Source organism: Schistocerca cancellata, chromosome 2, assembly GCF_023864275.1.
Source record: "Schistocerca cancellata isolate TAMUIC-IGC-003103 chromosome 2, iqSchCanc2.1, whole genome shotgun sequence".
NCBI lineage: Eukaryota > Metazoa > Arthropoda > Insecta > Orthoptera > Acrididae > Schistocerca > Schistocerca cancellata.
This window is the reverse complement of record NC_064627.1, coordinates 573,645,777-573,717,865: the sequence shown is the minus strand read 5'-3', so window position 1 is coordinate 573,717,865 and position 72,089 is coordinate 573,645,777.

Below are 72,089 nucleotides of genomic sequence, written 5' to 3'. Positions count from 1 at the left end.
CGAAGTAATTCTCGGACAAGGCAGTCAGGATAATGTCACAAGAGTCTCTGTCCCTGGCTCCAGTTCTGATTGTGTGACTAATCCATTCTATACCTGGTAGATTGAAGTCTCCCCCTATTACAATAGTATGATCACGAAACTTCTCCACGACGTTCTGCAGGTTCTCTCTGAGGCGCTCAACTACTACGGTTGCTGATGCAGGTGGTCTATAGAAGCATCCGACTATCATATCTGACCCACCTTTGATACTTAGCTTAACCCAGATTATTTCACATTCGCATTCGCTAATAACTTCACTGGATATTATTGAATTCTTTACTGCTACAAATACTCCTCCACCATTGGCGTTTATCCTATCCTTGCGGTATATATTCCATTCTGTGTCTAGGATTTCGTTACTGTTCACTTCCGGTTTTAACCAACGTTCCGTTCCTAATACTATATGCGCACTATTTCCTTCAATAAGAGATACTAATTCAGGAACCTTGCCCTGGATACTCCTGCAGTTTACCAATATTACGTTAACTTTTCCTGTTTTTGGTCTCTGAGGACGGACGTTCTTTATCAACGATGATAATGTCCTCTCTGGTAAGCCGTCAGGTATTTTATCGTTTCGCCCAGTGGGGGGGGTCCCTCTAACCTAAAAAACACCCGTGTGCACGCCACACGTACTCTGCTACCCTAGTAGCTGCTTCCGGTGTGTAGTGCACGCCTGACCTGTCTAGGGGGGCCCTACAGTTCTCCACCCAATAACGGAGGTCGATGAATTTGCAACCATTATAGTTGCAGAGTCGTCTGAGCCTCTGGTTTAGACCCTCCACACGGCTCCAAACCAGAGGACCGCGATCGACTCTGGGCACTATGCTGCAGATATTAAGCTCAGCTTGCACTCCGCGTGCGATGCTGGTTGTCTTCACCAAATCAGCCAGCCGCCGGAAGGAACCAAGGATGGCCTCAGAACCCAAGCGGCAGGCGTCATTCGTTCCGACATGTGCTACTATCTGCAGCCGGTCACACCCAGTGCGTTCAATAGCTGCCGGAAGGGCCTCCTCCACATTACGGACTAGACCCCCCGGCAAGCACACCGAGTGGACACTGGCATTCTTCCCCGACCTACCCGCTATTTTCCTGAGGGGCTCCATAACCCGCCTAACGTTGGAGCTCCCTATAACTAATAGGCCCGCCCTCTGTGACTGTCGGGACCTTGCCGGAGAATCTGCCACTGGCCCAACAGGCGAGGCATCCTGTGGTGGCTCGGAAACGATGTCATCACCACTAGGAAGCACCCCGTACCTGTTGGAAAGGGGTAAGGCAGCTGCCACGCGGCCAGATCCCACCTTCGCCTTTCGGCCAGGCACGCGCGAGCCCACCACTGTCCGCCATTCACCCTGGAGTGATAGCTGACCGGTAAGATGCTCACTGCCGGAAGACGCAGCGTCATCAGGGGTTCCATGTGACTCCAAGGCCACCGAAGTAGGCATAGGTCTCACCACAGTTGCCCCAACGCCACTACGAGCCGACGCCTGCGCCTCGAGCTCGATGAGCCTAACAGACAAAGCCTCCACCTGCCCCCGAAGAGTGGCCAATTCTCCTTGCGTCCGCTCACAATAACCACAGTCCCTACACATGACTATGTTTACCCTACCCTATACGGTGACAAATTCCCAAGATAATCTTCTGATGAGCTACTCTGATAATCAAGAAACACTCACTGAAATACGAGACGCGAAAACTACGCTAGGTTTTCCCAGAAAAACTATTTAAAAGCTAAGCGCAGCAAATAAGTACAAAAACGCTTTATACAAACAGTACTCGCTGCTGCTGGTGCTCTCGCTCTGGCTGTCACAAGACAACTGCTGATTCAAGTGACTAGTGGCTAACGGCCGCGAAACAAACAAAGACGGTTTTAGGGCGCTTTCTGTTCTAAACGATCAAGAAAACACTAAGAAATCTAACACGAAAACTACGTAAAGTTTTATCAAGAACTGTTAGTTACTATGCAGAGCAGATAAACACAAATAGAATCCCTTCCTTAGTGGAAGGTCGTAAACAAAATGCAAAATAAACGCTTTATACAAACAGTACTCGCTGCTGCTGGTGCTCTCGCTCTGGCTGTCACAAGACAACTGCTGATTCAAGTGACTAGTGGCTAAAGGCCGCGAAACAAACAAAGACGGTTTTAGGGCGCTTTCTGTTCTAAACGATCAAGAAAACACTAAGAAATCTAACACGAAAACTACGTAAAGTTTTATCAAGAACTGTTAGTTACTATGCAGAGCAGATAAACACAAATAGAATCCCTTCCTTAGTGGAAGGTCGTAAACAAAATGCAAAATAAACGCTTTATACAAACAGTACTCGCTGCTGCTGGTGCTCTCGCTCTGGCTGTCACAAGACAACTGCTGATTCAAGTGACTAGTGGCTAACGGCCGCGAAACAAACAAAGACGGTTTTAGGGCGCTTTCTGTTCTAAACGATCAAGAAAACACTAAGAAATCTAACACGAAAACTACGTAAAGTTTTATCAAGAACTGTTAGTTACTATGCAGAGCAGATAAACACAAATAGAATCCCTTCCTTAGTGGAAGGTCGTAAACAAAATGCAAAATAAACGCTTTATACAAACAGTACTCGCTGCTGCTGGTGCTCTCGCTCTGGCTGTCACAAGACAACTGCTGATTCAAGTGACTAGTGGCTAACGGCCGCGAAACAAACAAAGATGGTTTTAGGGCGCTTTCTGTTCTAAACGATCAAGAAAACACTAAGAAATCTAACACGAAAACTACGTAAAGTTTTATCAAGAACTGTTAGTTACTATGCAGAGCAGATAAACACAAATAGAATCCCTTCCTTAGTGGAAGGTCGTAAACAAAATGCAAAATAAACGCTTTATACAAACAGTACTCGCTGCTGCTGGTGCTCTCGCTCTGGCTGTCACAAGACATTTAGGAAAGAAAAAATAGGACGTGCTTTGAAGCTAAGTCTGCTGTAGGAAAACTGTGATGAAATAGAGAGAGAAATGGTCGTCGGGAGGACCGATTCAGTACAGAAAAGTCAAAACAATATCCTGAGCATTGAAAAACAAAGGAGACAATATTAACATGGTAAAAGGCGCTCCCCTACTAAAATAAAGAGACTGCACCTATGTAGGAAGAATATACATGGTGAGTCATGAGTCACCAACTATTGCCACCTAGAATAACTCCGGAAGTATAAAAGGCGCTGAAAAGTTTTTGGGACGTAAGTTGCATGGGACAAGGGGGCCATAACATGACGTTGCTTTTTGTTAATTGGTGGGGTCGTCGCTTCAGAGATATGAAGATCAACTTTGTTTTTTTTTTTTTTTAATTGAAGGCTACAGTCTGCTACTTATTTTCTAATAGCGGCTATCAAGACGGATCCAGTGACGTATAACAGTAATGTCTTCGAAGGTCAACTCTGGTCACAAAGGTGGCATGAACGTCCATTTAGAGAAGGTGTTCAAAGTGATGACCATTGGTATCAATCCAGTGCTATAATCCTCTTCTCAAATTGGCATTTTTGAGAATTTACGTTTGGAAGTAAATCTTGGACTGTATGAGATTCTGAAGAAAGGATCGAAACGTTTGAGATGTGGTGTAAGAGAATGATGCTGATAATGAAGTCTACTGGTGACATAAGAAATGAGGAGGTTGACTGCAGCATCGGCTGGGATAGAAAGGTGTGGGACAGGACGACGGCACACGTTCTAAAACGTCAAGCAATAACGTTTATGGAACTCAAGGGCTGTGCAGAGTAGAAACTATACGAAAAGACCGAGGTTGTAACACGCCCAACAAGTAACAGACGACGTTGGGTGTAAGCGTTACTATGTAATGAAGAGATTAACTGTGGAGAGAACATCGTGACGGGCTGCAACAATTTAATCAGATGACTGCTAACTGAAAAAGAAAAAAAAAGATCTGTGATTTTTCACCAATTGCATAATCGAATAGGTATGGATCTTCCGTGCACTTACGAGTAATTTACATTCTGGGTCAGTTGCCAGCTAGTGCACCAAATACGGAACCTCTGCAGGGCTTTCTTCATTTCACAGTAGTATTACGGCGTAACAACCATTCCACGGGCAACAGGATCGCCTGTTGCAGTCGACATGGAATTATCGACATTATCTACTAGATGATACGATTTTGCTCACACTTGTAATTCAACTATTGCAGAATATCTCAACAAAGTAAGAGTTATTTGGTTGGTTGGTTCGGGGGAGGGGACCAAAGAGCGTGATGAAAGGGCCCCTCGGAGTAAGGAACGGGGGGGGGGGAGGAAGAAGGAAGAAAGTCGATGGTTCAAATGGCTCTGAGCACTATGGGACTCAACATCTTAGGTCATAAGTCCCCTAGAACTTAGAACTACTTAAATCTAACTAACCTAAGGACATCACACACACCCATGCCCGAGGCAGGATTCGAACCTGCGACCGTAGCAGTCCCGCTGTTCCGGACTGCAGCGCCAGAACCGCTAGACCACCGCGAAGAAAGTCGGCCTCGCCCTTCCAAAGGAACCATCCCGACATATGCCTGAAGAGATTTAGGGAAACCTAAATCAGGATGGCCAGACGCGAATTCGAACCCTCGTGCTCTCGAATGCGAGTACAGTGTGTAATCACTGCTCCACCTCGCTCGGTAAAAGTCGTTTGCGTGCAGCACAAGGAAACCTTTACTTGATTCATTTTGCTGGTTTCAATAGTTTGAAACTATCACCTTCACAAGTGAACTAACCGAACACAGACTAAAAGCCAGCCGTCAGCTGCACAAGAAAATCGTTATTTGGTTCGCTTTGCTGGTTTCAACAGTTTAAACTTACATCTTCAGAACTGATATAGGCTCAAATCATTAGGAAGTAAACATCAAAATAAGAATCGGATGCAGTTGTTCTTTGAAACAGAGAGAATAAATTAAAGTGTTATGCCTAAATTCATAAGTACTGTGAGTAGCAAACTCTAAAGTCGTACATCAAACATAGTATATGAGACGAAAGTCATTCTTCATACTGTTAATGGTTTGAGCCCATTTCATTTCTGAAGATGACAGTTTCAACTTCTGAAACCGTTTAAGTAAACCAAATAAAGGTTTTCTTGTGCAGATGACGTCTGACTGTTATTTTTTGTTTACTAGCGATGTATTGTAATAGCCCTATAACGCTTCCTTGAAGTATTCCATAAATTAGCACTACATTGTAGATTTCTTCCCGTTGAGAATAACGTGTCGACAGTTATCTGCCGGAATAGCATCTGTATGGCGAACCTGGATCACTTTGGGCTTTGTCCATCATACTGGCTACGCGGCAGGCGAAAACGCAAGACGTCGGAATTCTGACCCCTATATTTATCACTTAACAAGGCCAACCCCCACTTATCTGTGACATCACAAAGGAAGAAAGCAGTAAGCCACGAGCCTCTCCTCCAGTCTATAAAATAAATTAAAAATAATAATATATTAATTATTCTATCTGTATGATGGTGTTTGTAATTGTAATTGATATTTGCTTATCTGGAACGTGGACGTTTAATTACTCGGTATCAGACGCTTGACAATGGCTTTTTCGTAAAGGCAATGTTACTCGTAGTTGACCGTGAAATAAAACTGAAATAATCGGACTTCGTAAATAAATCGTTTCCAAAGACTGCTGCGGTAGGTGCGGACTCAAATCTGAATCTCAATATTAGAATAATTTGCCAGCCATGTCAATACGTCGTACAGAGGTGTCTGTCTACTAAACATAAAAAAGTTACACAGTTAGTTAAATCAGATATATTCAATGAATAAGCCTACAGTTCATAATCCTACTTACTTTTATAAATATAAATTCTTTACAGAATCGAGTGCCTAGTCTGGTTGCAACTCGCAGTATTCTTCTCTAACATGAAATATGGCGGTGTGCCAGACAATAAAATAAAATACGTGCTTCTCGCACCACTTCAACCAGAGCTCTCTCTTTTTCTTAATTAAACATAAGAGTAACGTAATTGTGCTTTTGTTTTATCAGCGACACAGCGCTGCAGTTGTGTGCCATAGGCTTTATTTATTTGTCACTGATTATTTATTTAATTAATATTTCGCGTTTCCGCGGAAACTCACGCTCGGCATGCAAATGTGCCTTTATATTGCCCCCTGAATTGCGAGGCGAAAGGACACACCTGCAGGCGAGCAATTCACCTAAAGGCACAAGAAAATCTAAGTTATCTACAACTATTTACATGACCTACATTATACACATTATACACATTATATACAAAATTTGAATGACGCGGGTGCGCCGTAAAAGTTCTTATGTTGGCAGATAGAGTGCGCGCATGCGCAGAAGCGTCTGTGTGACTGCCGTTATGTCGTACAGTTAGATCACGCGGCACAGTATTGCAGTTCATATTGTTCGTGTGCGCGCGTTTCTCAGTCGTTGCACAAAGAAAATATTCAACCAAGATTACATATGAAGACTACATTCTATGACAGGTAACTTAGTTTTAAATTTACAATATTTGTTATAACACAATACAACTTAGATTGTTGAATGTTCTTAGTTACATAGTATTGTTTTGAAATACTTCAAAGAAAAATGTCCGTATGTTTCAGGTGCGTTGACCTATACACATCGTGTCGTTATTACAGTTCATATTCATCCGCTGCACAATAATTTTTTACAGGTTAGTATCGTCGTGGTAAAGTTTTTTTGATCACAGTAACATCGTTGTATAACAACGTGATTAATACATAAGCGTGTCCATTTCTCATCTCCATTATAGTCGTTGTGATGCAGTTCGTTGTGACTAAAAGCATTGCTTATTACAGATCAGACGTGACCCGTCGAGTAATTGGTCCACGTGCAGTTCGTTTTTTACATTCCGTGGAAGCTTGGTTGCAGAACCTCGGACGGCACATAGCTGGCGTCGATCCTTGGACAGTCCAGGTAAGAGTGTCCGTCACATTTCGAGAACATTTCATTCCCTGAAGTTCCAACCAAAATTCTTCCACCCGTCGTGTTGTTTTCTGGACAGGCACTATGTGTCCATTTAATCCAGTTAACATCTTGAAGTTAGGTACTGTAGTAATGTCACTAGACGATGCACGAATTATGCACTTCACATTTTCAGTTTTTCGCTGAATATAGTTCACCTAAATGTTCGTAGTTATTAATCAAAGAAATCATTCATCGCGTTTACATAGATACGCTGCATAATGAATGGCATTAACCGTTTCTTTCACATAGGTTTCTGCGTAGTTGCAGAGTTAGTAATGTTCGTTAATGTCCGTGAACAGAGGTTCACTATGCAATGTCTTTTTGGCACTCGTTTTGCTCAAATTTTTTACATAGTACAGTTACATGATACATCAGTTAAAAAAAATAAGTAATTATACATACACACGTCACATATTTTCTTAGCATAAACATAATACAGTTGCACATAAACATGTTTGCATCATCATTACATAGCTATAGGTTATTACATTGTGTCACGTTTGATTACATGAATTGTCGATATTTACATCCTCTTTAGCGGTTTTGCTGGGATATTATCGATGTTTTTTGTGATGTCATCTGAAATTAAGATTGGTTAGACACAACATTCATTACATCAGTAGACAAGACCAGGCGTTTTCACTACTCAATAATATTCAAAATAGTAAGAGAGAGAAAATGTTCGATTCCTCGCGTTTTGTGCGTGTGTGTAGAGTGTCTGTGGGGCCTTGACTACTGATAGATGCTTTTCGTGTTGAGAGATGTGCGTCTAATCTATTTCTCAAAGTAAAAGATCGCTTCACAGGTGACGTCTGTCAGTTCGTCAGGTGTCACACCAAGTCAGTGGTACCTTCAGTAACAAATGTTCCGTGAAAAATTAATATGTCATCCACTGCTACGTAATCATAAATTTTACTTTAATATTCCGTCCTTCAGGTGGTGCCGTGCGTTGAAAGAAGAGTTCTTCTGTCTTCAACTGCGTCACTGGAACCGCTGAAATGAAAATTTCTATACTACTTATTATCTGTGCTGTAACAACAGAGTTTTTCGAGTTGCTTAGCAATATTTTGATGGGTATGACCTTGACATTATTCAGCATGAAATGCTCTAAGATCTCGGTGTGCGTATAGCCCAATAATTTTGTTAGTTCTAGGATGTTGTAACAGATACGCACCAGGATGCGGTATGTTAACAATTATATAAGGTCCTTCATTTAGCAGACGCCACTTAGCGTTGCGTCGTTTGAGTGCTACAGATTTATGATGAGTACGAAGTAGTACAAGCATTCCTACCTCGAATTTTTGTTTTCTTTTTATTATGTTTCTGTGATGTTTGTTTCGTATTTGTGCGTGATGTGTCAATGTAGTCAATACTTCTTTTATTTTCTGTTCAGGTGTGATTTCCTTGTCTGACAACTTAGGTAATGGTTCTATCCACTGATCGTTCTGTTTGCAATTGAACATGATCTCGTTAGGTGTGTAATTTGTATCGTAAATATTTAAGTTATTGTGTACGTCTTCGAAAAGACTTAGGTAGGACACCCAATTAGTATGTTTTGATGAAATATAGGTCCTCATGAATCGATTTAATTCTCGGAAAAGTCTCTCAGTCGCGTTACATTGTGGGCTAAACCTCGAAATAAATATACTTTTGATGTTATTGTCCTTCAAGAAATTTCTCCATTTGTACCCAGAGTAGTATGCTGCATTATCTGACAGAATTCCTTTAGGTTTTCCCACGTGCGTCAGGTAATCACTTGACAATCTTCGTATTATAGCACTTGCAGTGGCGGATTTTAAAGCATAAAGTTTTACATGTTTAGAAAATATATCGTAAAAAGCTAAGATATATTTAACGCCTCCAGAGCTTGCTGGATGCGGTCCACTGATGTCAGTACACAGAATTTCCAGGGGTTTACTGGGTAAAATAGAATGTAAATCTGTTTTTGTGGATAAATTCTGAGGTTTTGATTTTTGACATATGACACATGTTTTCAGTTCCCTGTAAATTTTTCTTCTCATATTGCTAAAATAACAGTATGTGCTGAGCTTTGCTAAACACTTTTTTGTCCCATAATGACCCCAAACTAAGTGTGTGTGCCAAATTAAATTACGTTCAGACTCTTTGGGAATGCATACACACCAGTTAGTAGCATTAGGATGTCGTCGATAAAATAGCACATCATTGTGTAACTTGTAATACTTAGTCAAAGGATGATTGTGTTTTTCTACCAGTAATGTTATTATCTTATACCAGTGAGGATCAGATTTTTGTAATTCAGCCATGTTTCTGCAGATATCAATATAATATTGGTGATACTGCTTGTCTTGCATTAAGAGAATCCTGTAGTCATTTATATTTTCTAAGTCACTGTTGGTATCATTCATACCTTGTGGAAGTCTAGACAAAGTGTCTGCAATGGTGTTGTCCTTACCTCTTATGTACTTAATTTCAAAAGAGTAGTCCTGAAGTGTAACTGCCCATCGTGATAGTCTAGGATGTACAAGTTTACAAGTTAACAAAAATGTCAGGGCCTGGTGATCGGTGTAAATTACTGTATGGTTTCCAAATAAATAATAATTGAATTTCTTGAATGCCCATACTATGGAAAGTGTTTCTAACTCAGTAGTGGAGTATGTACGCTCACATTCAGTTAAAGTACGACTTGCAAACCCAATAATTCTTATCTGTTCCTTTTCTTTATTCTTTACAACTTGAAATAAGCAACATCCCAAGCCAGTTCGTGAAGCGTCACAAGTCATACAAAAATCTAAATTGAAATCTGGATGGCTCAACAAGTTTGCACCCACTAAAGCATGTTTAATTGTATTAAAGTCATTCTGGCACTGTTCCGACCAGATCCAAACTTGATTCTTTCTGAGTAGATTTAGCAGATGTTTACTGTTCAAAAGTGGTTGTGGCAAAAAACGTCTAAGGAATTAACATAGCCCAAGGAATGATTTTAACTGCTTTTTAGTTTGAGGGCTAGGAAAGTTTCTGATAGCATCTAATTTACTGGGATCAGGACGTATGCCCTGTGAATTAATGATATGTCCTAAATATTTTATCTCACTGCAACCAAATTTTGATTTTCTTAGGTTGGCTGTGACTCCAGCTTGTGCAAATTTTTCTAAAATTCTTTGAAGTGTGTCAACGTGTTCATTCCAAAACTGTGTAGCTGTCAGTATATCATCTACATAGTGTGTGACTGTCTCAACTAAATCATCGCCAAGCACGGTATCCAGGGCTGTAATGAATACCCCAGAGCTGACATTCAGTCCGAAGGGTAGAACACAAAACTGATAGGTTCGCCCCCCGAACATAAATGCAGTATATTTCCGTGAATCAGGAGTGATACCCACCTGCCAAAACGAATTAGCGAGATCTATTGTGGAAAAATATTTTGCATCTAGAAATTTCTGCAATTGCTCTTCTAAATTTTCGGGTTTTGTGTGAACCGGTAAAATTATTTCATTAATTGCTCGTGCGTCTAACACTAACCTAATGCTTCCATTCGATTTTTTGACAACAAGTAGAGGACTACAATAAGGTGAGGTGGATGGTTCAATGACCTTCCAGTCTAACATTTGTTTTAATTCTTGCCACACAGCAGGTCGTTGAGATAACGGTACGTTATATGTCTTATGGTAGAAGATCTTGTGAGGCTTAACTTCAATCTTGTACACATACGTGTTGATAACACCCAATCGTTTGGTAAAAACTTGTAAATATTTGGATAACACTTCCTGTAGTTTTATACGTTCATGTACACTGAGAGCTGTAGCTTCACTTATCTTATGATCAAGCAATGTTTTCAAGTCCATTAGCTCTGTGTCAGATGAGTGTGTTTGCATGTCTTGAATGTCTTTGTCAAGTACTAACTGAACCTTGTACCCTGTACAGTGTTTGTCATGCTTTAGAGTTCTCCTGTCCAAATCAATAATAATTACCCTGCTTTTATCATTTAAAATACATTTACCTTTGGAGAAGCCTATAATGCAGTCCTTCTCGCTCATAATATCTATTCCTAATATGCAATTTGTCACAAGGTTTTGTACAACCAGGAATGGCCATTGTACGGTTCCATTACCTATTTTAACGTTTACAAAAACTTGCTTCGTAACCCTACATGACTTATTACCTAGTGCAGTAGTTATTTTACAGTTTTGGGCAGGAAACTCAGGCACAGGTTCCAATTCACACATCTTTTTATAGAAATTAAAAGACAAAACGCTCACAGCTGCACCTGTATCTAGGATAATAGTAGTTGGAATCCCACCTACTACACCAGTAGTAGATGCTAAAACAATTTCATTTGTGTTTGAACGACATTGTGTACTGTCTTGCAAAAGTTCATCTGATATATTCTCATTGTGGTTGTATCTTATAAATAAAACAGGTAATTTTTGTTTAGAATTATTCGGCATATCATTATTCTGTTGTTCAAGTGTGGTGTCAAATAACTGATTAACATTGAAGTCGCCCCCCAAGAATTCTCCAGCCACGACCTGGGGCATAGTAGTGACTGTTTCTAGTTTGTTGGATTAGCATTTGTACTAGGTACTGACACAGATTGAGGTTGTGCATCAGGTGTCATTTCTATTATATTCACATTCGGATATTGCCTATTATGATCTCCAAACTTTTGCGGTTGTTGTTGCTGTTGCGCATTATAACTTACCTGTCGGTCGTAAGGTATGCTCCAATTTTGTCCTGGTGTCTGCTGTGGTAAAGCAGAGTTTGAATGAAAGTACTGATCGTTACGAGTCCAACCTTGATGCTGTCTTGGCTCGTAGTTGTTATTATTTCTATTTCTGTTTGTGTTTTTGTTGTTGCCTTTGTATCCGTTGTTACCGTTGTAGTTATTACCGCGGTGCCTTTTGTATGGATTGCCGCATGAAGTGTTATTACTGTTGTAACTATTGTTTGTATTGGAATACGCGTGTTGATTTTGATTTCCGTACTGAGACGGCATGTGAGTTTGCTGTTTTTGTTGTACCGCGTATCCAACTGTGGACGCGCCAGAATTGTGTTGGCAAGCCTGCATGTTTTGCATACCACTAGTGTAAACATTGTGGCTGCTGTTTTGCCGCGCGAAGCGCTGGTCTTCAAGTAACATGTCAACCGAATCTAAAGCTGTTAAAAAATAATCTGAATCGTCATCCGGGATATGTAGGAGTTTTTCTTTAATGTTGAAAGGCAATTTGGCCTTCAACGCACGGAGTTGCGACTGGTTCGTCTAAAAAGTGTCCCATGTTCAAGTATTTTTCAAAATATCTGCGTAAGTTACCATTTTTACTGTTAAAAGTTTCAGGTTCTAAAATTTGTCTTCTGAGTCGCTCCTGGACGGATTGCGACCAGAATTTGTTCAGAAAAGCACTCTCAAACTCACTGTACGTGGTACATACGTCAGCTTGACTGTATGCCCAGACAGCTGCATCGCCTTGGATGTAACCGACAATATATGAAATCTTTTTCCGGTCACTCCAAGTGCGTGGAAATGCGTTACTAAAGGATTTAAGAAAAATCACCGGATGAATGGTTCGTTTTTCTGGGATAAAAATCTGAAATTGCCTGTGTTTCATTAAGCTTTCTTCTTCCTTCGTATTGTGATATGGATTTATTCCACTGTAATTACTGGTATGTTCAGCTGGCGAGTAATTACGATAATGTTGCTGTGGTTTACCATGATAATAGCTTGTGTTTGTGTTTGCACATCGTGGTATGTGTTGTAGTCGTGGTGTGTTTTGTTCTTGTGTGTTTGTCGTGTGCGGTATGTGTGTGTCATACTCGAATGTATATTGGTTCCTGAACTGTGCATTTTGACTGATATTTTCGTTACATTCAGACTGTGGTCGATCGGTGAATTGTCTCATGGGTGCAGTGACGGATTGTACAGCGTCACTGATCAGCTGTTTGTTATTAGTAATGTATTGCGCTACGGAGTCGTGCACAATTGTTGGTAAATTTTCACGTAAGCATGTATCAAAATGTTTGTCTTTGTTCACTACCCAATCATTAAATTCCTTATTAATATTTTGAAAATGAGCTGTGGCATCAGATTGTAAGATGTCAGTCAGGTGTTGTTCAACATTGTCAAATTTATTCTGTACGTCAGTAATTCGTTTTTCAAGGTTGTCATGTACTGAAGGATATGTTTGAATTTGTTCAGTAAGAACTTCACACGTGACATTAAGGTTTTTTACTTGTGTCTGTAAAAGTGCTACGTCAGTTGTAGTCTTTTCTTGTCTCGTATTAAGCTGGGAAAATTTAGTACTGAGTTCAGTCATCTGTTTGGTCAGTGTGGCGTCTATAAGTTCCACACGTTTACATAAAGTGTCATTACCTGTCTTGAGTGCTATGAGGTCAGATTTAATTGCGTCATTTTGTGTCTTTAACTGTTCATTTTGTGTCTTTAAGGTTGCCATGTTTTCCGCGTTCTGTTTCCTTATGGTTGCCATATTTTCTGCGTTTTGTTTCATTAGCATTTGTAACATGTCGGCAATGTTTACCGTTTGCAAGGTCTCTGCCCCCGCCGCGCCATTAGACGTGACGTCATGCATTAACATGGGCTCTGATTGAGACTTTGAAATTTTTGTGGTGGACGGCCTATTGTCAAAATTTTCGTCAACACTTGCGTCAATGTTTGATGAATCGTCACTACCGGTTGCTGTCGTAAAGTCATTTTCTAACACTTGTCTCACGTCCGAGTCGGATTGCGTCTGAATAGTACGTCCTTGCTGTTCCATTTTTGCGTATTGTTTTCTAGTTATTACCATGCCACACGTGATATATGTTTCAAGAAAATTTTTGACACTGATTTTAAAATAAAATGTAGTTGAGCATGAATCGCTCGTAGCAACAATGGCTGTCTGTTAATTTAAAAATATAAACTGAATTTGAGATTATTGGTAATGGCTGCTGGCCATGTTACATGATATCGTACAGAAGTCGGCCATATTGTACACTCGTGTATTGGTATTGTTGCATACGTTATTGTTTAGGGAAAAGTACTGAGAACGAAATTTATCACTGAAACTGTTATGCGGAAAAGAAACACTACAGAATTTACTGAAAAGCTAATACACTGAATTATACGTCTGGTCAAGCCTGCTAATGCAAAGATGCTGCGTCTTACCTTATTTTGCTGGAAGCTTCTTTGCGTCTTCCGGCAAAATTTCAGAATTTGAAAATATCTTCCAATTTTGTTATCTCTCATACATTGACGTCCAGGTCCAGAAAGTTGATTTTTTACATGAAACAAAGAGAACAATGTAACAAATGACAAAATAACAAGTCCGACACGCAGTCGCCAATATAAAATAAATTAAAAATAATAATATATTAATTATTCTATCTGTATGATGGTGTTTGTAATTGTAATTGATATTTGCTTATCTGGAACGTGGACGTTTAATTACTCGGTATCAGACGCTTGACAATGGCTTTTTCGTAAAGGCAATGTTACTCGTAGTTGACCGTGAAATAAAACTGAAATAATCGGACTTCGTAAATAAATCGTTTCCAAAGACTGCTGCGGTAGGTGCGGACTCAAATCTGAATCTCAATATTAGAATAATTTGCCAGCCATGTCAATACGTCGTACAGAGGTGTCTGTCTACTAAACATAAAAAAGTTACACAGTTAGTTAAATCAGATATATTCAATGAATAAGCCTACAGTTCATAATCCTACTTACTTTTATAAATATAAATTCTTTACAGAATCGAGTGCCTAGTCTGGTTGCAACTCGCAGTATTCTTCTCTAACATGAAATATGGCGGTGTGCCAGACAATAAAATAAAATACGTGCTTCTCGCACCACTTCAACCAGAGCTCTCTCTTTTTCTTAATTAAACATAAGAGTAACGTAATTGTGCTTTTGTTTTATCAGCGACACAGCGCTGCAGTTGTGTGCCATAGGCTTTATTTATTTGTCACTGATTATTTATTTAATTAATATTTCGCCTTTCCGCGGAAACTCACGCTCGGCATGCAAATGTGCCTTTATAAGTCACAACCAAGTACTTCACAATCCGTTAAAATAAAACAATGAATCACAATATTACCCCAGAGGAGCCGTCGTTTCTGTGGTCAGAAGTATCCATGCGATCTGATTCTTTTTTTCCAGTATATTCGAAAGAATTTACCCAGAAAATTACGTGAAAGCTGAAACTTACAGAATTTCAGAATTTACACTTATAAAATACGCCATGAGTAAATACTATCTCTCTCTCTTCTCTCTCTCTCTCTCTCTCTCTCTCTCTCTCTCTCACACACACACACATTGTTTATGACATGAATTTTAAAGTAAAACAGCAGTTGAGAACTTCCGAAGATCGAGCTCTGTAACATACGAGTATGTGGTGTAACACACAACGGACAGCCAGATTAAGTATTTTGCACACCTAATTTGTTCTGTGACGCTTGCCAAGTTAAAGAAGCTCCTGTTCAACTCAAAAACACGTGGAAGACTTCGTGAGCATCAAAGAAAAATGTACTTTTTATGTCAAGTAATAAAATGTGCCACATTTTACATATTTTTTACACCTTAATACTTTTTCTGGTGCTTTTCAAATGTCAAATCGTGTGTAAAAAGTCTGAAAATATTATGATATTACTGTTCAAAAGAGGAAATCAATGTTTTAAAGTGGTGATATTAAACTCCTTGTTATTGGACTATGGTGTGTAGTGTCTCTGTTTGTACACTGTGAAGGACAATATCCCCAACGGCGTCAACTTCTCCCACAGCGTACGTAATTTCGTACACGTAGACAAATTACTCTCGTGGTGTAGAAGCAGCTGCCAACTCCAACGGTTGCCTGTAAAATTCTTGAATCGTAAGTGAAAGAAAACTTCTGTAGGATCTACTCGAATTGGCTGGCACACTGTCGTTCGCATTTGGTAATTCGATGAACTCCAACGGTTGCCTGTAAAATTCTTGAATCGTAAGTGAAAGAAAACTTCTGTAGGATCTACTCGAATTGGCTGGCACACTGTCGTTCGCATTTGGTAATTCGATGACTGTCTGTGGCCTAAATTAGTTCTTTTTACCAGAGAAAACTTTCTCTATGCTTTTGACCGTGTTAATGAAGCAGGTTCTACAGCAAAAATCGACCACCAAATGTCCGAAGTCCTATACAAGCTTGTAGTACATAGCAGTTCATCACAGAATTATTTGATCAAATTTAATACGCGGAATTACCTTTTAAATGCAACAGACTGTATTATGGGCGTTACTAAACTCCACATTAACATTACGTGTCGCTTGTCAATCTCAAAAAACACAAATTATAGGATATGGTGGCTAACAATGAATGTTCCATTGCACTCATTTCCTACAGTCCTCTCGTTGTCGTGTCTCGTAACTAAGTCAGTCACATTGCGATTCTCTTACACTTCGTCGCTCGGCGTGGTGCTACGGTAAATTAAGGAACAAATATTTCGCTCACGCAGGCGAAACGAGCAACCTCGGAATATACATTGGTTTTAAACCAACGATACCTACGAAGGCTTTTGAAATGAACGATAGCTTCACGGCTCTAGTGCAACACTGCTGGTTTTCAATAAGAGCACACATGCCGACCAACGTGCTCATGTTCATCAAAATGGATTCCTCAAATGTGATTATCTGTTCTGAAGGTTAGCACAGAATCAAATAGGCATTCTTAATTATGGCCAGCTGATGGAATAATAAAGTGAATCAATTTAGCACTACACTTGACGTGATGCACAATGGATCTTAAAATTACATGTTCCCATATCTAAATTCTTGTATGATGTTTGCCAAGTGTTACAACGGCATCACCACGTTTAAAACACTAAAAAGATGTTGTGATTTTAATCTGATACTATTTATTTATGGTTTATAGAAAGTTCTGTCACCACCTGACGATTCTAGGTTTCTAAGGGTGTTCAGTAGTGTATTACCTAAGCAAGCACCAATTTAGGGAAGACGAAACTTTTCTATCATGCTTTCGAACAGAAAAATGTAATTTGATTTTTATTACATACGAGATTATGTACAAAACCATATTCCAAAGAAGGCAGCGATATTTAACGATGGCGACAGGGCTATCTGAAACTGTATTTCGTATAATCAACTTCTAAATGACAACAAAAATTTAATAAAAATATTAAGGGTAAACGAACACACAGACAAAACATGTTATTGTTGTGGTCTTCAAATGTCTCTGAGCACTATGGGACTTAACTCCTGAGGTCATCAGTCCCCTAGAACTTAGAACTACTTAAACCTAAGGACATCACACACATCCATGCCCGAGGCAGGATTCGAACCAGCGACCGTAGCGGTCGCGCAGTTCCAGACTGTAGCGCCTAGAACCGCTCGGCCACTCTTGTTGTAGTCTTCAGTCCAGAGACTGGTTTGATGTAGAGATGGGGGATCCGCTCTTGAACTAATGCATAGAGTTGCATCTTTCAAAGGAGTGAACAATCAGTGATTCAGAAAAAAAGAACGGTAGCTCCAAACGTTTCCCACGGCAGAGAGAGAGAGAGAGAGAGAGAGAGAGAGATGGAGCATATCAGCAGCGCCTCTGCTGGTCAGAGCACAGTGCACGCCACACAACACAGCCAGCGCCGGCCTCTGCCCTGCTTCTACCTTGGCTGCCTGCATTGTGCAGTGCCCCATTGGATTTTGTGTTTCACATATGCCGTGCCGTCTCTGTGCGTCGTCTGCCGCCTGCAGTGTCTGGCGCAGCGTAACTTCGCATCGCACTCTGTTGGCGATCGTTTCAGTCGCACGTCCTGCCCTCTGGGCAGTTGATGCGAGCAACAGGACAGGGAGCCACCTAGCGGATAACATAGGAACTACTTGCAACAACCTGCTCGCAAGTGAACGGACGATTTGTCACGGAGCAGGTGAGTTCACCGCTCCCCCCCCACCCTCGGAACTCGCCCGCTCAACGCTCGCCCCACCGTCTTGACTCTAGCCAGAGCATTGAGAAAAGCGACTCAGGTGTCACTCTGGTCTCTGCAGTCTCAGCTCACGCAGTAATACAGCTCGCGGCTCGACCTGCTCGACTCAGCGCCTCTGCATCGGAGTTCGTCTCTACTGGATATTGTTCTTCGTAGTAATACCGCTATGTATATTACATTATTATGTTATGTATACATCAATTGTTTTTATTTTATTTTTCTTTGTTCAAACTGATTAGATTAGGTTCCTGACGACTCCTCTTACTATAGGATTTTTATTATGGACACTCGAATTTACGCTTTAATTACGAGCGAACCGATAAACGTATCGCAAAATGTGATACACCAATATTTTCCTTGTTTTATTCTGCGTAAGGCTATATGCAGCACTTTCGTTTTACAGTCAAATTTATATTTTTTTTCTTATTCTGGTACGGATTTTGCGATTTTAGGCGTCTTCGGAAGGAAACGTTCACTTTAAAAATATATGGCTTGCGATGTATTTGTATGAGGTTAATGAAATTTTAATACATTATAGCCAAATATATTGTTAATGTAAATCTCAAGTTACAACATTTTCCGATCACCCAAAAAACCACGATAGTGCAAAATAAATCAATAATCCAAAACTTTGTCATATCGTGGAAATTTCAATAAACAATACAAAATTCTTACTCATTATCTGTGTTACTTCAAAACAGGATCAAATAATATCAAAATACAGGTATAGTACTGGAATAAACCAAGTTTAAAGGGCAATGTGCCTTCCATTTATTTTCTATTGTAAATGAGTGGTGAGTCATGAAAAAGAGCTAATTCATTTCAGGGAGTGAACAGTTCTGATCCAATCTCTGAAAAGAACAGTTTTGCCCATCTCTAGTTTGATGCAGCTCTCCATGCTACTCTATCCTGTGTAAGCTTCTTCATCTCCGAGTAACTACTGCAATTTACATCCTTCTGAATCTGCTTAGTATATTCATCTCTTGGTCTCCCTCTACGATTTTTACCCACCAGGCTTCCCTCGAGTACTAAATTAATGATCCCTTGATGCCTCAGAACGTATCCTATCAGCCGATCCCTTCTCATAGTCAAGTTGTGCCACAAATTCATTTTCTCCTCAATTCTATTCAGTAACTCCTCATTAGTTACATGATCAACCCATCTAATCTGCAGCATTCTTCTGTAGCAACACATTTTGAAAGCTTCTATTGTCTTCTTGTCTAAACTATTTATCATAAATTAGTTACATGATCAACCCATCTAATCTTCAGCATTCTTCTGTAGCACCACATTTCGAAAGATTCTATTCTCTTCTTGTCTAAACTATTTATCGTAAATATTTCACTTCCATACATGGCTACCCTCCATACGTATACTTTCAGAAAGGACACTTAAATCTGTACTCGATGTTAATAAATTTCTTTTCTTCAGAAACACTTTCCTTGTTATAGCCAGCCTACATTTTATATCCTCTCTACTTCGACCATCATCAGTTATTTTGTGTCCCAAATAGCAAAACTCATCTACTACTTTAGGTGTCTGAATTCCTTCTGCATCATCTGATTTAATTCGACTACATTCCATTATCCTCATTTTGCTTTTGTTGATGTTCATTCTATGTCCTTCTATTCCGTTCAATCGCCCTTCCAAGTCTTTTATGTCTCTGAAAGAACTGCAATGTTGTCGGCAAACCTCAAAGTTTTTATTTCTCCTCTTTGGATTCTAAGCCGGCCGCTGTGTTCTAGGCGCGTTCTAGGTGCTTCAGTCCGGAACCGCGTTGCTGCTACAGTCGCAGGTTCGAATCCTGCCTCGGGCATGGATGTGTGTGATGTCTATAGGTTAGTTAGGTTCAAGTAGTTGTAAGTCTAGGGAACTGATGACCTCAGATGTTATGTACCATAGTGCTTAGAGCCATTTGAATCTTTTGATTTTAATTCCTATTTCAATTTCTTTTTCCTTTACTGCTTGCTCATTATGCAGATTGAATAATATCGTGGATAGGCTACAACCCGTCCTCACTCCCTTCCAATCACTGCTTCGCTTTCCTGTCCCCCACCCCCGACTGTTATAACCGCCATCTGGTTTCTGTACAAATTGTAAATAGCCTTTTGCTCCCTGTATTTTATCCCCGCCACATTCAGAATAAAAAAGAGAGTACTCCAGTCATCATTGTTAAAAGCTTTGAACATACGTTTACCTTACCTTAACCCATCTTCTAAGATAAAACGTACGGTCAGTATTGCCCCACGTGCGCCTACTTTTCTATGGAATCCAAACTGATCTTTCCGAAATCAGCTTCTACTGTCTTTCCCATTCGTCTGTAAGGAATTCGCGTTGGTATTTTGCAGGCGTCACTTATTAAAGTGACAGTTCGGTAATTTTCACACCTGTCAGCACTTACCTTCTTTGGGATTGGAATTAATATATTCTTCTTGAAGGCTGAGGATATTTCGCCTGTCTCATATAACTTGCTCACCAGATGGTAGAGTTCTGTCATGGCTGGATAGCCCGAGGCTAGCAGAAGTCCCAGTGGAATGTTGTCTACTCCCGGTCTTTCAGTGCTCTGTCAAATTCTTCACGCAGTATCACATTTCTCATTTTACTTTTATCTACGTCCTCTTCAATTTCCATAATATTGCTCTGCAGTACATTGCCCTTGTACAGACCTTCTGTATACTGCTTCCACCTTTCTGCTTTCCCTTCTTTGATTAGGACCGGTCTCCCATCTGCGCTCTCGATATTCATACAGGTACTTCTCTTTTCACCAAAGGTCTCTTTGATTTATTTTCTTGTAGGCAGTATGTATCTTACCCCTAGTGATTTATGCCTCTACCTCCTTGCATTTGTCCTCTAGCCATCCCTGCTTAGCCATTTTGCACATCCTGTCGATATCATTTTTGAGACGTTTGAATTCCTTTTTGCCTGCTTCATTTACTGAATTTTTATATTTTCTCCTTTCAGCAATTTAATTCAAACTCTCTTTTGTTACCCAAGGATTTCTACTAGCCCTCGCCTTCTTACCTACTTGATCCTCTGCTGCCTTCACTATTTCATCTCTCAAATCTACCCATTCTTCTTCTACTGTATTTCTTTCCCCTGTTCTTGTCAATCGTTCCCTAATGCTCTCTCTGAAACTCTCTATAACTTCTGGTTATTTCAGTTTATCCAAGTCCAATCTTCTTAAATTACTACCTTTTTGCTGTTTCTTCAGTTTTAATCTGTAGTTCATAACCAATAAGTTGTGGTCGGAGTCCACATCTACGCCTGGAAATGTCTTACAGTTTAAAACCTGGTTCCTAACTTTTCTCTTCCCATTATACAACCTACTTGAAACCTTCCAGTGTCTCCAGGCGTCTCTCACGTATACAACCTTCTTTCATGATTCTTATACCAAGTGTTACTTGTAATTAGGTTATGCTCTGTGCAAAATTCTACCAGGCGGTTTCTTCTTTCTTTCCTTATCCCTAGTCCATGTTTGCCTACCACATCTCCTTCTCTTCCTTTTCCTACTATCGAATTTCAGTCACCCATGACTATTAAATATTCGTCTCTCTTAACTATCTTAGTAATTTCTTACATCGCACGATACATTTCTACGATACTTTCGTCATCTACAGAGCTAGTTGGCATATAAACTTATATTAGTGTGGTTGGCGTGGGTTCACTGTCTACCATGGCTACAATAATGATTTCCCTATGCTGTTCATAGTGACTTACCCGCGTCCCTATTTCCTTACTAATTTTAAACCAACCCCTGCATTACCCCTATTTGATTTTGTATTTATAACCCTATATCCCCCTGACCAGAAATCTTGTTCTTCCTGCCACCGAACTTCACTAATTCCCATTATATCTTATTGTAAAATATCCATTACCCTTTTCAAATTTTCTAACCTACCCGCCCAATTATGGGATCTGACATTCCACTCTCCGATACGTAGAACGCCAGTTTTCTTTCTCCTGATAACGACGTCCTCCTGTGTAGTCCCTACCCGGCGATCCGAATGGGGGACTATTTTACCTCCTTAATATTTTACCCAAAAGGACGCCATCATCATTTAACCATACAGTAAAGCGGCATGCCCTCGGGAAAAATTACTGCTGTAGTTTCCCCTTGCATTAAGCCGTTAGCAGTACCAGCAGAGAAAGGTCATTTTGGTTAATGTTACAAGACTAGGTCAGTCAATCATCCAGACTGTTGCCACTGCCACTATTGAAAAGGCTGCTGCCCCTCTTCAGGAACCACACGTTTGTCTAGCCTCTCAACAGATACCCTTCCGTTGTGGTTGCAGCTACGGTACGGTTATCTGCATCGCTGAGGCGCGTAAGCCTCCCCACCAACGGCAATGTCCAAGGTTCATGGGGGGGGGGGGGGTGACACGAAACATAGCCAAAACCTAAGCGAAGTGACCATTCACGATTTTAGGAAGGATATAAGAAGGTGGTTTGACGATATTTTTATTGTGATTAATACTTAAACTACGTATTACGGTAACACACAACGACGACTTCTGTAATGTTTAAGTTCTCCATAACATAACAGATGACATGGAGGGAACTACATAGAGATAGAACATGGTCAAAGATAATGTTAACTTGAAACTACAATCTTTGCCACCACAATAAAGTTGTTTATGAAGGCGAGTAACGAATTTGAGCGCAAAAACACTATCGAGGATGCGCGCATGTGTAATGATGCAATCTGGTTGTGAAAAACAGGTGTGTTACTAATCACTGTAGCACGCTGCCACCTTGTGACGTAAATGGCAAACAACCTAAGCTACACGTTTATTAAACTATATCAAGAAATAAACAAGTATATTAGGTTCTGTTTAGTTCGTTACAAACTTACAGTGTTAAAACAACTGTAAAATTAAGTATTGCGCATCATAGACGGTCACAGTTTTTGAAATATGTAATATTTGTTAAGGGAATTCCCGCGTATTAGTTTGAGCGGCGGGAGCTCCTCCCTTTCTGAGGAGAGACAGCTGGCGGACAATCGACAAAATCCAGCACTTTAAAACTAGCCTCGGATGACTTCTTAATGATTCTCCTATTTTATAAAATGTGCAGCTAAACTGCGTGTTGCGCAAGAAGAGATTCGCTCTGACTTACTGTGAGTAAACAACTAGTTGTATTATGGATCGGGGCTCTGCAAGCTGCCAGAGACATATTGCGTACCAGTGAAGATCCCGGAGCATTCAGAGCCACAGACAGCAAGCTGATACTTCACAGTTCACTGACGCTTGTTAAAAAGGCTTAGAAATAGCTCCTCATCATGTGAAATGCAACAATTTCATTTGGACTGTGCTACGACGCAAAGTGGACTTCGAATAGGGAAGCCATATTAGCAAATCGCGTAAAACCATGACATAACTGCAACTGTAAAACGACCAATAAGATACAAGCTTTTTATAAAGGAGATGCGTATCTCCTGCGTTTATTTATATACTTCAATACCAACAGCATTATAGTTTCAATGTTCTAAACCAAAGATTTTCACAGTGATAAAAGGTGGTATTTATCTGTATATAAATTAAAGTGAGAATTCATATACAAGGTGTTACAGAAAGGTACGGCCAAACTTTCAGGAAACATTCCTCACACACTAAGAAAGAAAATATGTTATGTGGATATGTGTCCGGAACCGCTTACTTTCCATGTTAGAGCTCATTATACTACTTCTCTTCAAATCACATTAATCATGGAATGGAAACACACAGCAACAGAACGTACGAGCGTAACTTCAAACACTTTGTTACAGGAAATATTCAAAATGTCCTCCGTTAGCGAGGATACATCCATCCACCCTTCGTCGCATGGAATCCCTGATGCGGTGATGCAGCCCTGGAGAATAGCGTATTGTATCACAGCCGTCCACAATACGAGCACGAAGAGTCTCTGTATTTGGTACCGGGGTTGCGTAGACAAGAGCTTTCAAATGCCCCCATAAATGAAAGTCAAGAGGGTTGAGGTCAGGAGAGCGTGATGGCCACGGAATTGGTCCGCCTCTACCAATCCATCGGTCACCGAATCTGTTGTTGAGAAGCGTACGAACACTTCGACTGAAATGTGCAGGAGCTCTATCGTGCATGAACCACATGTTGTGTCGTACTTGTAAAGGCACATGTTCTAGCAGCACAGGTAGAGTATCCCCTATGAAATCGAGTAAGTACAGTACATGCTGACGAAACTAAAATGAGCTCTAACATGGAAATTAAGCGTTTCCGGACACATGTCCACATAACATCTTTTCTTTATTTGTGTGTGAGGAATGTTTTCTGAAAGTTTGGCCGTACCTTTATGTAACAATCTGTATAAATTATGAACTAGCCAAATTTCGTACTGGATTGTGTGTGTTGCTGTTATTGTTGAGAAGACGCCACAAGATAAATTGAAACTTCTACTTCTTTTCTCCAGAAAGCTGTGGTGGCTTAGGTATTTCGCTAATCGAAACCAGTGGCGTGTGACGAAATCTGAGCTTGTGTTAGCTAAACTCAGGTATATGTAGTAATCGAGACCCAGTACGTTATTTCTGGTTACATATTGCTAAGCGACTTAAGCTTTCTCTTACCTTACCTGAAACACTTTTATAATATTAACGTTACATTGTAATTTAACACCTCAGCAGTTAAGTACTTAAACGCTTATCAGGTTAGTTATTAACAATTTACTACATTAATTTTGATTAAAATTGTATGCCATTTAAAGTAATTACATGTGTGTGAAAATAAGCACATTAATATTGGGCATTCCTGTGAATTTAAGTGCTCCACGTTGAAGTAAGATTTTGTATGATAGTCACCTCACAGGCAGTTAACATTACAATTACTAGGTTTCCTGTACCATCGCTGCTGGTAACATCTGTTTACTGTCATTTAAATTAATTGATGTGGTAGACTGCAAACTCTCACAGAGAAAAGAGAGCCGTCAAGCATCACATAACTGAACATCTATTGCAGGTGACTGTCTCCCGTAATTTACCAGTCTGATTGCTACACACGGTTAATAAATCAAATATTAGATCCTAATTAGGATAAAATAAAGTGAACCAAACGGATACATTGCAGACATCGTGGGATAACTTCCGTGTCACTAGAGGTAGCTGTAGAGGACAAAATTTAGGATGGAGGAAGTATATTGGAATACAGTCATCAAATAAGACAAGACATTAAAAGAATGATAAGACAGAGTATTACAAGACTAAAAATGATTTGCCAACTCGTCGCTTGACAAGAAGAGTAAGCGAATGGTTGTAACAACCGAATCATCTTCTTGCTATGGTGTATAATTTATGAGTTAGTGTTTCTATTGTCAACTTGTACATCTAATTGATTCCTAGATACAGTTGCGAGTCATATACAGATTCGATTTTGTAAGTAATACGACATACATCTTTTGTTGAGCTTCGATTTCCCGAAATCGAGTGGCTTATGAACAGTCTTTTCTAAATACTCGGTCCTTCTGATTCACTGAAACAACAGAAAACAGGCACAAGTTTCATTTTCTTTTTGTCACTCTTGAGGAAGTATGGTAGAGGGTATTATAGATGGGTACACTGTAGACACACGTGTAGAGTGCACACAGGACACAAAGTGATGGTTGTAGTGATGAAGACCCATTTAATTTTTAAGTGTTAAGTTTTGCAGCACATATGACATTAAATTGCATCAGAAATGATGTAAGAAACATCACACGTTGGAAATGAATGCAAACATCAGCTCAGTGAGTACGAGATTATTACAAAAGTGAACGAAATTTTCTTGTGTGAATATACAAGAATGACGCAAAGTAGAGCTTAGACTGTTCACATGCCTTACTTTGAAACGCTGTAAAAAGAAGCCGAGCTTCGTAACTGTTTTAATGCAAATGAAAATGAAAATTGCGTTCAACAATGTTCTTGTACTGAACTGCTGTAAGTTAGTATACCACAACGACAACAAATTTCTGTATCTCTATGGAGAAAAACTCTGTTGCTTTATCAGTGTACCGTTATAAAAGTCTAGCATATAACGGGGTCATCCATAAAACACTGATTTTAACGAACGAAGCTGATTCATTGTTCATGTAAACGTTGATGAGGAGATGCTGATGGCGCATCGGAGTACATTAAGTCAAGATTACGAACAGCAGTACTTTAAAGGTGGGCATCACTACCTACGACAATACTGCTGCTGTTGTATTAGGTGAAACAGTTTCCAACACTCAAAGGATGCCCCTAAGACCGAAATCAGACTTCTCGTGACTGAAAAGAGCCATTCGGCGAGAATAAAGAAAATTTTTCCAAATGTGTGCTAGTAAACACGCTGAGATGACATGTCATGGGATACTTCCCAGTACCGTGTCGGACCACCTTTTGCCCAGCGTATGCAGAATCTCGTCGTGACATGGACTCAGCTAGTTGTTGGAAGTCCACTGCACAAGAATTGAGCCACGCTGCCTCTATAGGCGTTCATAATTTCGGAAGTGTTGCCGGTGCAGGAGTTTGTGCACGGACTGACCTATCGATTATGTTCCTCAAATGTTCGACTGGGCGATCTAGGTAGCCAATTGATTCGTCAGAGTTGTCCAGAATGTTCTTCAAACCAATCGCAAACAGTTATGTCCCAACGACATTGTGCATCGTCATCCACAAAAATCCCATCGTTGTCTAGAAACCTGAAGTCCATAAATGGTTGAAAATGGCCTCCAAGTAACCGAACAGAACCATTTCCAGTCAGTGATTGGTTCAAGTGGGCGAGAGGACCCATTGAATTTCATGTAAACTCAATCTACGCCATTATGGAGCCACCACCAGCCTCCACAATCCCTACTTAACAACTTGGTTCCATGACGTCGTGGGATCTGTGCCATGCTCGAACCCCGATAACAACTCTTACCAACTGAAATCGGGACTCACCTGACCACGCCACGTTTCTCTAGTCCGGACCGATATGGCGATATGGTCACGAGTCCAGGAGAGATCTCGTGCTATTAGCAAAGCTCCCATATCGGTCGTCTGCTGCCATAGCCCATTAATGCCAAATTTCGCCGCACTGTCCTAACGGATGCGTTTATCGCACATTGAATTATGCAGTTATATATTACATTTTTGCTAGTGTATTAACAGTGACAACTCTACGTAAAATCCGCCACTCTTGGTCGTTAAGTGAAGGCCGTCGGCCCATGCCTTGTCCGTGGTGAGAGGTAATGCCTGAAATTTTGCTATTCTATGCACACTATTGACAGTGTGGATCTCGGAATATAGAATACCCTGACGATTTTAGAAATGTAACGCCCCATGCCTCTGTTTCGGAGTACTGTTCCCTGTGCAAAATCTGTTAATTTCCGTCTTGTGGCCAAAATCACTTCGGAAACCTTTTCAAATGAATCACTTGAACACAAATGACAGCCCCGCCAACGCACTGCTCTTTTATACCTCGTGTACGCGATATTACTGTTATCTGTGTATGTGCATATGCCACTCCATGACTTTTCCCACCTCAGTGTAATGCTTTGATTATTTGTTAGCTTATTAAGCAGTATATTATAAACATCTTCCGCAATGCAGATAACTCTGTCTTCCCTGACCGCAACTCTATGATGTCTATTTGACAACAGAATAATTTTTCGTTTAGCGGCTTTCGGTCTCAATTAACTAGGTGCATCTTTTATACAATAGCTCCCAACTTAGCAATCATATACAACCGCTCGCTTACCGATAGATCTATACCTACAGATTGGAAAATTGAGCAGGTCCCACCAGTGTTTCAGAAGGGTAGTAGGAGTAATCCATCTAACTACAGACCTATATCATTGACGTCGGTTTGCAGTAGGGTTTTGGAGCATATACTGTATTCAAACATTATGAATCACCTCGGAGGGAACGATCTATTGATGCGTAATCAGCATGGTTACAGAAAACATCGTTCTTGTGCAACGCAGCTAGCTCTTTATTCGCACGAAGTAATGGCCGCTATCGACTGGGGATCTCAAGTTGATTCCGTATTTCTAGATTTCCTGAAAGCTTTTGACGCCGTTCCTCAAAAGCGACTTCTAATCAAGCTGCGGGCGTATGGGGTATCGTCTAGTTGTGCGACTGGATTCGTGATTTCCTGTGAGGAAGGTCGCAGTTCGTAGTAATAGACGGCAAATCATCGAGTAAAACTGAAGTGATCTCACGTGTTCCCCAGGGAAACGTCCTGGGACCTCTGCTGTTCCTGATCTGTATAAATGACCTGGGTGACAATCTGAGCAGTTCTCTTAGGTTGTTCGGAGATGATGTTGTAATTTACCGGCTAGTAAGGTCATCCAAAGACCAGTATCAGTTGCAAAGCGATTTAGAAAAGATAGCTGTATGGTGTGGCAGGTGGCAGTTGACGCTAAATAATGAAAAGTGTGAGGTGATCCACATGAGTTCCAAAAGAAATCCGTTGGAATTCGATTACTCGATAAATAGTACAATTCTCAAGGCTGTCAATTCAACTAAGTACCTGGGTGTAAAAATTACGAACAACTTCAGTTGGAAAGACCACATAGATAATATTGTGGGGAAGGCGAGCCAAAGGTTTCGTTTCATTGGCAGGACACTTAGAAGATGCAACAACTCCACTAGAGAGACAGCTTACACTACACTCGTTCTTCCTCTGCTAGAATATTGCTGCGCGGTGTGGGACCCTTACCAGGTGGGATTGACGGAGGACATCGAAAGGGTTCAAAAAGGGGCAGCTCGTTTTCTATTATCACGTAATAGGGGAGAGAGAGTGGCAGATATGATACGCGAGTTGGGATGGAAGTCATTAAAGCAAAGACGTTTTTCGTCACGGCGAGTTCTATTTACGAAATTTCAGTCACCAACTTTCTCTTTCGAATGCGAAAATATTTTGTTGAGCCCAACCTACATAGGTAGGAATGATCATCAAAATGAAATAAGAGAAATCAGAGCTCGAACAGAAAGGTTTAGGTGTTCGTTTTTCCCGCGCGCTGTTCGGGAGTGGAATGGCAGGGAGATTGTATGATTATGGTTCAATGAATCCTCTGCCAAGACTTAAATGTGAATTGCAGAGTAATCATGTAGATGTAGAAACACAGCAGAATGTTTCACTTTTCTCAGATGTGTAATTAAAATCAAGAAGATAATGCTAGAAGTAAGGAATAAGTCATAAATCCCATGGTTTACATATATTTTTATGCACGTTGTAATGGAATTCAATACATTAATTGTTGTTACACGTATCTACGAGATTAAGTGTGGTTAATGATTCTTACAGATGAGAATATTAGGTGTTTTACCACTTTTAATTAAGTTCTCAGTTTTTCTTTTATGTGAGAACGATGGGCAGAAGCATTTACGCCGAAGGATCCTCGCGTATAGTTTCTGGATGTGTCTGAACGTTTAATTATTCCTGCTTAATTTACGTCCGCTCTCAACGTTAATAACATTAGTGTTTAATAAAGTTCACGAGTTCGCGCCATAAAGAAACGGGACGACACCGTCAGTGCATGCGAATATTTCCGGAGGGAGACGCGCGAGCGCAGCGCGCGCAGAGCCGCTGGGAAATTAATTTATACTTGGTCGAGCAATATCCGGACCGCGCGCTAAAAGCCAGCAGGCAGCGGCGCGCGCCGGCCGCCGGCTTAGCGTTCACGCGAGACTTCCGCCCCGACGCCTCTGTCTGGCGGGGAAAACTTCCCCAGACCGGCTTACGCTGCTGGCCCAAGTTCGGTAATTGCGCGACACAATACGGACAACCTCTTGGACCGCAACTATAGCGGTACAAGGGTTTTACCCGCGGAACTTTCCTAGTTATCTCCCCTGCGAAAGTGAAATAACGAACGTCAGCTGCTGCGGTGAGAAAACACGGTACAGGTTCTCTGTTTTTGGCCACAATGGTAAAGGCGTCACTACAGTTTGCCAGTAAGCAGCACTAAAGGAAATAGAATTCCTTAAGAATTAATTAATGATTACCTCTGCTTGTATTTGGGCAACGGCCTTGCCGCAGTGGATACACCGGTTCCCGTGAGATCACCGAAGTTAAGCGCTATCGGGTGAGTCCGGCACTTGGAAGGGTGACCATCCAGACCGCCATGCGCTGTTGCCATTTTTCGGGGTGCACTCAGCCTCGTGATGCCAACTGAGGAGCTACTCGACCGAATAGTAGCTGCTCCAGTCAAAGAAAACCATCGTAACGTCCGGGAGAGCGGTGTGCTGACCACACGCCCCTACTATCCGCATCCTCAACTGAGGATGACACGGCGGTCGGATGGTCCCAATGGGCCACTTGTGGCCTGAAGACGGAGTGCTTTTTCTGCTTGTATTTCTTGTGACATTTAATCAGTGCTAGTGGTACTACAGTCGGCGATGCAGACTGTCGATCATGGGTCTCAGAGTTCGATTCCCGACGGGGTCAAGGATTTTCTGCGTTCGGGACTATATGTATGTTTGCGTGTGTGTGTGTGTGTGTGTGTGTGTGTTGTTCTCATCAACATTTAATTGTCATCGACGCGCAAGTCGTCGAATAGCACCAAATAAGTAGACTAGCACCAAGTGGTCGAACATCCCAGATGGCTACTCCTGGCAAGTAACCCGTCACACAGGCAAACGGTGCAGTTTTTGGGGTCTTAAAACTTTACTTTCTCGTTTAGGGTCAATGTTCATGTTCTGGCGGAACTTCAAGCGCCGGCACGTCGGCCTGGAACGTTACAGCAGAGAGGGCTGTGAGACGACGTCAGCCCGTATTACACTGACTAGGATGACACCGCGACAGGAGCGGCCCCAATAGGAAGACAATATAAGCGCCGCTCCGCCTAGTCGCGGCCGCTGTAGAACACGAGCCGTCATTCAAACGCTTTACCCGTGACTTATGAACTGTCGTGTTCTGCTTGCACTGAAATTGTATTTACCAAAGTACAATTGCTTGCGACACCTCTTTTCTAAATACGCAGAAGTATTGTAATTTAACTTACTGTAATAAACCCCATTAATAAGATTTGCTTGAATTGTTGTCTAGCTATCCGAGAAAACAGCTTCCTTGGCACTCTATACTAGATGAGTGGGGCGAATAAAACAGTTCATATCAAGTGAAAGCAATTACAGACCTCGGTCACAAAATTTAAGTGTTTGACCAGGTTTCGACACTTCTATGAGTAAATGAAATTTTTGAAAACATTATCAGTGATCTTATATTAATATAATAATTAAAAAACACAGTCTTGATCGCAAATTTCTTTTAATCCGAGTGACCAGTTTCAACCCTTTAAAGATCGTCTTCAGACACTAGAACAGCAGGCGGAATTCCATGGAGCAAGCTGTGCCGACCCACGAAGCTGAACAGACAGTTCAGCAGTTTGTTCAGCGTCGTGGGTCGACGTAGCTTGCTCCATGGAATTCCACCTGCCGTTCTGGATTCTGAAGATGATCCTTAAAGATTGGAACCGGTCATTCTGATTAAAAGAAATTAGCTATCAAGGCTGTGTTTTTTAATTATTTATTATTATACTTCTGTGAGTGCCTTCTTCAGAAATTAAATATTCAAACTGGCATGTCACGCATATAATAAATACTAAGCGAAAAGGCTTTAGTCACAATTATTAAAACATAATGCGTGGAAAGCAAGCCACTACGGGCTGCTCGCTTATGTGAAGCTACAGGTAGCTTCAGAGTCTGTGTCACACACTAACATCTACCGTGATTTCAGGACTCTGGTAGAGAGTAAATTGCGATCCGTCTGCCTGCTCGCTAGACCGTGAGATTTTTGCATTTCTTCCGCGGCCGCGATCGATCCGTAGGTGCCGCCTCAATGTCACACTTCCTCCGCGGCACACACCTTGCCAGCTTTCAGTCACGTCGCGACACGAAGCAAACAGTGCAAAGTGCTGCCGCTTCGGCGTTGTGAGGGTATACAGATCTCAATCGCCACTTCCTGTCCGCTGCATCTATGTTGAGAAACAGCATATTTGATCAATCAAAGTCTGCTTGTAAAGCCAATAACGATTGTAAGTGTTATTATGTGTATGTGACTCTGAATTGTTTGTTCTTTACTAACTAAGCTAATTGTTTGGAAGGTAGGAGACGAGGTACTGGCAGAAGTAAAGCTGTGAGTACCGGGCGTGAGTCGTGCTTCGGTAGCTCAGTTGGTAGAGCACTTGCCCGCGAAAGGCAAAGGTCCCGAGTTCGAGTCTCGGTCGGGCACACAGTTTTAATCTGCCAGGAAGTTTCATATCAGCGCACACTCCGCTGCAGAGTGAAAATCTCATTCTGGAAACATCCCCCAGGCTGTGGCTAAGCCATGTCTCCGCAATATCCTTTCTTTCAGGAGTGCTAGTTCTGCAAGGTTCGCAGGAGAGCTTCTGTAAAGTTTGGAAGGTAGGAGACGAGGTACTGGCAGAAGTAAAGCTGTGAGTACCGGGCGTGAGTCGTGCTTCGGTAGCTCAGTTGGTAGAGCACTTGCCCGCGAAAGGCAAAGGTCCCGAGTTCGAGTCTCGGTCGGGCACACAGTTTTAATCTGCCAGGAAGTTTCATATCAGCGCACACTCCGCTGCAGAGTGAAAATCTCATTCTGTAAGCTAATTGAGTTGTGAAAAAAGTAAACTTTGTAACATATGTGTTATGAAGACTAAAATAATGTTTAAAAATAAAGAAACTTTATAAAATATGTATGTAGAAGACTGGTTCACGCTTAGGAAACCCTTACAGTATAAAAGCTGTTGGAAATCCCCTCCGCTACAGATGTGCCAATGATACGAAATTACTGATCGATACCACTCTGCCCATCAGCTGAACACACGGTCAAACAACTAAAATTCTTCCCAGAGTTTGTGAGCATAGCGTTATATTTAACACAAACTTGCAGCCATCGCGTAATACATGGCGCCGCGTGCCAGGACTTTCGTTACTTTTACTCACAAATACAGTCAAAAAAGTAAATACCGGACGCAAAACAATAGTAAGACGAGTATTCACTGTCCAGCGGCACGAACGTGCATTAGATCAGAAAAACAGTTAGTAAAAAGCTCTGTAGGTATTTGAAAGATAAGAAATAAAATAGTGACAAAGTAAAAATGGATACAAGAACGACGGTAGGTCAGAACAAGCAGGACGAGGAAGCAGAGTGCACTAGGTGGCGGTAGTTCGTTAGACGAAAGCATAGATGACGCCACCAGTTGGCAACAAGCTTACTTATGCAAGTAAACGATAAGATCCAAATGATGAACTTGTCACAAATGAAACAAGGCAGGAAAGACGACACAACTAAGGACAGTGATTATATTAACGACTGGATCGATGTGTTTCATTCATCGGAAGTCGAAAGTGAAACGAGTGAAACGCAAGGGGCAGAATCCGAAACTGAGGACACATTAGAACAGGAAAGCGGATAACCAATGGATATCACTTAGTTGTTAAAAATGTGGTCTGCTCAAATTAAAGTACAAGGTAGTTATATAAACAAACAAATTGAAAAACAAACTGCAGCAAAGGGTCTGCAAATTAAAGGTCAAAGCAACAATATTAAAGAACAAATTAAAACAGTTGATAAAACGCAAAGTAATCAAATTAAAGCACAAGGTCATCAAATGAAAGCACTGGGTAGTGATATCAACAACCAAATGAAATGCTAAGGGTTAAAATCGGTAAAAGTAAACTGAAGAGTAGGTGTGGTGAACAATAAATTTAGGGATTTAAGAATGGAGATAAATATTATCAATAACAACGTTGCCAGTATGCAAGGACAAATTGATGATATTAACAACAGGTTTGACTCTAAAATAATGAAAATTCAAGACAAAGTAGAACCATTGATGTAACTAAAGTCAACGAAAAAGTTTTCGGCCTTAAATCGAATTGATTAATGAATGTAACACCGAAATTTCTCAATTGAGACAAAAAGTGAGTGAGTATGAAAAAGAATTAAGTAAACAAGTCGCAACTTAAGAAAAGAAGTGTGAACAAAACACTTCACAGATTCAAGGCAAAGTGAACTATCTTGAACTAAAGATGAGAGGAAAAATCAAATTACTAGAGGACGAAGAATGGTTGGACCTGACGAAAAGACATAAGAGATAGCATCTTTTAGACTTTTTGAAAAATTATGAGAGGAATTTCCCTGATTATTGGATGGATCAGGAAAAGATTATGTTGTCATCAGTGGCTTAGCAGATAACGCAAAGAATTGGGGGTGAAATCTAGATACGGACCAGATGTCATTTGAAGAATTGAATCAAAAATTTATTGAAGGATACTGGTCAGAACAGAAGCAGGACCACCTATGGCGAGATTTTATCATGGCGAGGTTGTATGATAATAAGGGCAGGAACTCCTTGACGGAATTTTGGGAAATATGGTTCCTAAAATTGACCCATTTAAGAACTAGGCCAACAGAATCCGAGATAGTGTGGGAGTATGGAAAAAATTCCCAGAGGATTCGAAATGATACGTGGGAAACTACCACAACAGCTTCTCATCATTTTTGGAAAGAGTAGAAGACGAAGATCACTGGAGAGGAAACCGTGATTATAGTCAAAACAATAACAACTGGATAAGGGAAAATCACGACCAGAATGAACAAATGGAGAACGAACGTTAACAAATAAATATGACACAAACTGGTAGAGGCAGAGGTCGCGGTAACGTATCATTTCGCGGTAGGGGATTTGTACTGAGAAACCTTCAAAATCGAGATGACACAGGAAACTATGGCACGTGTGTATTACGGGCCAGATTCGTATGGACAAGTTTTATGGGCTCAAACTAAAGAAGTATTACAGGATTAAGAAAGATGAATTTAAAACGTGAGCAAACGATAGAGCCTCGTCACTAGGTAGTACACGCAGAACGACAGGTGCTGACATGTATGAGTCACGCACGGGCGAAAAAGTGACAGGCAGCAGTATGCAAACTAGGCCACCGCGTGCATTTAACTTTGCAGAGCGATCAGCTGGCCGCTGTGAGACTGCAGTAGCTGCACTACTAGAGATGATGTATTAAAAGTATTTAGTGGACCTGTTTTGGCGGAAAATGAGGATCAGATCTGTTAATTAGTAAATGTGGAAAGGTAGACAAGTTGTGGGAAAAGGGAGTCGTTAGGGATTGAAAAAGGGCATGATGATGTAATTAATAGTATGAAGCAGTATGGGTGGAGAAATTTTGAGGAAGGTTATATGGCCAGAAATGTAATACGGGCGACCACTACGGTCGCAGGTTCGAATCCTGCCTCGGGCATGGATGTGTGTGATGTCCTTAGGTTAGTTAGGTTTAAGTAGTTCTAAGTTCTAGGGGACTGATGACCTCAGATGTTAAGTCCCATAGTGCTCAGAGCAATTTCAACCATTTTTTTGTAATACGGGGGGAAACTTTGGAGTAGGGATGTTGTCCATAAATAGGTATGAGGTGGAAATAGGAAGCACCGTGCAAGGTGCGCGTGCAGCAAATTAGGAAGGAGAGGTTAGTGAGAGGAAACAAGGTGCCACACAAAGCACGAGAGCAGCTGGCGTTATGGAAACTGGAGCAGCGAATAAGAAGATGGCCAGTATAAATAGGAATCGGGAGGAGGATAACATCCTCGACAGTGTGGATGCGGTCGTGGCTGACGAAAATCTCGCACGAGAAATTGTTAGCGATAGCGATGAAGGTGTAGATTCTGAAGACTAAATGCGAACCACTGACGTGCATGATGATTATAGTAAATATGAACTGAAAGTTGACAGCATCCGAAGTGATGCTGAAAAAGTGGCTGTAACCGAAAAACGAGTGCATAATTTAGGAAATGATCAGAAAAATGAAAATAACTAAAGATCAAATGATGAATTGGCTCATTGTCATAACGTAGCGTTCATACTTGAATCAGATAGTAAAAGAGAACTGAGTGATAGTTCAGATGAAGAAGACATTGAAATAGAGGAGACAGAACAAAACTTTACCAAAAATAGGTAAGAAAGGCCAAATAAAGTTTTTTCAAAGCAAAATCGGGCGATAGATACAATACCGAAAAGGAAAGAGTCTCAATATGGTATGATACTGGGGCAAGATTTGATTATAGTAGTGAAGGACTTCAAACTTTCAAAACCGAAAGAGGCACTTGATGATAGCAGTGCAAAAGTTTATGAGAGTTGTAAGGGAAGCAGAGGTCAAAAGTCCGAAAAAGTCCTCAGATGTACATAAGTTGCCAGTTAATAAGATTTCTTTGAGGGTTCTAATGGACCAACAAGATTTGTTATGGGAGGAAGAGGAAAGTACAGAAAGTAGGACAACTAAACAAACCATCATCCCAGTCAGAATTTACGTTATTAAATTAAATCTAGTTTTATATACTGGCTCCCAAATTAGTGCTATCTCACAATCTTTCTTTGAACACATTTCGAATAAACCTGGGTTGGTTATGATGTCAGTGAATGGTGTGAAAATTGTAGGAGCAACTGGCAAGTCCAGTAAACCCATTCAGAGACAAGTATTCGTAGATTCTGAAATTAATGGACAGAAATTGGAACATAACTTCTTGTTGAGTTGAGTGCTGAAATAATTTTGGGTATTGATTAGACAAAGAAAAAGTATTCATCGATTGTGGTGACGGACTTGTCAAAATTAATACTCAATCCGGCATTGTGGAAATTAAGTTTGAGGAAAACGAAACTGTACTGGACACAAATGCTGAATAACTGGTATTACAATTAGACCTGGGAAATAATGGTTTATCCAATCTATATGAAATTTACCTATGACGAACTTAATGATTAATGACATAAAAAAACTTTTAAAGAAATCGTTGAACGCACATCGGAATAAAAATCTGATTAGTATAGCATTTTATCTGTTAATCAGGAAGTGTTCTCAGACAAACCAGGGGTGATAAAGAACTTGTATACCACATTTATGCAGTAGAACATGAACCTTTTTTCGTGAGACCTTACCCAACACCAATAGATAAGACAGTAGCCGCGTATGCCAAAATAGATAAAATGATCGAATGGGGGTTATAGAAAGGAGCAATAGCGAATATAATAGCCCGCTCATTATTGTGAACAAGAAGGATGGAGGAGTGTAGGTTGTAATCGATGCACGAACTCTGAATAAAGTTGTCAAAAGAAAAGCAGATCGTCTGGAAAACTTAGAAGATCTGTTACAAAAGGTTTCACAATGTGAAATATTCGATTAGCTTAGACGTCACGGCGGAATGTTGGCAAATGCCATTACATAAAGAATCAAGAAAATATACCGCAGTTTTACTTGCAGGAAAATGTTACAAGTATAAAGTGTTCCTTTTCGTCTAAATGCTTCTGTTTCTGTTTTCATTATAGCTTTAGGTTTTGTACTAGGAAGAGAACTTAGTGCTAGATAGACAATCTAAGTGGATGACTTATTAATAGCCACCGAAAATTGGAAGGAACATTGCGAGTTGTTGAACAAAACCATTTATGCTCTCCAAGCAGGAGGAATGACATTGAAATTGAAAAACTGCGAGTTAGTAAAGCAAGAGATAAAGTTTTTGGCACACATTATAACTACGTCTGGCATTGGAAAGAACCCACAGCAGTTAGATGCTATCGAAAAATGCCCTCCACCTAAAGACCGAAAGCAATTGAAAGCATTTCTCGGTCTTTGTGGATTTTATCGCAAATTTGCGCAGGGGTAAGGTTTAATAGCCCTCATTTAAACGGACTGTTAAAGAAAAACAGCGCATTCGTTTGGACACAAGACTGCCAAAAGGATTTCGAGGAGATGAAGAATGGATTACTAAGAAAAAATATTTTCCATCACCCGGTTTTGAACGAACCATTCCATATGAGTATTGATAGCAGTGCATATGGGAATGGTATAGAGATTTTTCAAGAGAACATAGAATCAATGGAATCGAAATGCAGAACGATAGCTTTCGCTAGTCGAACCCTAACTAAATAAAAAAGTAATTATACCATCTCAGAGAAGGAAGCTCTAGCTATTATATGGGGTTTGAAAAAATTCAGAAACTATTTGTGGGGGCATAAAACCATTACACATACAGGTCATAAAGCATTGACCCTTCTTAAAGACTGTCGCTTAGATTAGGCCATTGGGCACTGTACGTCCAGCAGTTTGACTGTGAAATTTTATATCTTAAAGGAAGTGACAATCATGTAGCAGATGCTTTATCCAGGTTACTGGAATGTGTAGACAGTGTACCAGAGGAAAATAATGTAGACGGTACTTTTCATATAATTTACATTAAAGAGGTTCAGAGTAAAAAGAAAACTGAACAAATTTGCAAAAATATGCAGTACTACCAGAAGGAAGATGAAGTATGGAAACCTGTTATAGTAAATTTCAGTAACACCAAGTATCCTCAAATTACTAAATTTTATAAGATCTTTAATGGTATTTTATACAAAAGGAGAGATGCAAATAGAGAGGAAAGGAAAGTATGCTAGCCATCTCAATTTGAAACCGAAGTAATTGATTATATCCACCTCACTTTAGGACACTGTTCTCCAAAAAAGTATATTGAAAACCTCTCTCATGTAGTTGTAATAAACATCTGTACTACAAGGAAAATAGTAGAAAGAACAAAATCATGTGATATCTGCCAAAGGGCCAATGTTACAAACCAAACCAACCAGGGGACTATGCAGAACAATATACCAGAAGAAACTTGTGACTTATGATCAGTGGACTTACATAGGCCTCTCCCTCAAACTTCCAGAAATTGTACATACCTTGTAGTAATATTTTCTAAATTTATGAAATTATTTCCCATCAGAATGGCTACTGCAAAAGTAGCATTTAACAGACTGACCGAATATTTTAATACGATCGGAAAACCAAAAGCAGTACTATCCGACAATGGGCCTCAGTTTATCTCAAAAATATGGAAGGAAGGACTGGAACCAAATGGCTTCCAAGTAAAATACATTTCGGCCTACCATCCGGCAAGTTATCTGCTAGAACGGTATATGCACGAAATAGGTAGGTAGCGTCGAACTTACTGTCACCACAATCATAAAGCATGGGGCATGTTTGATACGGATGCTGAAAATATAGTGAATTCCTCCATCATGAACCTTAAGGATTTACACCTGAGGAAATCCTACTTAATTGGAAAAGCACAAGTGTAATAGAAGAATCCTTATAATTTCTACCCAATCTAGAACGTTACCTTAAAGAGAAAAGGACTTAGTAAGAAAAGAAATGAAAGAAAAACCGGAAGCCAGATATAAAAGGCCTTAAAGTGACCAAATCCAAAATTGGTGATTTTGTTCTAGTAAAACCTCACGAAAAATCCACTGAGATAAATGAAGAAATATCTAAATTCAAATACGTCTATAATAGTCCCTTTGAACTGCAAGGAACTCTGCACACAAATGCCTGTTATCTCGTGAATCTTAAGTAAAAGAAGCCATTGGGTGTTCGCAAAGTTGTAGATTTAACACTGTATGTCCACAGAAGTGGTTAATAAGGGTGAAAAGTTAAAAAGTGACTATGTAAATTAATCTATATGGTTCTAATTTTGATATTTATTATCAAATGTTGTCATGTTGGAAAAACTTTTTTGTTATCAAATTACTGATGCCTGTCTGTAAGTTTCAGGTTCAATAAAATCTAAGAGGATTCTCTTTATGTAAACTCCAGGCTACGACTTGTATAAGAACCGCAAAAATGGAATATTGCAGTATGACAAATGGACTGCCATAGGTGTTATTGGGCAGATAAGTAATGATGATGAAAATAACCAGAAACTGTCTCGAATGCAAAGTGGGCAGCAAAAACTGGACTTGCCAAACTGGGGAAAGAATGTATGTGTTAATCGTGGACTGCCATAATTCAGTGATAGGCAGTGTTCAATATTGAAATCATTTTGAGTGTTTTGTGTGTAAAATTGTGTTTGAATTAAACTGCCTTAAAATCCAAAATGGGCAGTCAAATATGTAATGTATGATAAAAATATAGTGTTGTAGTGTTTGCAAACATGGACTGCCAAATGCTTTTGCAGGCAGCAAAACTATTTGATTATTGTCTTAATTAATGTTGTGTGTATTTTATTATGATTTTTCTAAAATAGACTGTCTGTGTCAAGTAAGGGAGTGAAAAAAGAGTGCTAGATTAGATTTAAATGAGTTTATATGTCTGTGTAAATATTCTAGAATAGACGGCAGTTTTTAGTAGCAGCACTGAACATTTCTTGCTAAATAATTTCAAAACTATGCTATAGGCTATATAATGTGTACAGTGCAAAATTTCTTTTGCCATTGTTATGTGTATACTTACATAGGTATACCTACAGTCTTGAATACTATGCTATTTTATTGGTAATGCATAAAATCTTGATTAGCTTATAGTTTCATAAAATGACAGTGAATTGCCATATGTATATAGGATTGAATATCATTGCTTATGTCTTTGTTTGAAAATGATGTGGATAATGTGTATTGTGTTTTAGTGCATTTTGTGACATTTTTTATACCCAACACTACTTGGATTGATTATTTTTTTTATCTGCTCGACACCACATAGGTGTTATTTATGTTTCATTGATGAATCCCTGTCGGGAAACCTCAATGAAATATGAGCCATGTGTAACACCAATATCGATTGTGCGTAATTTATACTGTGTAATTAAGTGTATGTGACTATGAAGTGTTTGTTCTTTACTAATTAAGCTCATTGTGTTGTGAAAGAAATGTTAAAGCTTGTAATATATGTATTATGGAAATTAAATAATGTTTAAAAATAATGAAACTTTATAAATATGTATGTTCAGAAAGAGAAATGTGAATGGAGAAAACTAGTTCATGCTTAGGGAACTTGTATAGAATGAAAGATGTAGGTAACCCCCACTGCTACAGAAGTGGCCTGGCGCATGGTAAAAGTTGGTTTTGGCAGTCGATCTGGCCACCTACTGGGTCAGCACACTACACAGTCAGTGGCTAGCTGTTTTATGGTTAGATCTATAGTGCCAACTGAGGAATTTGACTCGGAAGTGGTCTCGGCTGTCGTATTGTGCTCTGGGTACGATGGAATGGCTTTAAAACGGGAATAATACGTCGCCAAGAAGAATTTCTTATATAACAGCATATTCATATATAACAGCATTTTCCTAAACCTTATTATGAATTAGGAACAGCTGATACCAACATTACGAATATTTCATGAATACAATTTGTAATTCAATTCCTATTGAAAATTTATAGTACACAAATGTGATGGACACTTTAAAATACGTTCCCATTCTTAACTGCTTGTTGCAGGATTGGAATGTATTATTTGAAAGCAGACAATGAGCCACAATTTCGATAGAATATATACTGTAAGAGTCACAGCTTATGGAGAATGATTTTTTTAAAAACTGAATATTTTAAAAGTTATCTGTAGTCAAAATTGTTATTTCCAGAATTTTAGAAGCTTAATATGTACTGCTTTCAAAAATCAAGCTTCAGGGTCATGTGACACTAGCTTTCCTTTTTCCAATAACATATAATTTCTGTGAAATAACTTCTTAGTTATTGCAAATTTCCAACTAAATATTGAGTTCCTAGAAAAATCTCGATAAGCTTTTATTATTACCAGTGTGCGTCAAAAATGCTGCTTCATAAAAGAGAACCATTATTGATATCAGTTTCAGCACACTCAGTCAATTATCAAGAAAAATTGTATTTGTGCGTAGTGTGTATATGGATTCTCCAGGTTTTTTTTCCTTTGAGAATGTATTTATAGTAACTCTGTATATCCACATTTGGTGAGAGCCATTGCACAGACAGCTGCAGCCAGTCCATGCCCAAAATTCAGTGAGCGAAGTCCCATTATGCCAGTCTGCCCACAGAAGCTATAGTGGAGTGCAGGTAAAAGTGTGCAACATTGATGTGTATGTGCTACGTAGCTATTATGTGCAGCCCAAATAGTCTCCTTAAGATCATCAGTGATTAATCTTTAGAAAATCAGTAATGAAATTCTGAATCAAGGATTATCTGTTGAGTGAGTATGAAATATCTATTACAGACACTACCATAGGCTAGCCAAAGTCTTTGTGAGTTAACCGATTCATCATAATGTCAGTATGAAGAGTAATATATAGAATCTGATCTTCATCACCATTAACCAAGAACAGTGATAAGAAATACACATAAAAGTGACATATACTTCGATGATCTTTTACTATGTTTGTGACAAAAAGTAGTGGTTACTTCCATGATAAGTGATCATTAAGACCTGAAACCTACACCCCATGCAAAAAGTATAATTTTTAAGCCATAGAAATTAGCTCTGAAACGCTATCTGAACATTTATGTTTGATAGAAATAGTCACACAGACATACCCACAAACACACACACACACACACACACACACACACACACACTCACACACACAGACACATACAGAAGCACTTTCACAATTCTGCACAACTAAGAAATGACTTTGAAAATTGCTATGAAGATATTGCATACGGAGCACTAATTCGTACAGGCAGTGTATTTGCTTTATGTATATAGTGTCCTGCAGTTTAGCGATGATGTGTCCACAATTATGTAATTATCAATTTTAAATACAGAGAATAAATCGACCATCTGACTGAACATATATATCTTGAATATATTTTTTTTTGCAAATCATCGTAGCAACATACGTGATCACTCCACTCTATGTTTAGCAGACATCAATTGGAAACACAACACACCATCAGCTAATGTACCTGCGCATGAAACATGTTAGTGTTCAAATAAATACGAGTTATTAGCAACGTTTTGTGACTGCAACTCAATATATGACGTCCAATTTCCCAGGATATTATTCATGGGTGTTGAGGCTAACTTAAAATATCCAATAAGATGCCTGCTGTGCAATGTGTAACGATATCAATGCCTTATTAACAAAGACTGGTGAGGTACTACGACAGGAGTAGCTCAACAACTGATTATGTGTTTCCCAAGCAAAGTAAATGATTTACAAGTCGATATGTGTACAGAAAGCAAAAGGTACAAGACTCATACTCACATGTAATTAGAACAATATGTCCCCATTTCACCATTTTAAAAGATACAAAACCTGTTTTCTGTATCAGGAGAGGTTAGCAACTTTGAATTTCAAATTAATATATTCTCATCTTGCTCAGTTTTGTCGACTCATTATGACACATTTTGCTTTATAGCATCACCACATCTCTAGTACAAAAATTTAGTATAAGAATGGACAGTACCGACTTCCTATAAAATGACATGACATAGAGACTGTAACATCTAGATGAGGTATCTGCACCCTACATGACGCAATGAATTGAGTTACATATCGTAATGGTTGCATAGTCTCTAACAACAAATCAATATTGTTAGCATCAATGTCCAAACAGGATCACATCACATGTCTTGTTACAGCGTGTTCATCTGATGACACAAGCTGGCGCTAGGGATTACCCACACAACAGACTGCAAACCTCTGCAACTTACTGTATGAAGTCTTCATCGTAAATAATTTATAAACGTTTCTTAGACATTCTATATTATTTAAGCGACACAATAAAATAACATTTTTTTAAATGTTCGTATATATGTTAAAGTGAAACACCGAAATCTGGAGAATGTCGACTTTTACTGGTGAATGTCAACATTCACATAGTCGGTTAGTGTATGTCCGAAATCTTTGCTATATAACCTTATTTCTGACTTATACTGGTAAATGTTGACATTCACCAAGCACTAATGGTGAACGCTGAACATGTTGGAGATTTATATTTTCTTCTCCGTAATGCAGTCGCTATAAAACGACACAAGGGTGACATAAATTTTTTGCCTCTCTTTCTGAAAGGATTGACCAAGGATTTAAAATACACAGTACATTCTACATGAGAAACGAAAAAAATAGTTATAAAAATTACTTACTTATGTGATACAAATCTTATTTATTACAACAACTTAAACTATTATGACACTTCGAATTGCACAAGAGTCCCTTGCTTATACAACTGCATTTATTTGTGGAACACTACCTTGTGCAATGGCAGCGTGTATAGCCTTGGCCCCGCTTCTCGAATTAGCTGCAGTTGCTTCCCTCAGCGACATTTATTGAAAAGAAATCTCATCTACAGAAAGTAACTTTTCTTTACAAATTATGAACTGAAAGAGTGTCAAGCTGCTTGAGGGTACTATTTTTGTTTACCAGTTTACAGAAGTCGGAGACTTCTATTCCAACAACACGTGCTAACACATTTCGGCTATCTGTACGAACTTGGTCGACATCAGAGACTTGTATTCGTACATTATCACCAATTTGAGCGGGAGGAAATTGTTTTTGTGAGGTTTGTAACATCTTTGTTGCTTGCAGTAGAAGATTTTCTTTCGCGGCCGCTCTTTTTGTAGGAATCAACTTGTGTTTTTCAGACAGAATTTGTTGTGAAGATGATGTATGTTGTAGGTCCTCTTCAATATTTCTCTTTGGAATATGGTTTTCGGTATGACCACCTCTCAAATTGTTTTATAAGCTTTAACAGTTTCTTCAAACTATTCTTCGGTTTCAGAAGTATTGGCAATTTCTTCGAGTTGTTCTTCAGTTTCAATATATGCGATTTGTTCGTAAGGTAAAAAAGACGACCTGTGCCTCTTTTTGCCTTAACGCCAAACATGACTCCTTAAGGACTTTGATGTATTCCTTTGTGGTATGTAATGTTCTTCGCAAACCAAACAAAGTATAAACCATCTGACCATTTATTTGTATCGTTATCGTTCATCCATACAGTTAGAATATTCTGTATATCCTGATTGGCCCGTTCAACTGAGCCTTGTGTTTGACTGTGACGAGGCTTTCCAATAACTATTTTAACATCTTTCCACATAGCGCATATTTCGGATATGACTTGATTACTAATTTCTTTTACCATTATCTGACTGCAATATTGCTGGTGCACCAAATGTTAAATATTGAAAGATTCTGATGCGCTACTTCTTCAGCTCTTTTAGTTTTCAAAGGTTGTAGCTGGACAAACTAAGTTAAATGACCTTGATACACCACTATGAACTTAAATTCGCCGTCTCTGTTTGACTGCAGATCTATTAGATCAACTTGACATCTTGAGTTTAATTCAGAACTAACCAGTGGCTTCACAACAATACCTTTCTTAGGTGCACTGTGTTTCATTTGACACTCTGCATAAATTTAAATACAACATTACAACTTCATATGTAATATTTTTGTATTTAACTTACAACTCTTTAAGCATATGTGTTCTTCCTCCATGGCCTTCTGATGCGAGTTCTTCAGTGGTAACATAATACTGTATGTTCGTTTCCCCTGATTTTAATGGTAAAATCAACTTCTCTTCAACATTAATTTTTAAAACATCAAAACGTTTTAATCACCTGTAATCCAAAGATGTGTTTCATTTAATTTTAGCAGAAACCACTTCAGAAAGTATTTTAGAATACTTTTCTTGAGAAAAATAAAAACAATGGTCTTCTCGCTTACCCGCAATTAATGCATTTAACTTTTCATAAAAAAGATGACAAATTACTGCATTATCCATTTAGTATAAATTAGGGTATCAGAAAAAAAGAAGAAAACGTTGCTCGCGTTATCGAAACTTGCATAAGACTGACAAAGGTGATTGATTCCGAGCAGAACAAAGGATTTGGCGGGAGAGCGAGTCGCTCGTTTTTGATTCTTCTGTTTAGCACCTCCACCAGAGCATATCTGTGATCGTCGACACACACCGCAGAGGGTCCGAATTTAGAACAATGTAATGAAATACTCGATCGTTCACCGACGTATTTGGTACTTGTTGACATTCACCGGTGAAAGTCGACATTCTCCTAATTCGGTCATTCATGGTAACATAAACACACATGCGAACCTATACAGCCGTGTAACTAATGCTGGCAAAAACATTTAAAGATACCATGTTTTACTGTAACACCTAAACTTCAATTCTAACAATTTTAGTAATGAAGGAAAAGGAATCTATATTGCACCAACCTGTATTTGTAACAATATAGGAATAGAGCAGGATCCTCTATGGTAACAACTTACAAGGAAGATCGTGTGTGTCAACATGAGTAATGTAAACTTCTGTGCCAGTGACCATAATTTAAGGCAACACATATAGAGCACATAATTACTCAGACATGTTATACTACATAGCCATTTGCAACACTATCAAATTCGAGACATACATGTATTTCTCTGAAAAAATAAAGCAACCAAAACAGTAGTATTTAAAAAAAACTGATCACGGTAGTGCACAATTAATGTCAGGTATAGCAATTACAAGCCTACAACATTTTTGCTGATGAGGTAGTGTGGATTCAGTAACAAAATGTTATTGGTAGGTTCCAGATGACTGTAGCTCTTGTGCTTGAACAAAAATAACATAATCATACTTGTAAGGAGTATGTGCAATAAAAAATTGTTAGTCAACCATCATAAAATACTTGAGAAGATATGAAATTACAAAATTTGCCCCTTCATAACCGAAACAGAGTAATTGCACTGTTTTAACATAATGGATACATATGTGTTGCTAAGTTGTGAGTGGCATCTCACAAGGGAACATCCCCATCGCACCCCCCTCAGATTTAGTTATAAGTTGGCACAGTGGATAGGCCTTGAAAAACTGAACACAGATCGATCGAGAAAACAGGAAGAAGTTGTATGGAACTATGAAAAAATAAGCAAAATATACAAACTGGGTCGTCCATGCGTAACATAGGCAATATTAAGGGCACTGTGAGATGAGGAGCTCCGTGGTCCCGTGGTTAGCGTGAACAGCTGCGGAACGAGAGGTTCTTGCTTCACATCTTCCCTCGACCGAAAATTTTAACTTTTTATTTTCAGTTTATGTGAAAAACTCTTATGTTTTCATCACTTTTTTGGAGTGATTATTACATCCACAAGAAAACCTAAATCAGGCAAGTTAGAAGAAACTTTTCACCCATTCGCCAAGTGTACTAGTTAGGTGGGCCGACAACATATTCCTGTCATGTGACGCACATGCTGTCACCAGTGTTGTATACAAAATATCAGACGTGTTTTCCTGTGGAGGAATCGGTTGACCTATGACCTTGCGATCAAATGTTTTCGGTTCCCATTGGAGAGGCACGTCCTTTCGTCAACTAATCACACGGTTTTGCGGTGCGGTCGCAAAACACAGACACTAAACTTATTACAGTGAACAGAAACGTCAATGAACGAACGGACAGATCATAACTTTGCGAAAATAAAGAACGCAAAATTTTCAGTGGAGGGTAGATCTGAACCAAGGACCTCTCGCTCCGCAGCTGTTCACGCTAACGACGGGACCACGGCGCTCCTCGCCTGACATTGCTCTTAATATTGCGTATCTTACGTATGGACGACCCAGTTTGTATATTTTGCTTATTTTTTCATAGTTCCACACAACTTCTTCCTGTTTTCTCGATTGATCTGTGTTCAGTTTTTCAAGGCCTATCCATTGTGCCAACTTATAACTAAATCTGAGGGGGGTGCGATGGGGATGTTCCCTTGTCAGTAGCTTACATCACTTGTTTTGGCACACACGACCTTCTTCATAATTTGTTACAATAACATGTAACTGAATTATGTTCTCAACATTATTTACAAGAGTATACGGGTAGAAACACATATATCTATGCACATTTCCAGAAAATGTGATTATTATTGTATCTCTTAAAGAAAGTAGAATGCCTTAGAAATGCTTACGAATTATTTACAGTTAAGAATACATATAATATGCCACAAATGTTTGCATCTGGATATATGATGTTGTCTCTAACGTCATCTCATGGCCTAAGATATTGATATTCTAGCAAGCTGTATGACATAAGTCAGTTTGGTCAGTTATGTTAATGAAGAATGTTCAATTACGACTAGGTAACATGTATCTGTTCAGATATATACCGAATGTCATTTTATCTTGTGCCAATAACTGGTCTTATACTACGATGGTGTATTGAAAGTAATGCCTCTGAATTTTTTTATGTGGGAACACTGAAACCCTTTTTAAATAAAACAAACGTTATTGGCATTCTACAACTTTATTCTTCATATCTGTATATTTATTTATTAACAGCCACTCTGGTGACAAACACGTTTGTTCCAATATTGTAGAATGTTTGACTTTATTGACGAAGTCACAACACCACCTCAGCTTACACCGCTTCACCAGTATGAAAGTGAAGTCCTCAAAGGGATTCCATAGTTTCTTGTGACAGTCGAAACTCAATTACATCATGCTGTTTCTCACACACCGACATAGTTACGTTACACACCGCCATGTTCCACGATACAGTTTGGTGTGCTTTAGCAGCAGATCATTGGGGCTTGCATTGGTGAAGTGCGAAAGTAGCCCCAGTAATATGCATGACATAATATCTCAGTCAATACCGAGAACACAATAAGAAGGGAATCTCGCTACCTGCTACTCCTTGACTTAACTTGATACTCTCGTTGGCGATTAATTACTTGGACAGCTCCCTCCCATTCCAAACCCAGGCAAGAATAATGAAAACGTTACTAGGATCCTAATTGGAGCCGCTGTGCACAGGCTTTTGTTAATTCCTATGGCTCAACTGCTTTGCAGTAAGTCAACAAACATTCTTGCTGGAATAATGTTTACTATCAGTCCAAGGAACAAATTTTGTGAGAGCTGAGGAGTGTAAAAGAAAAAAAATACTCCATATGTACACTATAAGGTATTCACAGGAAACAATATTCTATTCATTGAAAGTGTCTTTCTTCAATTTATCTTTACCTCACAGATCTCACGCTAAATATGGGAAAGGTTCACATAAACATCATAATTTACCTGTATTTCTCTCAGTTCACTACACTTCAAACTTGGTGGTATGTCAACCGCTACATTGAAGCACATGTGTTATGTACAATCCACATTACTAGTTCCTGTAGTATGATAATCAATTACAAAAAATTATTATTTCATCTCCAGATTTCGTTGACTGTGGGGTTATCTTCACTGCCATAAAGGTAAGTTAAAATACGAATACCACTTTTATAAAAATGTAGTCAAGGTGTGACTATGGACATATATCAGTGATTTTAATGTTTTTATTACCACATGCACAGAACCAGTTCCATTATGTGGTTATATAAGTCATTTTAATGCTTTAACTTGCATTTAATGTACTGAAGATGACTACAAATTTACCGAAATCTGGATATGAAGCAAACACTAACTGCGACGTATTGCTGCACCTTTCGCTACTTGAAATAAATACAGTCATGTGGCACAACTGTTTCCTCGTTGAATTAACTGTGATTACTAGTTTACCTGTACATAACGTCCACTTGTTAATGTGGAGCTGACAGTACATATAGTTCATATATTAACAGTTTTAGCCAGATTAACCATTTCGCCATCCACTTCACACAATCTGTCGAAGGTTTTATGTTAATAGGGCCTGCTGTCTGAATTACATTGAAATATGGCTTTTTACAGGAAGACAATTCATGTAGCTACATTGTAGCATGTATTGCCTCGTATTTAGATAATTCTCTACAACAAGCTAGCCCGTTTCGGCTTACAATGCCATTTTCAAATGCACCTGTGGGTGTTGTCAATATTCAGTCTTATTTAAATATTGCTTATGATCAAGAACGTACTTTTATAGATTCCAAGTCATGTATACTACGTCTAGGTGGAGTTGGCCATCACATGGCTCCGAGGGCCATCTGTGACCTTACTGATGTGGAAGACTGTTATTATAATCACATAGCTGTTATAATATGAAATTTTTTGTGGTAATAATTGTTTGAGAGTTGGAATCCTTCGATGCTATGCATTTACTGATGTTTTATCATTCGGAGTCAGAGATGCTGTGTTTGCTGCACAGACATTATATGATTAAATTTATCATGTATGTGTTTTCATGTTTACCCTCTATCATGGTGGAAAATTTCTGTAAGATTTTCTAAGTAGACCTTGTGTTTGCGGTAAGTCTGTTCATTGAGCAAGTGCTTTAGGAAATTTTTCGTGTGTGTTTATGCCCCTAAATCTTCCCAAATGTTCATGGTAGATACTTTATATATTTGGTGTGAAATTTGCACAGTGTTTACTATGTGTTCTACTTTGTGGTCCTTATTAACTGTAATAGGTAATACTTGGACTGGTTGCTTCCACTTGTTTTCATATGTTCTTTGAATCTATTGCTGAGGTTTCTACTGTTTTGTGTGATGCAGAATTTTGTACAGTTTTCACAAGATATTTTGTGGTTTCCTGGATTCGAAAATTCGGGGAATTTCATTTTTCCTGAACAAATTCTTGTTTTCATGTTACTGATTGTATGTATTTTAGATTTGTCTTATGTAGAAGTTACGTCATTTTATTTATTATCTGGCCTAGATAACTTTTTATCTCATATGTTGTTTTTTGTTCAGTAGTAGTTTCTTTTTTCAGTGTTATATCCCTAAGTATGTTTGGTATTTTAGGCTTTGCTGGCTGTACATTCTGAGTACTATATTTGAGTGGAAACGTTTTTCCCTGTCACATATATAGTAGTGTTGTGATTTCTTTTTGTATTGGATGTTACCCTAGGAGTAAGTTTACAGTTATGTCGATCACTGATTTGAGTAATGCTTTTTTATGTGCATTTGAATGACAAGAATTATTATTACTATTAAATTTTCTTGAGCAATGTGTGGAACTTAGACAGAAGGGCATTCATCTTGAATAACATGAACAGGGGTTTCACTCATCCTTCTTTGCAATGTGGATATGTGACCAAGGTAACTACTACCAAACATTCTACACTTTTCATTGTGGAGCATCACCATTTTACTGGCAGCAGTAAATATACTGCATAGATTCGAAATATCTCTAAATTTGTACCATAGTTCATTTGTAATACATACAATCCACTAACTACTGCAAGCTAAGAAAATGTACTTCCCACTTGTAACTTAATTTCAAACTGAGTAAATAAACAAGAAATGAAACTACAAAAATATTATAATTCTCTATAATGAAATATGACATTATGTATACACATATATATAAAATGAAGTTATTAACTTGAAATTTCTCATACCCCACCAAAGTTGACATGACATACATAAACATTTAGCATGTGACCTGGGCCATTGATAAAATACATAGTTTCCCTTTTATCAATATGTTTTAGTCCCTGCAGAGAGCTAGTGAGCATTCATCAGAAAACATATGTGCCTTAGTAGGAAAAGTAGTTAAATTTTAATTATGGGAGTGAACTTGTATGCACATTTCATGATATCAGCCAACCTGTCCAAACAAAACCAAATACATTTTCCATACATAAAAATATTCAACAATTTGTCCTAATCCATATGGGTAATAAAAGAGCACATTCTGTTTGAATGTAATGCCCAACATTTATCTTCCCTAAACTATGAATGCAGTTCTGTAATTGAAGTTCACAAATCACACAGTTCATACATCGTCACAACTAACATATAATTGAACATATGCAAATATTATACCCATACATGTACATATAACTGTACATGGCTGTTTATATACTTTCCAGGATGCGAGGTCGTGGTCCAAGAACTTTTCTGCTCCTTACGTTTCGTCCAGGACTGCGCTGGACGAAACGTAAGGAGCAGAAAAGTTCTTGGACCACGACCTCGCATCCCGGAAAGTATATAAACAGCCATGTCAACCGGTCGTGAAAGCCTTCATTCTACAATATAACTGTACAACTCGATTATGTATTCTGTCTAGTAACAGGCATAGAAATTAATTCTGTCTACTACGTATATTAATGTGTAATGTTTATATAGTGTCTGGACATTCATACACTATCTTGGTGGGTGTATAATACTTTAACCCTATCAGATCCTGGATATATGAACACATAATGCCCAGTTAGGTATTCTGGTTACCATGAAGAGTCCAGAATACATTAGCTACCATTTTATATTGAATTTACTTAGTTAAGATAACACAGAATAAAATCATATAAGTACTTTGTCACCTAGGTGATATCAGTGTGTCAGATTATTTGGTCTCAAAATGCTAAAATTCATTTGCTAACGCTGCATCGCTTTATCAGTAAGTGTAATAACAGCTTGTTTAACTTTCTCCTTCCACAGAGATCCATTGCACAGAAGCTTGAGACTGGGTAAACACCATCCACTATTTTTAGGTTCTTCCAGCATGGGTTCACTCGAAGTGCAGCTTGTAGTGGTAAGAGAAAAATCATTCATTATATCTTCCGATTTATGTAGTTACTGATACCAGGTCCTGTGCTTGTGGTGGCAGTAAGTCCAGATAAACCGGTTTAGCTGTCTGAAGACCTTTGCTGCAGTGTTGGCTTCATGTTACTGAAATATTTATATCTGTTTAGTTCCACTTTCTTGTAGACAATCGTCGCAGTTGTTACCAATGAAAGAACTGACACTGACTGAAAGAACTGCTTCAGAATTACGAATCCGAGGTAGGTAAATATTTTGTACCTTTCTGTCAAAATATGTTCCCTTGCAACACTATGTGTTGCACATAGCCCCACATATTTAGGGAATGCATCATACAACAGCATCTCTATCCTTACTCCTGTTCTACTTCTTGATACTGGTCTAAAATTGTAAGAAACACTATATGTAATTGTCTTCTACATATGATAGAGTGCAGCTCTTCCATCCTACATGCATTTCAAATTTTTGCCATCTATCAAAGTAAATTGGTTTTCAATATCTTCTTTACCTTGGTCTTAATTTATTATAATGACAATATTACACAGTCTTTCTCATACACATAAGCGCTCCAGCACGATCCAAAAAACGCTTAGTAAACCACATGAGTTTCTTTGTCTCAGAAGGTATGCAAACACATGAAGTCTCGGAATTCAGGTGTCCTCTGTGCAATAACACATTATTATGGAACTTATAAAAGGGGCTTAACTTTAAAGATGGATCATTTTCCCAGTACTGCTTCATAGTGATTTAAGACCAGTAGGTTTCATAAGACCCATGTTTTTGCATATTCAATAAATATCTCCTATTAGTTGCATCATTCATCAGATATGCATTAATGTCACATCTGTGATAACTGATGGTGCTAAACAGTCCAGTCCTCCAGCCAGTCTAAACAGGGCATCTGCTGCTACTTTACCTTGGCCCTTGATATGACTAACTTCAAAATTTTATTTTTGCAAGGCCATTAACCACCTTTCTTATCAGAGATACTATAATCTGCAATCTTTTAACAAAAAGCTGAGGGCATGGTGTACACAATGCACTTTTGTATGATGGCCATACAGGCGGAAGCTTCTTCATGTTGGAGTGGAATCCCTCACAGGGAGCTAAAATTCTGTTTGTGGAACTAATTGTACAAATGGTAGTCTTATCATCGATTACAGGGACAAGAGCAAAGAAACATAGTCCCATGTCCGTTGAAGGACTACTACGGTCATGAGGTGCCGACGTTGATGTTCAAGAAAACAGAAGTCCTTTTCGACTACCACAAAGCTTTAGTGGGATGTGAGTAGGATATGACATGACCAGAATGCAAGGGTCCAAATATTTAGCTCTAGGATTGGGCAGTTAACTCCAATGGAAGAAGCAACGATCTCACCCAGTTGTGATGTGGCGTAGCAGCCAAAGCATTGTATCTAGGCGTTGTGCTGGTTCCAAGTTCATATATTGTCTGACTAGATGATTTTTTGGCGTATGTGGTATTGTTGTTTTAGTTGTAGGTATTTTTCTGTGTGATATCCTCATGCAATGTACATCTGAGCACTGTATGTGTGTGGAAACTACTTTTCATTTAGTATTTACAATTTCTGGAAAGTTCGCAAAATATCTCATGTTTTTAACGTTTCTGTACTCTGCATTATTTGATGTTTGTATAAACAGTACTGCTCTCCACCCAAGATGTCAACTCTGTTCTGTTTGTAAGTTTGTGTCAGTAATAAACGTGCTTTCATTGCTGAGTGCTATAATTCATTGACTATCCTACTGCCCGCATCTCGTGGTCGTGCGGTAGCATTCTCGCTTCCCACGCCCGGGTTCCCGGGTTCGATTCCCGGCGGGGTCAGGGATTTTCTCTGCCTCGTGATGGCTGTGTGTTGTGTGCTGTCCTTAGGTTAGATAGGTTTAAGTAGTTCTAAGTTCTAGGGGACTGATGACCATAGCTGTTAAGTCCCATAGTGCTCAGAGCAATTTGAACCATTTCTTTTTACTATCCTGCTATTTAGAGTTGATAGTGGACGTGGAAGCGACAATATTCATGATAAGATTAGCTGTTGATGCTGATATCCTCAGTGAAAGTAAGGAAGACTTGCAGGACATGTTGAATTGAGTGAGTAGTATAGTGAGAAGACATTATAGACTGATAGTAAATCATAGAACAACTAAACTAATTATTGGTAGCTTTTTGGAAGACGACATAAACAAAGTATAAGATTTCTACAAATGTTAAGCAAGGTAACATATGAATTACGGTGCAAGGCTAGAAAAAGAAATTAACAGGCAGAGAGGAAATATCTAACTACGAAAGTCTACCAGTAACCGACGTTGGGATTAATCTGAGGGTGAAATTATTGAGAGGGTGCGTTTGGAGTGCAAGTTGTTTGAAAGTGAATGATGGACTATAAAAAAATTGGTAAGGAATATAATAGAACTGTTAGAGATGTGTTGTTATAGAATGACTTATGAGTTAAGAAATAAGGATATTCTCTACAAAATTGGCTAGAGAGGAACACATGGATAATATTGATGAGGAAGAGGAACAGGATGAAAACACGTATGTTAAGACGTCAAGGAAAAACTTCCATAGTGGTAAAGGGACCGGCAGCATGTGAGAAGAACACGTGGATAACATTGATAACGAGAATGGACAGGGTGGTAACACATTTGTTAAGACATCAAGGAATAGGTTCCACGGCAGTAGAGGGGCCAGTACCGTGTAGAAATGGCATAGAAGGCGAATACTGGAATATATCCAACACATAACAGGTGAAGTTGAATGGAAGTGCTACTTCGAATTTGCCATAATAACATAAATTGTCAGACAGATAGTAGACCCAGTTTTACATCTAGCCTCGAACCTTCCCACCTGGACAACTTCTTCTCCACCATGGATGAATTTCTATTATAACTTCAGACTATGGAAAAGAACTATTTTTCAAGTGTAGTTGCATGAGTGAGAAGAAAAAGAATGTCACATAAAACCTCTCAGAAGTCAAATAAAAATTTAAAAAAAAATGAAAGCCTGTGGTCAAGTTGTCAGATAAATATGTATTCTAGTTGGGCTTTAAGTATCAGGTACGATATCTCTCTTTGTATATATATATATATATATATATATATATATATTACTCTTTTCTGCGCCGAATCCGAGGGGAATCTCATTTCTTATCTTCTGACTGCACAACATTCTTCTTTTCTAAAACGATTGTCTTTATAGTTCTAGCCACATTTCAGTGTAATACACTTTATTGGCTCAGCATCAATTGTATTACTTTAATCTTCAGAATAATTTAAAAGTTAACCCACTGAACTCTAGTTGCTATACATCCAAGAGAAACATTATCATGAGGTGGAATATTTTAGCTATGTATTTGACATACACAGAGCATGGTAATAGAAACTGAACGTGGAAAATTATTTGCAGCATAGGAAAACCTTTTCATAAGAACCTGAATAATATTGTAATTCTTGTATTTCACAAGAAAGGAGGCAAACAGCATATAAAAGCTATATACTTTTCAGTGTGCTCTCCATGACATACAAGTTACATACCAACATTGTTAGCAATGGCATCATGAAAAGTGATGTCAATTAGTTAGGTGAAAAACCTATCTTACTTATAACTCAGTGAAGCATTTAGGACTTCAGCTCGCAATCGAAATTTCTGATGGAAGCAAAGAGTACAAGGAATCACAATGTTTACATGCCTGTGATTGTGGGGAAGATTTGGACTCAGTTTCGGCAAAATTCAACATAAGAGGCCCTAGAAAACAAAATATTGATGTAACAATTTTTACTTGTGTGCACTTCCTTATATGATTATTTCAAATGCCAGATCACTGATATCGTACATGTCAGTACTACATCATTAAACTTCATCATGATAAACAAAAATTAAGATCTGAAAGAGGTGTTATGCTAACACATCATGTTTCGTGAAAACCACATACGCAGTGTAGAGAAAATTGTCATACCTTCAAGATGGATAACTCAGGAAGGTGATCTATGTTAGCAAAATTTATATCTGTTTGCAGATGACAATGTGCTGTTTGCCTCTAGTACACATAAATTTCAGATGCGAATATAAGCATTTAATAGAAGAAGTTTAAAAGAAACTCTTAAGATCTATAATAACAAACTAAGTTAACCTATAGTATAGAGGCTGAAAAAGTTCTAGAAAGAAAGAATGAAGTCACAGAGCTCTTGAGGATATTTTTATATATCGAACTGTTGGAGATAACTGCATGATGGGTGAAAGCTATGAAAGGAAGAGCTGGAGTAGCCTCTAGTGGTTCTGGCAAAATAAATGGAGATTTTGAAAACGATGATGAAAAATTAAAAATGAAACAGTAATCACATTTCATAAAATTATATTAAAATCAACGGTTCTGGATGAAAGAGAATGATGGACTCCTCACACGAATAAACATGTGAACAGATGGTGTTCATATAAATTTGTTAGTTTGTGTAAGTGGCGTCATTATTAGGGACAGAGACAGAAGTGAAAACATGCACAAACTAAGCAGTCTAGATCACAGCAGCATTCTATAAGGATGCCTCACCCAAAGGTTATGAGGGTGCCAGAGAATAGGCTACTGATGGTTATAGTTATCATTGGGGTACTGGTTTTAGCTTGGAATTAGGATGCTGTGTTATGAAAGAATATAACAAACAGTGGCACAAAATGCTTAAGAATCCACAGAAAAGTAATAGCCCATAATGTCATGAGAATATCAGAGAAATGAGTAACAAAGAAGAAGAGTTTACTTTATGTCTGAAAGATTGAGACAGATCTGAGTACCTTTTAACAATAGAGTTAGAAATGTTAACTATGAAAGACTATACTCCATTATCTTACTCATATAGAAATAATGTGAGAAAATCTGGAATTATTACATACATTAATGGAAGTAGATTATACAGTGTGTAAATTTTAAGTTGACAAACCAGGATAACTGGATAAATAAGGTTCACCAAAAAAAAATTTGTAGAATCCATAGTTGATTATTTGTGAGGGGGATATCTGCTGGTGCTAAAATTAGCCCCTCACCCCAGCCCCTGGGGGTGGAGCGGAAGGCAACTTTAAAATTTCAAATGGGAACCCACATTTTTCTGAAGACTTAGATTCTACATAAAAAACTATACACATTTTGTCTTAAACATTTATTTTAATTCTTTGTGATTGGCGCTGTAATTAAAAGAAAATCCATGTTCTCATTTTTGTGTGGAACATGGTTACGGGTAAATAAAAAATACTTATTTACTTCAGGTTTGTGAGAGACAAATTAGAGTTTTCCAAATGTTGACCCAAATATTTGGGTAAACATTTGTAAAACTAACTCCTGACTCTCAAACCCCACTCTATGGGGAGAGAGGGAGAGTTTTAGTTTTATCGAATCAAAATTTACAAAGTAAATAAGTATGGAATAGAAATTGAATATGTTTCCTTATTCCATTTTTAAATTTTCTTAATGCTAGAATCATTTTCTGAAATTACAGAATACTCCAGAATATCAAAATTTTTGTGACTGTGAAAATGTTCTAATTTACATTATTGTCATAGACATAGAAACAAACTTTCTAAGGAAATTTTGAAGCATTCCTATCAGTAGAGGCTGGTCAATCCTTTACTTAATCACCTATCTACTACAATATTACACCAATTTCAGTAAAGGAAATCTAACTAGGACGAAGTATTATCAAAGACCGGTTACAAGTTAAATGCAGTCTGACAAAGAAGCTGTTGGAAACAAGCATAAGTTTCCATTTTCAAGACAAATGAAATGGTTAAGACATTAAATGAACAAAGTTCACTTGAAAATACCAAATGTTGTGTTTCAAAGTATGAGGTCCTGCATGACCGACGAAGTTGTGTAAACTGTTTAATATTTACAGCATTTTACACATGATAAAATCATGTACCGAATTGACAATGTATTACAAATCGCTTTGATTTGTTAGGATTAGAGCTTGGTGAAAATTGCTTATTTTATAGTAGTGACCTTCTGTTCCACTCCAGTCCATTCAATGACATTTTTGTTCTTGACCTATCTATCCTTGATATTTCCCATTGTACGCTCCTCTATTACTTGCTGTGTAATCCTCAGGTTTCACATTGTTTTCGCCTTTGAAACGTTAGAACACGCAGTTTGTGTTTATCTCAATGTCATTCCAGTATGTTTTTACGCATCCGTATATGTCTCGGTGCAGTATATCAACATTCTTTACGAAATCATATCTAGTAGCTGTTATAAATAACTGTTTGGCGTATGGGAAGACGAAATTTGCCGAGAATGCCCATCAAATATACTGTGACACTACGTGCGCTTGACACAAAGGTAGCAATCACTTCTTTTGCTCGAGGCAACATCTCTGAATGTCCTGTTCTGCTGAGAAATAATTGATAGGAAAAATTTCGATGCGTTGCTTACGTTAATTAGCTTTGAAGTTAACTGATCTAGCCATTGCGCCCGCAAATTCTAGCGGCTCGCAAGGGCCGGGGTCACCATACATGCTGTTTGTTTGGTTTCCTAAAACTAAACAAGAGAGTGATACAAAACTGGACGTGGGACGTTAGTAAGAATAGAACCTGAGCATTAATTGGCAGTGGTTATGAAAATGTTTAGAAAGATGTATGAGACCGCTTTTGTCAATGCCTAGGGTTAACACAGTATTTGAAAGGATTTCTAATGATAAACATAAAAATAAATGTGTATTAAAGAGCAGAAAATATTCGAAAAATGGAAAACAGTTTTTTTGTAGGAGAAAGCGTTGTACATAGAGGAACATATGATTTTTGTTTTGGTCGGTACTTCAATCTAGTGACTGGTTTTGGAATCACATGACGGAATTGGCATGAGAGGCCACCATAAGCAAGTAAAATGGAAGTGTTTTCCAATCGAGTTTGGACACTGGTAAGGCAATAGGTTCATATTCCTGTGAACGAGGCTGCAAACTCTCTTCCGTTATCTAGATTTATGTTTCGCGTGATCTGTCTAGATTTTTCGAAGCAAATGCCCAGATGATTCATGTGAACTGGGCATGGCAGATATCCGTTCATATTATTCTGTAACTGGAGTTTGTACTCCATCTCAAATGACCTCATCGTTGACAAGACATTAAACTACAGTCTTCCTATTGGAAGTCGGCGCCAGATGTATTCAGGTCAATGGACTTCAGATGAATGTGGAAACCTCTTTTCATTGTCCTGATAAGGAATTATAGAGATGATGACTTAAAGGGACGTTGGCAGACAATATTAAAAAACTTAGAAATGCAGCATGCGTGCATGCCACTTGGTGTGTTGCATGGAAAAGTCCAGAGGAGGCCTTTAATCTGAAACATCTGTAAAACTCTGATGATGATGATGATGATGACGATTACCATGCATACGATAATGATGACGTGTATGATGAAGGTACCTAATAATGACAGTAATAATGGGAAAACTAGCCAGAAGAAAATACAGACAATTGGACAATGAACTAAGAATGTTAACCGGTCAGGCTACAGAGGACTGGATGAGGAAGTAATGCAAGGATTTAGAAGAGTTGAAAAAGAAAGGAAAATTGGAAGAAATGTACTGAATAATGAAATCTTTAACAATAAGGAATACTAAATAAACATTTGAGGAACACAGTATGTATAAAAGAGAAATATGTGGAAGAATTTTACGGTGCACTGACAAATAACCCCAGGCTGTTATTCGAGAGTGTGGGGAACAAAATGAAGAAGACTGAAGTTCTTAGTTGTTGGAATAGGAACTGGAGAGAGCAATTCATGATCTCTAGGAGAAGAAGGCATTGGACTGTGAGCAAACACAATTTGAGGCACCGAAAGTCTGAGATCGAAATTTGGTAGCCATGTTGACTGAGATTTATTTAACAAGACCTACTTATCACCTTTACCTACAAAAAATTCAGACACTATCTGTCATAGGACACCCTCAGAAGCACTGTCTTAGATCTGAACATTACAGTTCTTTTCAGGACATAGTCGAAGCCCTGGCATCCCTCCAAGCTTTGAACAAAAATTACATCCTGCCAGATTGTTGAAGTTGTCTTTCTGAATACAAAAACCAATACTTAAATAATTCAGGACATTGTGGTGCTCTGCTTTGTCTGGTTAGGTACCTCTCTCCCTTATTAACCATGGCTGTTATGGCCGTAATGACACACTCAAAATTACGTTGGGCAACACAGAAGGACTAGCATGAATTTATAAATTTTATCTTTTCTCCAGTGGGACCAGTATTTCGTATTTAACACCATAAGAGGCCGTTGGTACTGTTACAATTCTGTTCCATTAGCGAGCGCAATTCACTGATTAAAGCTTGTATTAAAGCATCTGCACGAGTCGTTTGCAATATTAATTAAACGGCGGTTATACGGTAAGGTAGAAATCACTCTTGGCTACAGAAGTTTGCTTTTGCCGTTCTAATACTGTAATTAATTACCCGTCACCGTGCTCTTGATCGATACCGCGTTTCTTTGTCCCTACCAGTAAAAAAAAAGGGGTTTCGGAGAACCCTTAAGAACGCAACAACATACACAATGTAAATCCCATTCCGATCGCGCGGACCTTCAAAGGGTAAAGCCGAGTATCCCTCGAAGAAAGAGTAACTTTCCCCGCCAGAGGCGCCACTGTGTGGTTCCTCTCTCCAGACACCCCCACCCCTATCCTCATCCCTGCGAAATGTAGAGGGCGCCTGGGGTGAGACGGGGTGGAGCCAGCCCACTCCCTGAATTACTGATGCGTCCCGGCCCTGTGAGCCCAACTTTGCTTCTTTCTTCTCCCTTAACAAACTTACCGGAACGCTGGAGAGGCAAACAAGTCCTTTCACGGGTCTACCTCCTGCGGAAACTCTGTGTTCGTTTCTCGTTTGACGGAATCCTATATACTGCTGGAGGGTGCGAGTTTTTCCCGATATTATAAGTAGGATAAGGAAGGTTATAGTGGCCAGGGTTGGTAAAATGGCCACTTACTTTCATTCTCTTGGAATGTGCTGCAGTATAGTGGCGAGCCCTTGAAACTGTTCCAGGAGACTAGTAGAAAATGTAATCCTTTCTCAAAATTTTATTATTTAAGCACTCTCTTTCGATGTTCACAGCATCGTCGTCAGGCCTTATGCGAAAAACGAATGGAGACCATACAAACATTACCACACATAGAATAGGTACGTCTGTATTAAACTGGATATTGTGAAATTATCTTTATTTGGTGTGTTCTCGCCAAACACCCGAAACTGTCAACAGTTGTTGGCATGCTGCTCTTGACATTTCCCTGCCTTTGGAGCGTACATGTCGAATACATAGAAGTTCACGGTATTCAGTGCAACAAATATGGTGCCTATTCTGTATGCAGCAATTTTGGATGTCTTCAATGCTTTTTCTCATGGGTGCCTGAAGATGACGCTAAGGAAGCATCGATACTAGTTGCTTAAATAATAAAATTTTGAACAAGAATTAACTACAGCTCTTGGAATCCTTTTTCTACGAATTATTGATCAGCCACAATCCCGCATCCAGATCTATATGATGGATTTATAAAGAAATAAAAATAAAAAAAATTAAAAAATTAAAAAGAAAGTTCTAAGAGATTTCTTTCTGACTTTTAGCAAATTTCGTGGCAATATCTGCGTGCTCTCGTCTGTAGCTAAATATTTTCTGATTTATATACGTCTGATACAAGTTGAGTGGCAAATTCATCGCACTTATATTTTAGCCTCCGGAGTTATGTGTTTATACATTTCCTAGGTTACATAATTTCTTATTAAACCTGCGTTCTGCATAATGGCGGCCTGTGGAGCATACTGTCAAGTCGTCTGAAGGGGTAAATGACCAAGTGACCATTTTCTCTTTGCCCAATAAATTTTTTTGTATCAAAACAATTGAAATGATAAGAAGACAGTACTATTTTCTAAAAAAATGTGTTCGGATGCTTTGGTCTGTGAAGAACTTGGTGAAAAGTTACATTCTCTTATACTGGTGTAAGCTAAGTTGCTATAAAATTATGTAGTGAGATCACTGCAGCAGTCGTGTGACTGTCAAGCTGTGTGATGGACTGTAGCTGCCACAAGAAAAGGAAAGATGCAGTTGAAAATAGTAAATAGGATTGACAATTATTTAGGCCCATGCAGTACTGATGTAAATGATAGGTAGCACAGGCAACACATTTTGTAGAAAGTACGAGACACTTTATGCCTTTGCCGAAATTAAAAGTAGGAGAAAAACACAAATCCAAAGAAAATCAAGGTAATAATAATAACATTGAGCCCAAACAAAGCTAAGAAGATGAATAAAGACAATCAAATCAAAAAGAGGAGAAGGAAGCCATTACAAACCAAAAACCGATTAATTGGTCCAAATCTGCTGAAATGAATAAGAAAGCAAAGCAACGAGGAAAGGACCCAAGAAGCAACTTTTTTGCAGAACGTGTAGGAGAAGACAAGAAACTTTCGTTGACTGAAAGAACAGTGAGTGTATGATTAGGACTCTTTACTTGCAGGCAATGATCTTATCAAGACTTTGCTGGTTGCGACGAGCATGATGACATGTTTATGTGTAGATACTGTACTAATACTTGGCTTTTGATCATAAACTGCATTTGAATATCTAACAAGTGTTACTGCGTAACTCGGAAACTGAAAATATGTTAATCATTAGCATAATTTGGAATAGGTAAATTTATTGTAATATTTTTCTCAAATTTAAATTATTTGCTTGTGTAAATGTGTATCTTCCTCATTACACGATCTTTTCCTATCCACAGTCTTCCTAAATCTCCATCAAATTCTTACTTTTGCTTGCTTCTGCCTCTGCCCACGTTGCCATAGGTATTGGGCAAAGTGGCGATTATGAACACTTTCACGTAAGTTCCCTTTTCTACTACAAATGGAGGATTTAATAATAATAAAATTGTTTTATTGTTACAAACTACATACAGTTTACGCAAATATATTGCATATGTTTATCTATGAAGTGAAAACAGACAAAAATAAGACGTTCGTTAGGGTGGTCACCTAGCCCAGCTTCCACCTCCTTAAAATAAAATCTAACTTTTTTTTCCTGTTGTGTGCTGTCCCAAGAAAGAAATAAATGTCATGCACTTCGTAGTCTGGCATAAGCCATCAAATTGACACCATTGGGTTTAATAGAAACATCGTAACTGATTTATGCAATTAGACTTTAGTTTTATTTCGCAAGGCTAGAAAAATTCCGTGGGGAACCTTTACGTCAGAGAAATATTGGCGATCATCACTATTAATAGAGAATGATATCTGTGTCAGAATTAATAAAATGTTCTGGGCTATTGCGCCATGGTCTAGCGGATTTCAGATTTAAACCCAACGTTTAGTCCCCATCAGCCGAGCTCATTTTCAAGGAGGATTGTAGCTTCTCTGAGTGTCCGATTCACACCTTGGGTCGCTACTAACTGGAGCAAAATTCCTTTTACGTGTGCTCCCGCACAGTAAGGTGACGTCACATGTAGCCGAGCTTGGCCGTTGTTGACTTCTGTCGTCCGCTGTTGCTATAACCCCACGGTGCAAGACTGTTACTCATCTTATTCAGCACCGGAATCAAGATGTCATTCAGTTTCACTCCCTCCTCCTTCCTACTGAAATTTGTGGGGTATTTTACAATTTATGTGGCCTCGCTGTATTGCTTTTCAGTTTACCCGCTTGTGGTTGCCAGTACTTGAATACTGTCAGAATGAATGTGGTGGTCTCCTGGCTGCAAAGCATGTTCCGCAGCAATGGTTCGTAAATCTCCCTTCTCCCCCTTTCTGCAATTTCCCTTGTGCTCTTCTAGTCGTTTTTTGACCTTTCTTTTTCTAATATCCCCGTACATCTCCCCGCAACTACACGGAAACCTACAAATTCCTGCTTTTTCCAGCGGTTGGTGAGCATCCTTGGCTAATTTCAGGTGATGTATCTTCCGTGTGCGTTTTTAGATTACAACGATGTTACGGTTTTCCCTTTTTTCAATGCGGTCATTAACATCCTTAATGAAAGGTACGCAAATCTTCGATTTCATACGCCTTAGTACATCGCTACGATTCCTGCGCAGTGGTCTTAACGCTCTTTTTACGGTAGCGGGCGATTAACCATTCTTGAACAATGATTTGGTGAAATTTGTTAATTCTACGTCAATAAGCTCTCGTTCGGAGATTTTCCACTGCCTACCAGTGTCTTAACTATACCTCGCATTTGTTGTGAGTGGTGGTTGGGGTCCCGGTATAGGCAACGATCAGTGCGCGTTGGTTTTCGGCAAATCGTGTGGCCTCAGCTACCATAATCTTTCTTGAAGACTAGCACATCAAGAAAATTTAACATCCGCCTGTCTCCTCCTCCACGATAAACTAAATCTTCAGATTAATCTCATTGAGATATTTTTGAAAACGACCTATTTCCTTTCTGCCAAAGGTCGATGAGTTCTATGAATGGACGGATAAGGTGCCTGTGGGGTACCCCTAAAGCCATGTTACAGCTAATTTCTTTATAGAAACGTTAGAGGCGAAGTTACTTGAAACTGCCAACAGGAAACCGACTAACTAGTTCCCGTACGTGACTGATACCTTTGTTTTGTGGGGATATTACAGAGACCAACTAGCTTGTTTTCAAAAAGATCTCAAGGGACTAATTCGAAGATTTAGTTTACCATGGAGCAGAAGGTAGGTAGAAGATTAAATGTTGTTAATGAGGTAGTTTTCAAGAAAAAATATGGTAGCTCTTTTAAATTCTGACTTCAATATTGGATTCTAAATGAAGACCCTATCATACCTGTCGACTCTAATTTCTTCCAACACGTCAAGAGACAAGTCCTGCCCTCAGAGTCCTTCAGTGTATTCTTTCCTCCTATTCCCTTTCTTCTCTGCACATAACAGTAGAATATCCATTGCACTCTTAATGTTACCACCCTTGCAGATAATTTTATCGAAGACTGTTTTGACTTTCCTGTAAGCTGAATCAGTCTTTCCGACTATGAGTCCTTTCTCGATTTTTTCACGTTTTTCGTGTAGCCACATCAAATTATATTATTTGGGCTCCCTTTTTATTTCGTTACTAAGTGATTTGAATTTCTGTTTTCCTGAAGTTCTCTATTTTTTCTACCTTCCTTCGTTTATCAGTTGAAGTATTTCATCCATCACTCAAGGTTTCTTCGCAAGGTTTCTTCCTTCCTTGAATTTACGTTGGTCTGTCCAACATCAGTGATTGCTCTTTTTATATACAGTCCTCTTCAATTGCTCAACCTCCTCTAGTCTTCCTTATTGCAGTATCCTTCCTCAGTACGTCAGTATCCCACGTCCTTCCACATATATTCTTTCGGGCGAATCTCTTCAACTTCAGTCTACGCTTCATTATTACTAAATTGTGATGTCCATCTACTTTTGCACGGATACGCCTTACAATCCAATATCTGATATCTGAATGTCTGTCTGTCCAAGATGTACTTCACGTGGAATCTTCCCACGTCTCCCGGTGTTTCCCAAGTATACTTCCTCTTATTATGATTCTTGAACAGAATATTCGTTACCACTAACTAAAACTTATTGCAGAACTCAATTTGTCTTCTCCTCTCTCATTCCTACTACCAAGCCTACTTCTCCCATTACCCTTTCTTCCGCTCCTTTCCCTACAACCATGTTCAAATTCACAATGAATATTAGATTTTCATCTTCCTTTACGTACCGAATTACTCGCTCAGTATGCTCATTTACTTTCAATTTCTTCATCTTATGCTTCCGACGTCGCCTTGCAAACTCGAAATATTGATTCCGGTGTTGGTTTGAGGGCGATTATGATGGAACAGTCTTACCATTTTGCAGTTCACAGTGACACACTCTCAGCCGTACTTCCTTATTTATAACAAATCCTACGCCCGTTACACCATGTTTTGCTGCTGTTGATATTACCCTACTCTCGTCTGACCAGAAATCTTTGACCTCTTTCAGTTTCACTAAACTGACCCTCCGCTGTGTCTGGATAGCCTTAGGTATTCCCTCTACTGGTTTACTGCTTACCTAACCACGCTGAAACGTATGAAATTCTACTCGTAGAAGGCCATACCTATTCGTCGGTTACTCAGTCTTTCATTCATTGTTACCTCTCCCTTGGGAGTCCACCCCCCCCCCCCCCAGTAGATGCAAATGAGGGACTAATTATGAATGTTTCGCCAATGAGAGACACTGTTCGGTTACGGGCGACGTATCCTGTGGATACGCGTTATGTGTTCTTAATGGAGTGGTTTCCATTGCCTTATGCATCCTTGTGCCGTTGATCAGTGCTGATTCCTTCGGCCGCGCGGGATTTGCCGAGCGGTCTTAGGCGCTGCAGGCATGGACTGTGCGGCTGGTTCCGGCGGAGGTTCGAGTCCTCCCTCGTGCATGGGTGTGTGTGTTCGTCGTTAGGATAATTTAGGTTAAGTAATGTGTAAGCTTAGGGACTGATGACCTTAGCAGTTAAGTCCCATAAGATTTCACACACGTTCGAACATTTAAACATTTGATTCCTTAGCCTTTAATGGTGTTTTCTCACTGCAAGGGCTAGAGGGTGGCTTGAACCTCTGTCCGCACCTCCTCCCTCTTTGACAAGACCGTTGGCAGAACAAGTGTAACTTCCCATGCCAATGCTTTCATTGCTGATCACTTTTATTCAAACACTAAGCAGTGGCTGGTTTGAGATGCGGGACCCAGCGTGTCTCCATTACTAGTCAAAGAGGCTAACTTAGAGGCATTAGAAAAAAGTTAAAGTTCATCGTGGCGATCCTGCATGTCATTACAAACAGACCGCATTTTTACCATGTCCAGTAACACGACCGGTGGTTGGTCAGATGTGATCCTGTTAACCGGGCCCAAAACACAATCCTGCACGTGATGTAGGGTACTAATTTTAGCCCTGTACACAACTAATTTGATGTAATCTTACGCTAAATAGTCCAAGAGGAAAAAGACAGGTGCCCAGCAATGACTGAATCGCTACCGATACACTGTCCAAGGAATATGCAACTGTCCTGCTGGCATACAACGGAATTCAGAATTCTGTCAGACTCTACTGGCGGTTCCAGAAAAATCTCAAGCATGCTAAGCTAAATGGTAACTTTTATCGTTTCCTGTGCTAAAAAGAATGCTCCATAAATCTTAGTCATGACCATACCCAGCTGTGCGCTCACTTTCGGAGTGATCCATTCTTGCACTTCATGAGAGCTGTGGACGGCCCATGTAAGGCATTTCTGAGGCTTTGAAAGGCATTTGTTTGAAATGTGGCGCCATCTGAGAGGAGGAGATTATTTGATACGTTTTCATGTTCCACGGCCTCCGAATCATCATCACACATTTCCATACAGCCGGCATGATATTCCTCCTCCAAGCATTACCTTATTCAACTTTAAGCGAAATGGATAGCTCCGAGCGTTGTAGGGTAGTGGTGAGGACATTGGACTCGTATCCGGGAGTACGACGGTTAGGACGCGCGTCCGACTATCCTGATTTACGATTCCCTTGATTCCCCTAAGTCGTTTAAGACAAATGCCGGGATGGTTCCTCTGAAAGCTCACAGCAGCTTTTCTTCTCTATCCTTTCCTAATCCGTGCTTGTGCTCCGTCACTAATGGCTTCGTTGTCGATGGGACGTTAAAGACGCATCTCCTCTTCCTCCTCCTCCTCCTCCTCCTCCTCCTCCTCTGACAGCGGATAGTGAAATATAAAATGGATAGTGGAATATTAAGTTCAATTAACGGGTCCGCCGTCTAACGGAAGCGCATCGGCTCGTTTAAATGCCTCGTCAACGCCACTGACTTCGTCGCTAGATATTGATGATCGTTCATGAACTTCCCAGTTGAGCCTCATTAAGCGGGAAGAAGCCTGATACTGGTCCATGTAGGTGGCTCCTTTCCGTGTCTTCAACAGTACATCTCACGCATCTCCTCGGAAGTTTTACCAACCACGTTTCCAGGAAACAATGGCTGTTCTTTCTTCCAAACACAGCATCACAAATACATGTGAAAGAAAAATTGATTACCTTAATGTTTCCATCAAAATCAGTCGATGAATTTTGGATAATCTGTGGTGCGTAGCGTATTTTTTCATTTTCTATGGGGCCAGTTACGTGTCAAGCGACTATCCAATGGGTGTTTAAAGGAGTTGGGCAGAACAGACTGGGGCAGTCGTTCTCTAACGGAGTTGGGAGGGGCGTAGACGATAAAAGCCAAATGTTGTCAAAGTTCTTTGTTACTAACCACCGACAGACGTAATGTACCGAGTCTGCAGTGAGCAGGTGAAAAATAAGCATGTGACAAGTGATGGGCGCTGAAAGCTACACCCAGGCGCACTGCTGATGAAGGGGCCACCGCAAGCATTTGAAGAAGCAAACCAGTAGCGAGCTACCTCGGTTACGAGCGCATTTCAAGCTGCTGACCATAGAGTCAGGATGACGTGTCAGCGCCCCATATCAGGTAGCCAAAACGAAGCAAGCAGTTGGCCAGTTTTGCCGGAGACGACAGTGACGGCTGGGTGACGAACCCCGGACCGATGGCTGGGGCGCTGCGACTGGCGGCTTGGATCTCGACGGCACGGAGCTTGGAAGATCTCTGTTCCGTGGACAATGGTGCGGTGGCAGGAACCCCTACTGGACAATGTGAAGATGACCTCATGCGTAGGGTGCCAGACATCGGTTTGAAGACAGGATTTGTCGATGATAGCTGCGTCAGAAGGTCGTCGGTGGACCCACGGCAGAGGCAGACACGTGTGGCCCATGCTGGTGACCTGCTCGGCTGTCTCTGAGGTATAAGTACGGTCGAAGGAGGCTTGTTAATGCCTGGATCTTCAGCTGCTATGTTTCTCTGGTATCATTCCAGTTTTATCAATCACATCAGTCTCGGTATCACTTTCGTCGTCATATGCTGCATATTCATCTTCACCCTCAAGACCAACATTGCTTATTACATTCTGTATTGATTCTTTCATTAACCCTTATCTACTATACTATTAATATTCAATTGTCTGTCTGTTAGTGGCAGCAGCTGCGGTTATCGATATCTAGTAACGTGGCAGCAGCTGCGGTTATCGATATCTAGTAACGGTGGTACTATCTTTGGGTCGACGTTGTGGTGTTTCCGTGTCGTGTGAGTCGGCAGTTCGGTTGGGGACGGACGAGCAGCCAGATCTAGTGACCTCAGATGTTAAGTTCCAGAGTGCTTACAGCCATTTGAACCATTTGAAGTCACTTTCAAGTCATTAATTAATTCAGCAACAAATAACTCCAACATGGTTACATAGCTTTATAATATACAGTAAACGATAGACAGCAGCAAAATGCCACATTTACCAAGCCAGTCCCTTTACTCCAGCACTGCATAGGTCACTAACAGCATCACAGCCCGCATCTCGTGGTCGTGCGGTAGCGTTCTCGCTTCCCACGCCCGGGTTCCCGGGTTCGATTCCCGGCGGGGTCAGAGATTTTCTCTGCCTCGTGATGGCTGGGTGTTGTGTGCTGTCCTTAGGTTAGTTAGGTTTAAGTAGTTCTAAGTTCTAGGGGACTGATGACCGTAGCAGTTATGTCCCATAGTGCTCAGAGCCAACCATCAGCATCACACATATATAAAAGCTCACTTAACAACTCTAAATAAGTACTCACTTACTATAATGAAAATAATTCCAATGTATGCACGAGATTAGTGAAGGTACATTATATTTACGTAACACGACACGACAGGAAATGCTGGGTAGATATAGTCTTTGTGTTAAACTAAGAAGATAACATTGAGCTTAGTGAAGAAACTGCCGTACAGGGTGCCTGTGAACCAATTTCCACTCCGGAAGTGTAAAAATAGTATGCATAAATATACACAGAATTTGTCCATATGCTTTTTCTGCGTTTTTACTATCACTAACTCATCTCTGTATTTACTGTAGTGATAACACACGTTCTGGAAAATGAACACCATCCCCTGGGAGTGTTTGCACATTGCGGCCTCAGTGATTGACAAGGCGAGATGCGGAAAGGTCGATATAACTCTGTGATGTACTCTGTAGTTGCTTTTTGGGACGTAGTGCGATGGAGAGAACGAACAGTAGCATGCTCGCCCTTCATTTGACACATCTCTGAAGGGAACAGAGCAAGACCACAATCGGGCGACCTACTTTACGTCTCATTTCTAACGTCCACCCCATGCCTTTCAAACCTGTAACACCCCCAAAACAGAAGTTATCCTCTAACATGGTTCTACTCCACTTACAATGAACCACTTGTGGGCGAGGTCGCAGAATGCCAATTGTGTTTACGGCATTTGATACCCCACATACTGTGTATCTTGCAGTCACACTTTTGGCAACGGGGGAAGGGAATAGAGGTATTCAGTACTGAGCACAGCATGATACTACAGAGTAACTCACAATAGTGCTTGAGTGCCAATGGTGTTGATACAAAGCAGAGAAATCTCAGAGATAAACAAAGCAAATTTTTGTATAATGTCTACGACAACAGTTGCCAGAGCTGATATTTTTTCAGAAAGGAACCAAAGGAATTGCACCGCGTGAGAAAGAAAGAGTTCCTGCAAGATGAGTCCGTGGAATGTGTGGTTTCGTATACGCTCGACTGCGTGGTCAATGTACATGAGAAGTACAATGATGAGGATACGTACTTAACAAGTGAAAGTGATAATGTAACACTTGTGCAGCCATGTACTCGTAGTTCATCATTCTTGTCGGAGAGGAAGCTACAAATCCAGTACCCAGTAGATCGTAGTAAAGGAAAGTCGCTGTTCAAGGGGCGGGTCTAAACTTAATTACGTACATGGGAGATCATCCGCAGTACAGAAAATGGAATAGATTTCTAATACGTCCGCACCATTATGACCGTGTAGTGCATAAGGCAAATATACGGATATTCAAGGGAGGACAAGGTGCACCTCTTACAAGTACTGGTGTTTGCGCGTTTCGAGTACGCTCGATACAATTTGCAGGATGAGCACGATAGTGACCTATACTACGTTATGCACATCAGGTTGCGTGCGACATAGATTGCAGTGATTTCAAGAGAAGCAGTGGATGGTTGAATAACATCAGACGGTGCTACAGAATTGGAAACCGTAAGATAACTTAATTTCAAACAAAGCGTCAACTTAACAATGCATAGCGAACTGTGGGCTACGCCCAGAAATTCGTAGATATAAACAAACGCATTCCACCGTTCAGTAACGAATTTGTTTTCAACTCGACTAGTCGGGCTTTGAAGTATGAAAGCAATCCTGAAAATTAGAGGTATCAAGAGAGCTGTATAAAGATAAGGTTACATCAATGCCTTGACTCATTCGTATACAATTATACCGACTGTTAATCTGGGCGGTAATTTACGTGGAAAGTTATTTATTGTGCTGAGAGAAGTTGAAGGTGGTCTGTCTACTACATTTTTCTGTTGTGTGTGCTCCTAGAGCAGCAGATAATAGTAACGTCACAGTAAGAAACAGTGGGACTAGGGACGTAAGAGAACCACATCTGTACCGTGAGTACTGCTGTTAGCCAATAGCTGGTAAAAGTAACTTGTTTTTGCTTGATTCTTGGTCTCCATATAAAAATCATAATCCTTAAGAACAAACTCTCCCTTTGGAAACGTGTATGATGTTGCTGCTCATACCATCTCAAGCCACTGACCAAATTCAGCCTCTGGTTGTTTCTTTTTTCCGTGTCAATACGCCGTATTATCGCTCTGTCTGCAGCTACGGCTTAAAGTCTAACCAGTTTCACGATAAGCTATACGACGGACTGCACATTCAGTTGTATGCCATCAAATTCCATCTGCTCTCATATCCTCGTTACACCAATAAGATTCTATATGCATTCTTTAAGAGTGAATACCGATCTTCATGGTACAAATCTATATGATCGGTGTGGCGCACGAGTTTTCGTTCGGCATTTATCGTGCAGGTTAGTGGTTTGGCAGCCCTGCAGCCAGGCGACTAGCACGAGTTTTGGTGTTCTCGTGAAGATAAGTCATTTTACATTAGAAAACATATAGTTTAGTACTGATTACGTGGTAAATACGTGTATTAGTGCGTCTTTT